Below are 72,089 nucleotides of genomic sequence, written 5' to 3' on the forward strand. Positions count from 1 at the left end.
ACTGCAGGGTAACAGCAAATGGCCTGCTTAATCAACAGAGGCAAGGGACAGGAAGGGACAGAACCAACCACAGGGTAACAGCAATTACAGCCTGGTTTACCCAACAGAGGCAAGGACAGGAAAGGAGCTCAATCCAGGGTGGCTCTGAGTGTCAGGGTAGCCAGCAACTTTGGCTGGCCACAGAAACAGCCAAATCCATACCACAATGACTACTCCGACCAGTGGCAACAAGGCTCCATGAAGCGGTTGTCCTCCAACCAAGCCTAGAGATCACAAATGGTTTCACTAGCCTTCCATCAGCAGGTTGCTCCAAGGGGGACTGACAAGACAAACCAGCAGCTCACATTCAACCCCAAGGCTACTTATATTCCAAGCCCCAAGATGGGAATCAGGTGCCTATGATTAAGTCAAACAAGGGATAGCTGGAAGACCTGGAGTCCTGACTCCACGGACCGGACCATGAACCAGAATGCGGACATCACAGACCGGACCATGAACTGGAATGCAGACATCACAGACCGGACCATGACACTCAGAGAATGAACTATAGTATTAGAGAAGAGAAGGCAGGAATATATGAAGATTTTGATCATTTTTTGTAATGTCCTGAAGTTCAAGGGGGAAACTTAAACTCACTTCCCTCAGACCAAAAGTAGGATGTTAGGATTAATAAGAGATATGCAGAGACAGGACCAACTCGACACACACAAACTTGATCAACTTGATCTAGTAGGTAAATGTTTTAAAATTTCACTCTATGAGGACCAGATTAAGCTGCTATCATTGCTCCTTAAGCAAACATTTTACTGCAGTAACTAATGTACCTTGCTCCCACATGTCACCAGTAGCCCCATCCCTGAGATCCCAATCTTTATGGATTGTAAATAAATATTCCCAACCCCAATTCAACCCAGGATTATTCCTTCTTGTTGGGGATCTTTCTGCTTTTCCACCTGTGGCTTTCTGCTGTAAGGATTCACACTGACTGTGGAAACAGCTGACTGCAGGAGAGAAAAGTGCATATGATGCTGACAGTAGAGTTTTTGCCATTTGGTTTAGCAGAGCCACCATGTTCCCAGGGTTTTGCTGATATCACCCATTCAATATGCTTTCCTACTTCCTACCAATTTCTCCATTTTGGAAATCCCTGCTCTCTGATTTACAAGTCCAAATGTACAGCTAAACATCACTTTCTCTGAGTTACAGTTGCTGAAGTGAACACTAGGTTAGGAGATCTTAAAGTGCAGCACAGACTGAGAGAGTCAAATCTTTGATCTTCCACATCTATTTGGTACTATGCTTTCTGTTGTGGACTTTCACTGGTATTTGAGTATGATAATAATGAGCTTTGGACTGACAAAAGGTTGGTTTATATGTAGGCTAAGATAGCAAAGAACCAGTGGAAAGGTCTTAATTCAATACAAAAGAAAAATAATTTATCTAGGTTATTGAATAGAATTATACAGTCATACAACAGCAACAGGTCCTTTAACCTATTAAATCTGTGTTGATAATCTAGAGCTGTTTACACTAAAACTACATTAATCCCATTTCTTTCGTACCACATTCCCATTAACTCACCCTGGAATTCGAACAACCCTCTACACGCTATGGACAACTTACAATGGCCATCTAACCTAGTGTCTCACATGTCTTTGGGCGGTGGGAAGAAACTGCAAAATGTGACAATGAACAGACTCCAAACTCTCAGCACCTGAGGTCAGGCTTGAACCTGGGTCTCTGGAGCTGTGAGTCAGTAGCTCTACAAGCTGTGTTACTGATTAGGTTGCAGACATTTGATACATGGAAATCTGAGGCTATCTCATTACATTTTTAAAGTGGTGTCATGGAGTTGTTTTATAAATATCTCACCAGTTGACCCCTGGCAATATTTCTTCCTTTGTTTGAAAGGAAACTAATAATTATTTCTTGTAAAAATTTAAATGATGAAAGAGATTCTGTGTGTTGATATTGCAAAATAGTCTCCTTGAAGTGGAAATTATTAACTATGAGCAGTCTGTGTAATTGGATGCCTGTACAAACTTTTCCCCTTTCAAGGCTTGATATTGGTTAGTGGCCAAACCATGAGGTCTGTCTGTCAGTGAATTCTTGGGAGCTTGATTTCAGGCCTCTACTTATCACCTCCCAGCTTCTTACTTCATCCACCCCTCCCCCACCCACATGGTTTCACCTCTCATCTTCAAGCTTGTCCTCCTCCCTCTAACTCCACCTTTTTATTCTGGCATCTTCCTTTCCAGTCCTGATGAAGGGTCTTGGCCCAAAATGTCAATTGTTCATTCCTTTCCATAGATGCTGTCAGAACTGTTGAGTTCCTGCCACATTTTTTTGGGCTTTGCTCTGAATTTGGATGACTGCTATCTTGCAGCATTACTTCACAACCTCTTTCAGGTTTTCCCCATAGGACATGTTCCTGCATTTCCTTCTGACATTCCCAGACACAGATATCATCTGTTTTTAAATTAATACTTCAGAAAGAAATAGTAACGTTATATAAAATATAACTTTATTAATTCAATTGTAAATTAGCATGTGTACACATTATAGCAATAGCATAGCATCTCCTCAAAATATATGACATATTTTACATCAATGGCTGTTTCCTTTTGGAGTATGAAATGAAGTACTTGTGAAGTGTGTATGGAGTTCTGCCATCAAGTACTACATCAGAATCATAATGTGAGAAATTCAGACAGTTACTTAAATAAAATGTTTACATAATCCTCTTACAGAATAAAATTTGTTACACGTGCATTGGTGGTGTTCATTGAAAGAGTGTTCTGGCATGGACATCACATTAAGAAAGCTTGCTGAATTTAGTAATGGTATGAGCACCATCCTTTATATGTCCCACACTCGAACAAGTACAATAGGGGATCAATACTTGATTTGTACAGAAAGCTGCACAGGTAAATTGCAGAGCACCTACAGTGGTTTAAATTGAATATATTCTCGCTATACTTGAAACAGCATCTTAACTGATATTTTACAAACTTAAATATTTCAAGTACTTGGAAGTTTAGACATTTTCTTGCCAATTCAAAAATGAGGAATTGCCTTTGTTTCCTAGCATTTTAAAGGGTCATGCGCGTATTCTACAATGTACAAAATTCAACAAATGCAATTCGTATAAACACAAATTTATTACACATTGTCTTATGTATTAAAAACAAGTAAAATTTTTCACAATATATTCTATGTCCAACTTGCTTTGTCTAAATTTTGGGATGATGTTAAGATGTCTTTTCTTTACTAATGCTATCTGACTTCATAGGGCTTGTTGTTTCAGAGTTTTGGGATTTGCCTTCATTCCAATTACTTACACCATAGTATTTGAATGTAGTACTTGCTATTCTCCACAGATATGAGCGGCATGATGGTTAAAACAGGCTGGCATTTACTTCTCCCGACTTCAGATGCCGCAAGCTTCTTGGAACACATTAACCTCACATTGTCATATTGTGAGATTGCTGATTGTAAAATCTCCTTCTCATTCCAAGAAGACCAGATAATGGTTTGAAGAAATTAAACTGGTAATAATATTGGTGCCTTCAATCTTAGGCAATTGAAATTTTAGGGAACCTCTTGTCTTTTAGGCTAATAAAAAGTCCAAAGTTTAAAGATGATGAGGAGTGTGTTGTAAATTGCCATTTTAACAGTTATCCAAGGAACTTGAGGTCCAAGCAAAATTATACCACCCTATGAAGACATCAGTAATTATTATTATTTTATCACTAGTTTCATTTACTCTAATTTCTAAATGGACTTTGATCCATTCATTACTGAGAACATCTTGGGGCAGAATATTAATAGTGTAATAGTGTCATAAAATGTGATGATATTAACAAGCTGTCTATTTGGACACATGGACATAAAACAAAGTCTTTCATTGTTCTGTTAGTTTTCATGGAGCTACTTAACATGTCTCTAAATAACTGTTCCCAGATCTGGCAATCTTTCCTTTACCAAAATGCATAAAACAGAGTCTTAAACATGTTTCAACCTGAGATTTCATCCCAGTCAGCTCATCAGCACCTTTTAATTTTTGTTACTGTGTTAAGGATAAAGACTGACGTTTATTACCCAACCCTATTGTCCTCAGGAAGGTGATAGTCAGTGATATTCTTGAACTTCTGCAGTCCTTTTAGTGAAGGTACTCCTACAATGCTGTTGGGTGGGGAGCTGCAGGATTTAGAACAAGCAACATTGAAAGAGGAATAATATATTTCAAGCATCATATGTTCCTTCGAGGGAAACTGCATATGGTGGCATTTCTGTTGCCCTTTACTTTCATCAATTAGCACTCCGCTCCATCTGCCAAAAGTGGAACTTCCTGGTGACCCAACATTTTAATTACAATCCCCATTCCCGTTCCAACATGTCAGTCCATGGCCTTCTCTTCTGCTATGGTGAGGATTTCCTCAGGGTGGAGGAACAACACCTTATATTCTATCCGGGTAGCTTCCAACCTGATGGCATGAATATCAATTTCTCCTTCCAGTAAAATAAATTTCCTTACCCTTCCTTTTTTATTTCCTACCCTGGACTCCTACCTCTTCTCACCTGCCTATCACCTTCCCCTGGTGCCCCTACTCCTTCCCTTTGCCCCATGGTCCACTCTCTTCTCCTATCAGATTCCTTCATCTCCAGCCCTTTACCTTTCCCACCCACCTGGCTTCTCCTATCACCTTCTAGCTATCCTTCTTCCCCTCCCCTCATCTTTTTGTTCTGGTACCTTCCCCTTCCCTTTCCAGCCCTGAAGAAGGGTCCTGGCCCAAAACGTTAACTGTTCGTTCATTTCCATGGATGCTGCATGACCTGCAGAGTTCCTCCAGCATTTTGTGTGTGTTGCTATCAATTAGCACTTGTTGATTTGGGAGGTGCTGAATGAGGAGTTTTTGGTGATTTGTGCAGGGTGCAGTATAGCCATGGTTTGCTGATGGAGAAAGGAATCAATGTTTGGGGGTGGTAGATAGGGTCCTAATAAGTGGAATGTTCTGTACCAAACTTCCTGAGAAGAATGTATTTTGTCATACTCTTGATTTGTGAATTAGGATGATAGGAAGGCTCTAGGAAGCCAGAAGTTGAATCAATTTCCTGCAGGATACTTTCTTTATCACTCACTTTTGTAGCCTGAGTTTTTATGTTGGTTGAGTTAAGTTTTGTTGAATGATAATCCCCAGAGTGGTGGGCCAATTGGCAGTGACTTGTTGTTGAATGTTAATTGGTCTTCTTCCCTCGGGGAGAAGGCTCAGGAGCTTGAAGACTCGTACGGCCAGATTTGGGAACAGCTTCTTTCCAACTGTGATAAGACTGCTGAACGGATCCTGACCCGGGTCTGGGCCGTACCCTCCAAATATCCGGACCTGCCTCGGTTTTTTTTTGCACTACGTTACTTCCCCTTTTCTATTTTCTATTTATGATTTATAATTTAAATTTTTAATATTTACTATTGATTTGTAATCCAGGGAGCGTGAAGTGCAGAATCAAATATCACTGTCATGATTGTACGCTCTAGTATCAATTGTTTGGCGACAATAAAGTAAAGAAGCAATAAATGGTAAATAGTAAATTATTCCCACATGTACTGAGGGAAATGAAAAGCTGAGTTTGCCCATCATCCAGGCAGATCTTTCTCTATTTAAGCACATCTCAGATTCACCAAAGTGATAAAGTAACAAGGTTTAAATAATGTGATGGATTACATTAACTTGTTTTCATTCTCTTTGATGGTGGAGATTAAGGAGTTATCTGATTGAGGTGTTTAAATTGTGTAAAGGACTTAGTCCAGTTGATATTTCCTTTAATGGGCAAATCAAGTAAATAATGAACTTTGAATTAGGAGCATGAGAGAAATTGTTTTGTGACAGCACCTTTAGAAGCTGAAAGCTATAAGTGGTCTAAATGTTTCAGAAGTGTTTATAGCTTTTAGGTCTGAGTTTCATTTGTATTGAGCAAGGGGATAAAAGATTATCCAGCAATGGCAGCTATATGGAGTTGAGGTAGACATCAGCAATGATCTATCTGAATAGTGAATCAGGCTACTCCTGTTTTAATATTCTTATTTGTGACTTGTATTAGTGATTATTTTAACTCATCAGTCAGTTAATATATTGCTTTGTTTAAGTTAGCCTCATTACAATGATACACTTCTTGTAAGATGGCGGTGTGTTCAATTGATGCAGCTTCTACGGGGTCAACCAAAGGTGTTATTGTCTTTATTAAACCTATTTTTTACAATTACAAGACCCAGCTGGACATAATGAACATAAAGTAGTGCAGGTCTGCCCCACCTGAGATATTCATTGGCAGAGAAACTGAAGGAGCTGGACTTGGTGCAGATTATGCTACTGCTTGTGTCAGGAGGCATTGGTCAGAGAGGCGAGTGATTATCTCAGTCACTTTTCTTGTCATTGCAAGACCCTGTTGGACATTGTTAATGTGGACTGCAGCAAGTCTGATTCACTGATTTATTGGCGGACGGCAGAGGAATTGTGTGGCCTTAGTCATAGCTAAGACTAGGCCTTGAGCCACGGTGTTGCCTGTTTACAGCCACCCAGGTGTCAGAGTCAGTGTAGCGTGGCGTCCCAGCTGGAGTTGGTGCTGCCCCCAGTGTTTGCTTAGCAGAAGACAAGTAATATTGTATTTGATTGCAGATTGCTGCAACATTCATGGTCTCAGGGTCTTGGACTATTTTTTTTGGGTGTGATTTTATGTACTTGTTACCTTATGTGCCTTGTGCTGTGTGTGACTGTTGGTACTGTGTTTTGCATCTTGTCCCCCGAGTAATGCTGTGTCGTTTGCCTGTATTCATGGGTATTTGTGTATGGGTGAATGACAATTAAACCTGAACTTGATGATAGGTGAACCATTTTTGAGATTAGAATTCATAAAAGTAATGATAAATATTGAAAGTTCAGAACAAGTTCTTAACATGGTTGGATCCTTATCTTGGACAGCAAATATCTGCTTATCTGTGAGAGTGGGGAGAGAGAGAATCGGTGGTAGTGGTAAAAGGTCTGTGGAAGCAAGAGACAATGTTTAATCTTTCAGATTAATTTGCAAAATATTTGGCCTACCCAGATGAAGTCTGGGATACACAGGCCAACTGCATAGACATAGTAACAATGCCGAGGGAAGACATGCTGATCTGGGTATCAGCAATAGTCTAGACAAGTTCAATTGCCAATTGGCCCTGCTTCCAGTTCAAATCCTTTCTATCACCTTTACATAGAATCAGTATGTAGCTGAGAGATGGGGCAAGACATAGATTAGGGGACTCCAATGATATAGTGCTGAAGGGAGAGAGATTCATTGATTATGACCAGATGTAATTTCTGGTGATAAATGTCTACACCATTTGCATATCATTTGATCTGATCTCCCTGCATCTGGATCAAATTACAATGAAGATGAGAAATATTAATGGCTTTGTTGGGAACATGAGTGAAGGAAGGATTGATCAGACTGATAACTCCTAAAGAGCTTTTTCTCTAAACCATATTTGAGAACATCTTCGTGGATTTTTGGTGTCCAGTAAACCCAACAAAAGGTTCCAAAAGTTTAATTTTAAAAGCAGGGCAGAATTTTTTGTACTGGAATTGTTGTAATCTCAAATAAAAACTAATATGATGCACAAACTTGTGACAGTGTTTGGAAGTGTATACTGATTCCTTTCTCAGTCTTTCGCTCACCACTCCACTGAACCACCCTCAAACATTCAAAATCAGGCCACGATAACCACAATAACCATTTATGTTTTCCATGAGGGATATAGAGATCCACTTATATATCCTGAAGTCCCACCACTCACCAGAAAAAAAAACTACCCTGTGCCAACTTCTGAGTCATTTAAATGCAGTTATTGTTCTTTCCCAATATGCAATATAGCCCTTTCATTATAGTACACATCAGAAACACCAGGCTGGATGAAGTGGTTTCTCAGAAAATGGAGGTCTGAATGTGTCAGTCTTCATCTTGTCTACTCAATGACAACTCCAGTGGCTACATTGCAATGAGGTTAATAAATTAGAAAATTTTACAAAATATATTCAACACATCACGAGAAATGAGGCAATAAGAATGGGAAAATGGAACAGACAGGTATATAAATACTGCTGATTTATCTCTGAAAAAATCTGTTTTTTCAAGGAGAACAAAGATTTTTCCATCGCATTTGGCCGAAGCCCAAGGACTTTTCTCCTGTATTATAAAATAATGAAACAAACATTGTGACTTTGTTTCTCTTTTCTTTGCCAGCCAATGCCATATAGTCTTACAACTAATGGAACGTAACCTAAACTGAAAAAAGCATGTCTGTCATCATTGTCTAGTAAAGAAGACCATGAGTAAATTTCACCTCAACTGTACAAAATGATGTATTATGAACATCAAGGCACAAAATTAAACAAGCCCCAAAGTTAAAAAAAAACTCATGACACATTAAAGTCCCCATCTTCGTATCTGAAGTGATGCTTCATGTTCTGTTTATTGTTCACTGTTCAGTACACAGTCATTCCTTGTCATGTTTGCACACGCTTACTTTACCGTGGTTACCTTGGAGCTTTTCTGCATGCTGAGTATTTCTCCACTGATTTGTTCAGGGTCAGTTTTGACAAAGATGTTCCTCATAGTGGATTGGAAGTTGTTAGTGACAAAGCAATAGACAATTGGATCCAAACAGCTGTTGAGGCTACTGAGGGTCACCGTGACGTGGTATACGATTAGGCTGGTATGCAGCGGGATATCAGGTTTGATGTAGATCACAACCTGACGAACATGAAAGGGTGTGAAGCATATCATGAAAATAACTAGGACAGTGATTAGAAGTTGGACGGCTCTCATACGTCTTTCTCTACTCTGCTGCATTAAGTTTGGTTTGGCAAGGGCACACATGATCCTAATGGTGAAGATCGTGATGATCATTAAAGGCAGAAAATACTCAAATACGGTCAGAGCAAAGAGCTTAGACAGACAACATGCAGCATACTTGATTGCGGTGGAAAGGATAGAGTAAGTGACAATAATGGCAAAGAGCCAAATAAAGACGCAAATCCCTTTGGCGTAGTGGGGGTTCCTCCACTTGCGTGACGCTTCAACCTGGACGATGGCAAGGTATCTGTCTACACAGATACAGGTTAGGAAGAGAATGCTACAGTACATGTTCACAAAGTAGCTGAAAATGTGTACAAATGAGCAGGTCAAGCATTTGCCGCCACTGCAATACATTATTATCCTGGTCGGTAAGGAGAAACCCACCATCAAATCTGTGATCACCAGGTTGATGGTGTAGATGACAGATGTTGTTTTAGTTTTGGTACGAAAGCAGAAAACATATAATGCCACACTGTTGAGGACAATGCCAACTACAAATATGAGAACATTAATTATCATCAGGGCGAGCCACAGACTGTAGTAATCATTGTAGAGAGCTTCGTCGAGATGCGCGAGTTTATGTAGGTAGGGCTCCTTATGGGTATGACTTCCATTGCCGTAGCCACTTGTCGATATGTTGGCAAGAATTTGCTCAGCTGTTGTAGTCTGCATAGCTGAACTTTCAGTTGACCTGCAACAAGACAAAAATAATTTAATGAAATTAGTAATTATGTATAACAAGTTGCCAGAGGAAGTGGTTGAGGGAGGTACATCTAGCAGCATTTAAAAGACCCTTGGATAGATGGATAGGAAAGTTTTAGATGGATATATGCTAAAATGCAGGTAAACGGGTTTAGCTTAGATGGCATTTTGGCTGGTGTGGCTGGACTGGGCCTAATGACCTGCTTCTGTGCTGTATTACACTATGACTTTATGACGATTACTGCAGTTCCCCATGTAAATTGAAGCAAAATGGGCAATTTTGATGACTACAAAAGACAGATTGTCTGTCCATTGGAGCAATTAGCCCTTTCTAACTATTAAATTATGTGGTCAGTTTCCAGCTTCGCAGTATTCTACCCAACTGGCAAAGTTCAAGATTGCCCTCAATGGCCTCTTAATACATTCCATGGTTTTAATCCCCTAGTGGTAGTTTCTGTCTAGGCTAGCTTTGCTGTCTTTCCTAATTACACTTGAACTAAGTGGCTTGACAGCAATTCAGAAAAGGATTACATTGCTTTATATTTGGGGTTTTATTTAGGCCATGTTAGGGAGTAGCAAACCATAGGTAGAGGGTGTATAAAGTACAATAACTACTGATTTAATTCATACAAACTATAACCAGCCTTCAAATTACTTTCATAAACTGTGATCAATTTTGACAGCTGCGCAAACAAATACCACTGCTTGTGAAGGTAGCAGACTGCTGACTCAGTGGCAGAGGCCATTTAAGAGATGTGTATTAGAAACTGATAATACTTGATCTCTTAATAGATATCAGCATAGAAGTAATCTGTGAAGTACTGTGACAAAATATTGGCCCATTGTACAGATAGTAGAGCTAGGTTTGAATCACATCCAACCCCAGCCATGACAATAGCTGCGACATCTTGTGCCTTGCACCTTCTTTGCATCACTGTATGACAGGCAGGTGGACAAAAAAACAGATAAAGGGGAGCCCCATGTTTCCAACTCTGGAATGAGATTATGAGGATTGCAAAATGACTATTTTATCAATTGCCACTTCAAACTTGGTCAAAGTCATACTTGCTCTGTTAATCAATACTTGTAGTGTTTGTTTATTCATTGAGTTAACCCTCAGAATACTGTGGTTAAAGAAGGATATTTTGGATGCCTGGGCTTTGATCCCGGACATTTAGAGAATATAAGATAGGGTAGCATAGCGGTAAGCATGATGCCTCTTCATCTTGGGATATTGGAGTTCGGAGTTAAATTCTGACATCATCTGTACATGCTCTCTGTTGAATGCATGGGTTTGCCCTAGGTGCTCCAGTTTCCTTCCACAGCCCAGAAGTGTGCCGGTCAGTAGGTTAATTGGTCATTGTAAATTGTCCTGTGATTAGGCTAAGGTTCATTTGGGAGTTGCTGGGCAGTGCGGCTCGAAAGGCTGGAAGGGCCTATTTCATGCTGCAGCTCATCAAATAAATAAATAAATGATACTGACATGCACCTTTTTGACTTGTCAAATATATTTGTATAAGCTTTTCACTTATCATCTGATTCCATTGTAAGATTTGTGGAATTTTTTCTTTACATCAAAAATACTGAGGTAAAATACTGTACCTGTTTTTTTTATTGTTAAAATGTATATCAACCCAATATACCCCGAAGTTGGCTAAATTTTTCAAACAAGTCTCCAAGTGTATTTGCTTGTGCTGGATGAATAACAGTTACATCTACAGTTCCAGCATCGACAAACCAAACCAGGTAAGGATGCCACTCACAAACAAGCGAAAATCTGCAGATGTTGGAAATCCAAGTAACGCACACAAAATGCTGTAGGAACTCAACAAGTCAGGCAGCATCTGTGGAAATTCAGTGAGTGGGCAGGCTGTGACAGGGACAAATTCAAGTGTGCGGATATCCTCACTGGACCAAAGGAAGTAGGATCAGACAAATAAACTTCTAAAGGATCCCCAAGCAAAAAGCAGGTATGAACACTAGGAATCACTAAAGGTTGATACAACAGATACAAAAATAATGCAAAAAGACAATGGAGAGTGGCCACTATTAAGAATACTAATTTAAAATGTACTGAAATTTAGGATACTGTTGTATAAACCTGTAGTGAGTCTTCATCTGGAATCTTGCATTCAGCTTTAAGCACTGGGCTTTAGGGAGGATATTTTGGTCTTGGAGCGCATACAGAGTAAGTGTCAAGGTATGGGACTGGTTACACAAATTAATCTTGCATTTTCTTGCTGTAGCAAATTGAACAGGAATTTATTTGAGAAGATGATTAAAAAGTTTAATACAGTTGATTAATTTTTCTTCTGATGGGCTTATGGAGCAAAGTGGGGAGATGGAGTTCAGACTCAGATCATCCATGGGTCAAACGAGTGGTGATAAAACTGGAAGTGGCTGAATAATCTACTTTTGCTTGTATGTTCCACTAAATTCCTTTGATTTACAATAGTTTCCTAACCTTTAATAATCTAATTAAAATCAACCTGTCTTTGGCAAATTCCCATATTTATGTTACTTTTTTAGGTGTGACTATTAACTGTAAGTCAGCTTAATATGTTTTGTTATATTGATTCAAGCTGGGAGATTGCTGTTCCAGCAAGATTTGGTTCACAGTATTCTCCTATCAATGCCTGATAGGGTGGTTATTAGACATTCCGTACCTGGACTGCTTGCTGGGAGTTGATGGGCGTTACGGTCTGTTATTACTGGCAATCCATGAAACATCAAACACTGGAAGCAGCAATGATTTTTAACTAGGATTGTTGATCTTTTAAATTGGCCTTTGCCTTGTGGTAAATGCAAGACCCCTTGTAGCTATATGTGCAACGGAGCAAAGAAACCGTTCCGGCATTTGCAATTTTTATAACATGGCTTAACAAATGCTCAAGATCACTTTGATATTTGGGTGCTTTGGATTGCCAATCAGATTTTAATTTGCCACGGTCAAAGCCTAGTTTTGTTTCTTTTGGATTGAAAGGTTTTGTACATATCAGAATCCCAGATTTTCCTTAAAAGGAAATTTGATTTTCTTTGTTGAATTTGCAGTACCATAGCAACTTAAATGGTACAGTCTATCAGAATCCATTGCTTCTGTTTACAATGTGTCTGCCTGCAGTAAATTCTCCCAGAGAAGACAGAGTTGTAGAAAGTGACACCTAAGCAAAATCTAAGAGCTGAGATCCTTTAAGTACAGGACCCAATGGTTCATTAAGTGAATGTATCTTTTCTTGTGGTGCCAAGACTTTCAGAGCAGACCTATAAATCTTATTTGTGTTAAGTTTGTTAAAATCAGCCAAAGCAGCAGTTGGAAGGTTTAAAGGAGTCTCAGGAACAACCCATAAAATTCATTTCTGTTGTCAAGATTAGTCCATGAAGAATGGAGGAAACTTATTTGCAGGAGGAAATTGGCACTTGTGCACATTGCTCCAGACTAGTCAGCACTTCAAAGATAATAGGGTACAAAATAACTCCAGAATGTCAGGTGTTTCTAGAGATATAGAGCTGCAGAATTTCTCCAGACCTTTCACTGTTTCCAGTGGTAACTAGCTACGGAATTTTGCTGGAACACTAGCATATCTCAGGAATATTAGGATGCAGAATTACCTTGAAGAATATTGAAACAGAGTAAGGCTGGAGCAGCATCTAATTTCCCTGAGGACATAAAGCCAGTCTTAAGTTCTTCATTTACTTAAGTAAGGTGTCTTAAACTTATTTTAGGAAGGGTATCTTTTTGTGCTGTTATGCCAGTCAATGGGTTGAAGATTGGGCAATATTATGATTGGACTTGTCGCTCCTAATGGACATTTACCAAACAGAGCAGAAATAGCCCATTAAGACACCACAATTACCACTCTATGTACAGAATCTACTTGAAAAATTCAGCAGCGATTAGCAGAAATATTGTCTGATAAAAACAGAATAATTAAAAAAAAATCAGCTAGTGCAGGATAGCTACTGACAATTGATGTAGGTAAAATCATTTCCTGTTCTTAATGGTGCTAATAGTAGTTCTGTTAGATGTGACTGGCAGGAGGATTAGTTAGTCATTGCTGGGCATGTTGGTGTGAGCATTAGTAACCACTTTTTGGTGGCCAACAAGGATGTCTGAGAAATTGCTCAATTTAATTTCAGGTAAGGTACCTTTCAGGTTTGCTGAAAGTTGGTCCAAAAATACTGTCCTTTTTGCATACAAATAAAACCATGTTAAGGTGCATTTTCTATCCAGGAGGAATGATAATTAGTGCAGAATAAACCATATAATAAACTAGATACATTTTAGGACTGAGGACTACCTCTTCAAAAGTATCACTCTTACCCAATAGTTGCATCTGTCTTTGGAGTATTTCTATTTGCAGTGAGTAAAACTTGACATTGACTAAAAGAACAAATTGTGAAAATAATTGTGCATTAAAACTACTATTTGATTCCCAAGAAAATGAAGTTAAACATTTGAGATCATGACTGAATGTGCATGCATTGGTCTTTCAAAATTATTACATATTTTCAAATGGGACAGCATGGCTAACACTCCTGCCTCTGAATCTGAATTTTGTGAATACATGTTTCACCTCAATATTTGGGCTTATGCATTAGGCTGATATTTCAGTGTAATACCAAGCAAATAGTTATTGTCAGAAATCCTTACCCTTGTCCAGAAACAACCATTCCCTTTTGGTAAGGGTAGGAGTATTGGTGTGTAGAGTGCAAGTAAAGGTTCTTTTAGGTGTCACTAAACCCGATTAGAGAATTATATAAAATGTTATTGCATCATTCACCAGGATACTCTCTTCAGTTACCCGATGAAGTAACTGTAGCCTTTGGCCAGGAGCAGATGTTGTCAGGTGGTACCCAATCTTTGAAGAGTGCTTCAGCCCTTAACCAGTTGGTGGGTCAGCAGTGGTAGCCAAGTCACTGCCCATCTGCTCCTGACTTCCAGCTCAACTTGCTTCACCTGCTCTATATCCAGCAAGAGGCTCTTCCTGCTTCCTCCCCATCCTGTGAGCTGTTTGGTTCTTGCTCTTTTCATCAGGCCCAACAAAGACAGCAACCTCCATGCTGACCTTGCTGGAAACCCTCTGCAGCCGATCCCCACAGGGAATATCCACGTCTGCCATCTTTTGTCCCTGCACTCCTGGACTAAGGACTGGTACTTCAGGGCCTTCCTCCCATGACCCTTCTCTCCATGGTACTGTGTCCTCCACCGGGATGATTTTCTTGTCTTCAATGGACCACAGTATGATGTCTAGAAGTGTGGTTTTCACCACCCCCAGGAACTGCAGCTTACTCCCCACATCGACCCTCATCTCCCGTGATTTGGCAGTTTGGAGCAGATTAGATTTAGGCCTCTTTGATATGACTGGTGTGACCCTCTCATTGTTGAAAATGACTGCCCTGTTTGTCTCTCTGCCAGCTGGTCTCTTTTTACACCTTTCCTGCTCCAGCATGTCAGCAAGGGACAGCAGGACCTTATTGTGGTGCCACCTATACTGTCCTTGTGTTAAGGCTGTTTTGATTCCTGACAGCATGGGTGCCAATGAACCCCACCGACCACAAAGCTTGCAGTTAGTGTCATCTCTCAGCCCCCATGTGTGCAGCTGTGATGGAGTAGGGAGAGTGTCATACACGACTGCAGGAGGAAAGAAATGTGGAAGGGCTCCAGTCTCCAAAGCTCTGACCAAGTGATCTTGCGCTTGGGAAGATCCCATTTTGTCCAGATGCCCTGTGACCCCCAACTCCACTGCTGTCGATAACTGCCTTTCATCCTTGTGGTTCTGCACCTCTGCCTGGAGCATGTCACACCTATCCCTTGCACTTGCACTCCCTCATCTTTGGAAGTGTGCAGAGCTGAGGCCTTGCCATCCCAGGCATGGGTTGCCGATAATTGCAGGGAGCTCACAGCTGGTCTCTGGCCAAGCTGGCAGCCCATTTTCGGCCCAATCTTTTATGACTCCTGCTTGATTTATTTGCATGGCATCGGAGCCCCTCAGTGTTAACACAACTCTACACTTTGCCACCTTGAACTCCTCCACTACCGATGACAACGGGAACTGTAGCTGACCTGATTTTACTTAGAGCCCCACTGAGAAAAAACTTGGGGGGGGGGTGGATTCCCAGCCACCTCTGCAGGTGCTTGTTAACTTTCCCCTCAGTGCCTTCTGCAGTGATTATGGGGAACTCGTACACTGTGAAAAGCCAGAGCAGCCTCAGTAGAAGACCATGTTGGTCCAACAATAACCATGGTACAGATATCACCATGGAATGGCATGTCCTAAGTACAAATGAGGCTGGTAAATTAGGATAAAATAACTGTAATACCAAAAACCAGTCTTTATTGTTTTCAACAGCAGTTATTACCATTCAGGAACATAAGGACACTAGAAAATGAGAGCAGGAATAGTGCACCAGATCCCTCAAGCCTGTCTTTCCATTCTGAATGGCTATGGCTGATGTATGTTGGCCTAAACACCTTGTCCATGATTGTTCTTATTGCCATGTTAGCATAGCAGCTAGTGTGAAGCTATCACAGCTCGGGCTGGTCTGTACTTCGGAGTTCAATTCCGGCACCGTTCTGTAAGGAGTCTGTGTACGTCCTCTCCATGGAACGCTTGGGTTTTCCCTGGGTGCTCCTGTTTCCTCCCACAGTCTAAAGACGTACTAGGTTGTAAGTTGTCCTGTGAGTAGGTTGGGTTAATTGGGGATGTAGGGTTTCTGGGCTCAAAGGGCAGAAGTGCAGTATTGCAAAATAAAAAAGTAAATAAAAATAAATAAACTGTTGATTTATCCACACCCTAAATAATGATTTCTGCCTTTCTAGTGATTTAGCCTCCCCCCATTACCCTTTGGAACAGATAATTCCAGCCATTCACTATGTATAGAATGCTTTTGGATTCTTTAATCCTACCTGCCAAGGAGTTTTCATGGCACATCCTGTTTTTTTAAAATTCTCTTCTTGAGTTCTTTTCTGTTTTTTTAATATATTCCTCAGGGGCTGTGTTTGATTTTAGCTTCCTAAACCTTACATATGCATCCTTTAACTTCTTGTCTAAATTCACCACCTCTCTCAACATCCACGGTTCCTTTACGTTGACATTTTTGTCCTTCAGGATGTGTTGTATTTGTTAGGTGTGGCAGGATAACCACTGACGTTATTACTTGGACTGAAAGGCTGTTGGTATGCTGTAAGTTAGAGGTTCAACAGTACCAATTTTTTTGAAAGTATTAAAGCTAAAATGATTCAGTTGCTTCTAATTTGGTAAGCCAGTAACATACGTCTATGAAACTCAACAGTCAATGACTCCCTTGTGGGATCATTCTATTTCAGCATTTAATTTGATTCCAGTTTGGAATTCAGGAGAATGTTCTGAGCTAAAAGTAATGAAATAGAACATTGAATTTATGGACATGGTGAATAACATAGGCACATTTAAGCAAAGTGAAATGAGCACACAAGGAAAAAGAATATAGAAGGACCTGCTATGAGATTAAATAAAGACAAAACAGGGTGGAGATCAGCAAAGGAAGTGTAAGGCGTTCCTTCCTTCCGCTAGCCTGCAGGTCACCCTTGGGCAAAATGCAGCACCTGCTTCGTCCCACCGATCAGGGTCACGTGAAGCCACGGAAGCAGGTTGTATGAGCAGCTCGTGCATATCTCAAGTCCTAGTTATGCGACCACTGATGCTAGGTGAACAGTCTCTGCAGAGTATTAATAATAGCTGGGGCCACACTGTCCAGAAGAAAACAATTCTGTGGAAAAATTTGCCAAGAACAATCATCGTCATGGAAAGACCATGATCACTCACATCATACAACATGATACATAACGAATGAATGAGAGGAGGTATAAGCTCTGGCATGGACTTACGGAGTAAATTGTTTTATAGTCCTTTGTAACTGTATGACTGTATGTTCTAAGTCAAAGTACAGCAATATTCTGATAATCTGCTCTGCCACTGTTCAGAAATCCCAATGGTCTGGCTTACTGGGTTTTCATTCTGGCACTTCCTTTAAGCTCACAAGAGTCCCTTTTCCCACATTCACCGAGTTCGCTGGAACGTCACTTTTACATCTGTGTAACATCTATAAAAAGTGTGTTGCAGTATTAATTGGAGAAACTTTGAATAGTTTGGAAAGTTTTCTAATCTGCTCTCACTAAAGTCCTGATAAGTTTTACTGTAGTTGTTCAGAGTGACTGCAATTAATTGAGTCTTATAATGAATCCAGATTAAATAAATGAGCTGAATAACCTGACTAATTTAATTGACTCAATCAAATAGATTTTAAGTTGTCGAAGAAGGCGATACATTTCAACTGATAAGTATATATCCTGATCGTGTTTGATCTGGCCTGACCATGGATTCACTGTCACTGGTGGCTTCCTTTTCTTCGAAACAAAATCAAGAATTAGCAGGGTCTTTGTAAATAAGCGGATTCTCACCAGCCAGGGGAGGCGCTGAGTGACAAGTAAGTCATAAATTGAATAGTTGATAAATGTCTTCGATGGGGACATTTATCAAATATTTAAAATAAATTAAAATAAATTATAAATATATACTTATTCTGCACTTAGCCTTTTTTAAGTGGTCATTGGCCCCATTCAAATGATTGGTACCACCAGCCACCAGCTGTTCCAGCGAACTCGGTTCCAGCCAGCTCTGGTGAGAAACTGAAGGGATGGATATGAACTGGGAGGTTGAATGCATTGACCTTTGACCTCTCGGTTTGGCCAAGTATAAATGGAAGTCTGATATGTGGAACAGCTGGTGGCTGGTGGTTCCCTCATGGGCTCTCAGTTGGGTTACTTCAGCCCTATCAGTTTATAATCATTGCAAATGAACCCTGTAGTCTCCAGTAAGTTGACGGAACCTCATGGGGACTTAGTTAGGTTTTTTAAACTCCATTTCCTACATAAACACAGTACACTATCTTTTGCTGCTCATGTGGGATGTAGTCTTTGTGGGGAAAACAAGCGGAGCCCTAGTAAAATTGAGGCTCCAGATTAGCTGACAGGGATCTGTGGATCTCTCAATGTATTTACAAATGCACACTGAGAGATTGTCCTGTGAATTAATATACTGGAGCCTGCTTATATTGTAGAAAATTGGCAAAATAAGCGTTAAGTGGAAATGACGATTGTTTTAAAATTGTTTGGATTTTGTTAATCCCTGAGATTAATTAGGCTAACATTCTCAGTAGGATTTGGGCCTAATCTGAAAAGAATTTTTCATCCCTTTCCATACTTCGACTATATTGTACTCAATTTCCAACTGAACAGCCCCAGTTGATCAATTACCAAGGATCTGATGACGTTGTGCTTGAATCGGTTATTCAGGAATTTGTCAACAGATTTTACCATCTTTCTCTGTGAGGAAATGCATGTTAAAATATTGGCCACTAATGTAAGCCATTAGAAGAGAATTCCCACATCAACCAATTTGTTACAATTATTTTCCTCTCTGTAGATTAGTTGTCTTATTAATGCATTGATTGTTCATATAAAGGAAATTTGTAGTGAGCTGTTTATGTCCCTACACAGCTGTTGCTGCTCATTTCAATTTCTTTAGGGGTACATGTTATGCTTTTCTGGGCAATAACAAATAAGTTATCAACTATTACTGGCTATTTTTATTTTATGTTTCCCTCCACATAGAAGTAGTTCTGCTTCCTTTGGAATGAAAAAGGGAAAAATTCTTCATCAAAGCAAACTTTGACTTGACTGTCCAACATTACTGCATTTTAAAATGATTACTTCGGATATATCATTAATTGTTTTCATGTATTCTGTTCTTTTTCAAAGCAAGTGCTCTAAGATAGTGTTGAGTGGTTCAAAAGGTGAACGATGCATGAAGAATACATCATTGTAGGCTATGGTTCTGTAGAAATAGTTGGAGGCTACTCAAAATTATGGCCTGGATTGTAAAGGGTTCTGCTGGCAGTCCTGTGAGGAACTGTGACTATTTAACAATAAAAATGAAAGCAAGTTAATAGGTGCTCGGTAACCGGCATGGATTTGGTAAGTTGAAGGACCTGTTTCAGTACTGTATATGTCTAAGTTACAGCTCATGTGCAAATGCAAATTCACAACCTTATTCACCAATCACTGCTGATTTCTTTCTGGAAGCTGTTCTCCATGTGGAGCCCACCAGTGAAGCAGGAGATTGCGGGAATTTCACAGCCTTTACAATAAGGGGCCTGTGTGCTTATCTCAGAGGACCTAACTCTCCATTTACTAGAATGGAAATTTTATAGTCGTATGGTAAAAAGGGTACGAGCAAGGTAAGGTATATTTTTAAAAATTGTTTGCAGTAATGTTTTCATTTATTCAAAAATATTATTTTAATGTTTTTGTGTGCTTTTGGGGCTCCCAGAAGCTTTGAGAAATCCAATTGGGGACATGGACTTGGAAATAGAATTGGTTTATTATTGTCACACGTACCAAGGTACAGTGAAAGATTATTGCATGCTGTCAGGCATACTATTCATACAGATCAAATTATTAACACTATATCAAACTAGAACAGAGTAAAACAGTAACAGAATGCAGAATAAAGTATAGCAGCAATAAAGGAAGTGAACAGCAGGTAAATAATAAAGTACAAGATCATAATGAGATACAGTGTGAGGTCAAGAGACCATTTTATACTGGGAAAACAGTTAATATATAATGGTTTTATAACAGTGGATTAGAAGCTGTCCTTGAGCCTAGTCAATTTGGACTAGACCTTCTGTTGGTCTCCCCATGAGACCTGATTGCAACACACAAAACCCAGTCACTTCTCAAAGTCTTGCTGCTTAGTTGCAGCCAGCAAGGTTGGTTTTCAGGTGTGTAGAAGGGAGGCATGTGATATTGATGCAATGCCATAACACAAATGTACCGTTTGTGGCTAAGAGAGCCCAAATGGAAAGGACGCCACCAATCCCTCAGAGATAATTGTGCATGACACACAGGATTACATAGCTCGCACTGAATATTATTCTTCCTGATCATTATGGGGTCTTACACCATGAAGACCATGATCTCTGCAGGATGCATCCTTTAGCTTCCTCACTTTGTGCCATGCCCTCATGTTCATGAGAGAGAAAATTGATAGAGATACCTACTCCTCTTGTTCTTATCAAATCTCTAACACCAGAAAGAAAAGAGAAAGATGTTATTTGTACTTCAGTGAGATGCTCTGAGACTATTTGTGCCAAGGTAGAATTGTGGTGATGGCACTTAAAGGATAGGAGAGATGTAGAAATACAAGAGAACAAACACTAAGAGAAGTATTACTACCAAAAGAAGGTGTAATGAAATATGTGTTGTGAATAGAGGAGAATACTTATAATGGATAAGAAATGAGTTGTGAATTATGTGAAATGATCCAGTACTGACTTATTCCAATACTGCATTTGAACAGCATTCTAGCAACTTTAAGGGGAAGGACATTTCTACTCCTGCCCTCCTTTTCCATGATCATTTAATGCAGCATCTGAAAGCCACGGTTTATTTTGTTGTCCCCTTAAGAAGTGCAGATTACTCTTCGATGGTGGAACAGCTTCATGTTCACTTTTTCTCCCAGTTTCTTGCTAATGGACTAGGCATTCCAAAACCTTTTAGAGCTAATTAAGTACTTTTAAAGTGTAGCTATCTCTGTCTTGTAGATAAACATGGCAACATTTGCACACAACAATATTTTGTAATCAAATGTCCAGAAAAGCTATTAGTAATGCTGGTTGAGAGACAAATGTTGATAAGGTCACCACAAGTATGCCCCTCCTTAGAATAATGTCATGGGATCTTTTTATCCTGAGAAGCAATTTAGCCCGTTGTATCCATTAAGTTTGGAAATCAGCTTCTCAGCCTAATTCAGCAATAGCTCAGCAGCTTTGGTTCTTCAATCTTTATTTGTTTGTTAACTGGGATCCAGGAATTCCCACCATGTATAGTCCATTTCCATTCTTCCTTGCTAGGCCAATCAGCAGTCAACCACATTAGTTGGTCTGGAGTCACCCAACTAAAAGTGGTAGATTCCATCTGCTGATTAAGTTTTTAAAATCTATGTTTTCTGATTTTGACATCTCTGCAAGGGGTAATTTGTTCTTCCTATTTGCTCTAAGCATCTCATAGATATATATATGGTCCAATTAAATCTCTCCTTAGCTGCCCCGGTTCCAAAGAATAACAACCCAACTTATACAATATTTTTTGTAGTTAAAACTTTCCAGTTCTGGCAAAGTTCTTTGAAAACTTTTCTGTACTTGCTCTAGTTCAATCCAATTTTTACAGTAACACTGAAGTCAATTTGTGGCATTATATACAAAGCAAGCATTAATTCTCAGGAGTATTTTATATGTCAGGTAATAAAGGAAAGCATTGGCATGATATTTAACCACCTATCTAACCTGTGAGCTATCCTTAAGAAATCAGAGAGTCATAGAAAAATACAGCACAGAAACAGGCCCTTCAGTCCATCTGGTCTATGTTGAACCATTTAGACTGCTACATCCATCAAAATGCACCCAGACCATACCCCTACCATCCATACACTTATCCGAACTTCTCTTAAACATTGAAATCGCGCTCGCATGCACCACTTGCAGTGGCAGCTTGTTCCACACTCTCATTGGACATACTGCTTCAGTGGGCCATGTTACACATGGGATTTCGTCCTGGCTAAAGTGGCTAGACCTCTGCTTAGTGCAGATTTCCTGTGTACTCAAGGACTATTAGATGATCTTAAGAAACACCAGCTTGTGGATGCCAAGACTTGGAGAGGAAATCTTGTTGTTCTGTAAACAAACACATAGACCCCGTACCTATTTATGAGATGACACAGGCTAAATTCCATACCACAATGCTCAAAGTTCACCACACAGCCAATCAGTGAAGAGATTTCCATCCCCACATCACAAATGGGTTTTCAAAATCACGTTCAATCAACTGACTGAAAAGCATTCAGAGGACACACTACAATCAACAGCACACTGATGAAATCTCCTCATATGGTGAAGAAATGTTTGTAAGTAAATTGCCAAAATTGGAGAACAACTTAACAGAACCATCAACCACCCAAGGAACGTATCTTCAGAATTATTTCCATGGACTATTTCTTTCTATATTTAGGTTGAATGGCCTGTTTGTGATGTAACACGAGTTTCCTTTATGTGATAGCTTGTTATTTAACAATTCTTCTTACTGAAGTACATCTTTCTGAAGTAATCAATAAGTGATTTGGCAAGTATTAGGTGCCATGGCAGCATAGATGGATTCAGCAGCGGCTAGATAGGAGAAGCCAGAGAGTAGTGGTGCATAACCGTGTGTCATACTGGAGGATGCTGTGTAGCGGTGTGCCTCAGGGATCTGTACTGGGTCCAATGTTGTTTGTCATATATATTAATGATCTGGATGATGGGGTGGTAAATTGGATTAGTAGTTATGCAGATGATACTAAGATAGGTGGTGTTGTGGATGATGAGGTAGGTTTTCAAAGCTTGCAGAGAGATTTAGGCCAGTTAGAAGAGTGGGCTGAAAGATGGCAGATGGAGTTTAATGCTGAAAAATGTGAGGTGCTACATTTTGGTAGAACTAATCAAAATAGGACATACATGGTAAATGGTAGGGCATTGAAGAATGCTTTAGACCAGAGGGATCTAGGAATAATGGTGCACAGTTCCCTGAAGATGGAATCTCATGTGGATAGGGTGGTGAAGAAAGCTTTTGGTTTGCTGGCCTTTATTAATCAGAGCATTGAGTACCGGAGTTGGGATGTAATGTTGAATTTGTATAAGGCATTGATAAGGCCAAATTTGGACTATTGTGTACAGTTCTGGTCAGTGAATTATAGGAAGGATGTCAATAAAATTGAGAGAGTACAGAGGAGGTTTATTAAAATGTTGCCTGAGTTTCATCTCCTAAGTTACAGAGAAAGGTTGAACAAGTTAGGTCTTTATTCTTTGGAGCGTTGAAGGTTGAGAGGGGACTTGATAGAGGTGTTTAAAATTATGAGGGGGATTGATAGAGTTGATGTGGTTAGACTTTTTCCATTGAGAGTGGGGAAGATTCAAACAAGAGGACATGGGTTGAGAATAAGAGGACAAAAGTTTAGGGGTAACATGAAGGGGAACTTCTTTACTCAGAGAGTGGTTGCTGTGTGGACTGAGCTTCCAGCAGAAGTGGTTGAGGCAGGTTCGATGTTGTCGTTTAAAGTTAAATTGGATAGATATATGGACAGGAAAGGAATGGAGGGTTATGGGCTGAGTGCAGGTCGGGTAAGTGTTCGGCATGGACTAGGAGGGCCAAGATGGCCTGTTTCCGTGCTGTAATTGTTATATGGTTATATATGGTTGTACAATATATACCAAAGTTCCTCTCTGCTAACATAGGACATGGAGCAGTATAGCACAGAAACAGGCCCTTCAACTCATGATGTCTGTGCCAAACATGATGCCAATTTAAATTAATCACATTTGCCTGCACCTATTCTATATTAATATTTCTTAAACTTCCCTATTGTATCTGCTTTTTCACTTTCTGGCAACACATTTTCTCATGCTCCTCACACTCTCTGTGTAAAAAGTCTTGCCTCATAAATCTCCTTTAACTTTCTGCCTCTCACCTTAAAACTATAAAGTTTTTGACATTTAATATTTGAAATCTCAAGTATTTGAAAGGTATTTGACAGTTCTGCACTGTCTGGGATTACCTATCCTATCAATGCCTCTCATTACTTTATATGCTTTATCAGGTTGCCCCATTCAAATTTGCCCGACCTCTCCTATTGTTAATACTTTTTAATCCACAAAACCTCCTGCAGAACCTGAACTGCTTCATCTCCAAAGACTCCACGTCCTTCCTGTAAATGTAGAGACCAGAACTGCACACAATACTCCAAATGTGGCCTAATTGAAGTTTTATACAGCAGCTAAATGACTTGTTGACTTCTACATGAAACACCCTGACTGATGAAGGCAAGTATGTTATGTCTTTTTCATCACACTACCCTATCTGCTTGTGTGGGAGCTTTGGTAGGAACCTCAATTCTCCTAAAGGTCCTGCCATTTACCTTCCTCTCGTATTTGACTTCTCAAACTGCAACACCTCACTTTTTTCTGGATTAAACGCCAACTGCCATTTCTCAGCCAAAGTTTCCAACTCATTTATATCCTGCTGAAACCTTTGACAACCTCTCTCGCTGTCCACTATGCCACCAACTTTTTGTATCATCTGTAAATTTACTAATCAGCCCACCTATATTTTTGTCCAGGTCATTTATATATAGAGGTCCTAGCACTGATCCTTGTGGAACACTACTAGTCACAATGATCCAATCAGGATAACACCCCTCCACCTTACTCACTATCTTCTTTGGCCAATCTAATTTTGAATCCAAACTATCAATGATAAATACTGTGTGCTTTAATTTTAATTTTAACTTTAATTTTAATTTTTTGTATGAATGTGCCATGAATGACAATGTCAAGTCCATATTTATATCATCCACTACCCTACCTTCATACAACACACAAAAAATGCTGGAGGAACTCAGCAGGCTAGGCAGCATCTATGGAAAAGAGTAAATGGTCCACAATCAAGAGAAAATCTGCAGATGCTGGAAATCCAAGCAACACACTCAAAATTCTGGGGGAACTCATAGAAGCTGCCTGGCCTACCTTCATTAGAATTTTTGTCACCTCCTTAAAACACAATGAAGTTTGTAAGATAACTATCCTTGATAAGTCTATACCTTTTCAGATGTGAGTAAATCCTTTGCCCAAGAATCTCCTACCACTGATCACCAGTCCAAAAATTCCTGCTCTGTCTCTGTTTTTCTTTATAAACAGAGGAACAACCCTGGCTACTCTCCAGTTCTCTGGGACCCCATCTATGGCTAAAGGGAATACAAAGATTTTTGCCAAGGGTCCAAATTCCTCTCTAGCCTCCCTCAGTAACTTAGGATAGACCCCATCAGGCTCTGGGGACTTCCACCTTAATGCTCTTCAAGATCTCCAATATTTCCTCCTGATTATTGAAGCAAAAACATGTCTAGTACGTTGCCCACTTCTTCTGGCTCCAGGCATAAATTTGTCCCTGAGTGTTCCTCATCTCTCTCCAGTTACCCTCTTTTTTTAATAAATGTGTAAAATGACCTGGGATTCTTCTTAATCCTACTTGCCAAAGTCATTTTATGGCCATTTTTAGTCCTCCAAAGTCCCTGTTCAAATTCTCTCCTGCTTCCTTTATATCTTTGTAACACACACAGAATGCTGAAGGAACTCAGCAGGCCAGGCAGCACAAGTCCTGATGAACAGTCTCTGCCCTAAACATCGACTGTTTACTCTTTTTCATAGATGCTGCCTGGCCTGCTGAGATCCTTCAGCATTTTATGTATTACTTTGTTTACCAGCATCTGCAGATTTTCTCTTGTTTGTTCTTTATATGATGGGATTTCGAGAGTAGGTTCATTCATGAGTTACTGAGCATGCTTGGAGTTGAGAAGTTGAGTCCTGACGAAGGGTTCCGGCCCGAAGCGTCGACTGATCTTTTCCACGGATGCTGCCTGACCTGCTGAGTTCCTCCAGCGTGTTGTGAGTGTTGCTTTGACCCCAGCATCTGTAGATTATTTTGTGTTGAGGACTACTCCTTATCACCCACAGGGTGATCCCCTGCCCGAGAGGTTTAATTGGACCTTGATAGACATGCTCAGAACCTTGGAGATCAGCAAGAAGAGCAAGTGGAGTCTACATATTGGACATCTGGTCCACAGTTACAACTATACCCGACATGACGCTAATATGTATTTGCCATACTATCTGATGTTTGGATGTGAGGTGAGGTTGTCCATCAACCTTTGTTTTGGGAATGATGAGGATGACCTAGCACCGAAGTCTTATCTGAAGTATGTGTCTGATATAAGAAGGGAGCTGAAAAAGGCTTATGAATTAGTTGAGGTCGCAGCTACCAAGCAGAATCAAGGAAACAAGAGGAGGTATGCAGGGACCCCTTCTCAATTTGGCTAGACATTGAAGCTTCACAAGCAAAATGCCCTCTTATTAATTTGCTTTTCCTCAATAAGATGAAACTAGTTAAGGAATATTGTCGCAATCCAATAACAATTAATACAGTCAGGGTTTGGAGGGTGGTGCGACAAATTGAGGGCAACGCAGCGAAGATATCACCCTTCACTCCAATAACCAGCAGTCCAGATTTTCAACCTGGCATAATGGATTCTGGATTTAAACTTCGGATTCTAAGGGTATTTTCCATCTCGGAGATTTGTTTGATGAAGGAACGATGATGTCTTTTAGTGAAATAATACAGAAATTTAACATACCCAACAAGGTTTTTTATTGTTTCTTTCAGATAAGAGATTATATACAGAAGAAAACATCATTGTTAACTGATTTCTATAGTTCTGACATAGAAAAGAGGGTGTTTTGTTCTAAGGGCGAAGTCTCTTTTAGTACTTTTTACAGCATCCTGAGGGAATGTTCTTGTGGAGAGGCTGAGCAGCTGGGGAGGGTCTGGGAGGAAGAGCTGGGGGTAGAAATTACAGCTGAAACATGGGAAGACACCTGTGATAATGCGAAGAAAATTTCAGTTTGTAATAGAACTAAAGCATTGCAACTCAAAATTCTGCATAGAGCCCATCTGACTCCAGATCATCTCTCAAAATTTAAGACGGAGTTTTCTCCAATGTGTTCTAAATGTAAAGTAAATACTGGAACTTCCACCCGCTGTTTTTGGACTTGTCCCAAACTTCAGGCATACTGGAGTGATATTTTGGGTGAAATGGAAAAGATTCTGAAGATGGAGCTTGAACTGGACCCTGTGTCTTTTCTTTTAGGCTTACCCACCAGTCGTATTATTAATGTATATCAGAAAAAACTTTTTAACATCCTGACTTTTTGTGCGAGGAAGAACATTTTACTTTGTTGGTTATCCGATAAGGCCCCTGAACTTTTTGGTTGGCGTAAATTAATCATGGAATACATTCCTTTGGACTTTTTGACATGTATGGTACACTCAAAAACAAATAGTTTTCATAAAACATGGCAACCTTTTCTGCAGTATGTAGATGTAAACCTGTCTGCTATGCTAATAAGGGCTTTTGTATAGGATGTTATGGTGATGTTTATATTTTGATGGAAGTGTTCTGATATCTGCTATCTGTGAGGGGAAGAAATGTAAACGTAAATGTATCTGGAAATTGAGAGTTTTGTTATGCTGAGCAAAAAAAAAATTTAAAAAATAAAATTACAAAAAAGTTTAGGTTCTCCCAACTCATGCCAGGAGACCAAGTCCTCATAAGGAATTTGGGGCTACCTGGGAATCATAAATTGGCTGACTGCTGGGCGGCTATGCCCTATGTAGTGGAGAGTCAGATACCAAACGTACCGGTTTTCCGGGTGAAACCAGAGGATGGGAATGGGCCTGTCAAGATTCTCCATCGGAACCACCTTCTGCCTCTGGGACAAGAGGCGCAGGTTGACCCAGAGCCCGACCTGGAGTCTACACCTAGAAAGAGGATTCTGTGGCATCGCGGGGCGACTGAAGGACCAACAGCAGGAGAGAGCAGACCGGCCCCCGCTCCTGAGTGGATATTGATTCGGAGGATGAGGGAATGGGGGTGTGGTATATGCTACCTTTTGCTAATTCCCCACTGAATGAGGAAGAGATTCCCAACCTTTCTCATGCTGAGTCAGGTAAAATGCCCTGGGAAAGATTTCACTGCTAATGTAATGGTTGTTCTGCAGCAGCAGTGTTTGGGTTATGACTAGAGATAATGGGGGCTTTGGAACATGTGCCGTCCAATGAAGGGAGTGTTTCTTTCTTGTTGTGTGCCTGAAAGCGAGTTGTTCTAGGTTTTTTGTTCGGTGGAAGATGAAGAGAAAAGATGCCTGAAAGGGGTGGATTTGAAGTGGGGCCAGGTGTTGACGAAACACGGGGGAAATCGATGGAGGACTACCAGAAGGGAAATCATGAGCTCCAACGTGCACATTAGACTGTTTCATAAAAATGGGCTCTTTTCTTTTTGTTTTTCCTTACTAACCCTCTAGTCAAATGAAGAATTATAAAGCTAAATTGTTTACTTGCATATACTGTACCGTCTGTTATTTCGTGGTTCTGATTTGTAACAGGGGAACACATCATGCAACTTTCACACAAGCAAGAGGTTTTGCACCTCAGATTTCACACGTTTGGCAGGGCCAGAGACTGTCTTCCCGAGACTAACACCGCTGGCCAAATTTGAGGGTTACACAAGTAAGTCATAAGAGCAGAATTAGGCCATTTATTCCTTCTGCTCCACCACTCAATCATGGCTGATTTTATTTTTCGCAACCCCATTAATAGAACCATAGAACCATAGAAACTACAGCACAGAAACAGGCCCTTTGGCCTTTCTTGGCTGTGCCGAACCATTTTCTGCCTAGTCCCACTGACCTGCACATGGACCATATCCCTCCATACACCTCCCATCCATGTATCTGTCCAATTTATTCTTAAATGTTAAAAAAGAACCCGCATTTACCATCTCGTCTGGCAGCTCATTCCATACTCCCACCACTCTCTGTGTGAAGAAGCCCCCCCTAATGTTCTCTTTAAACTTTTCCACCCTCACCTTTAACCCATGTCCTCTGGTTTTTTTCTCCCCTTGCCTCAGTGGAAAAAGCCTGCTTGCATTCAGTCTATCTATACCCATCATAATTTTATATACCTCTATCAAATCTCCCCTCATTCTTCTACGCTCCAGGGAATAAAGTCCTAACCTATTCAACCTTTCTCTGTAACTGAGTTTCTCAAGTCCCAGCAACATCCTTGTAAACCTTCTCTCCACTCTTTCAACCTTATTTATATCCTTCCTGTAATTTGGTGACCAAAACTGAACATAATACTCCAGATTCGGCCTCACCAATGCCTTATACAACCTCATCATAACATTCCAGCTCTTATACTCAATACTTTGATTAATAAAGGCCAATGTACCAAAAGCTCTCTTTACGACCCTATCTACCTGTGACGACACTTTTAGGGAATTTTGTATCTGTATTCCCAGATCCCTCTGTTCCACTGCACTCCTCGGTGCCTTACCATTAACCCTGTATGTTCTACCTTGGTTTGTCCTTCCAACGTGCAATACCTCACACTTGTCAGTATTAAACTCCATCTGCCATTTTTCAGCCCATTTTTCCAGCTGGTCCAAGTTCCTCTGCAGGCTCTGAAAACCTTCCTCACTGTCTACTACACCTCCAATCTTTGTATCATCAGCAAACTTGCTGATCCAGTTTACCACATTATCATCCAGATCATTGATTATAGATGACAAATAACAATGGACCCAGCACTGATCCCTGTGGCACACCACTAGTCACAGGCCTCCACTCAGAGAAGCAATTCTCTCCCACCACTCTTTGGCTTCTTCCATCGAGCCAATGCCTAATCCAGTTTACCACCTCTCCATGTATACCTGGCGACTGAATTTTCCTAACTAACCTCCCATGCGGGACCTTGTCAAAGACCTTACTGAAGTCCATGTAGACAATATCCACTGCCTTCCCTTCATCCACTTTCCTGGTAACCTCCTCGAAACACTCCTACAGATTGGTCAAACATGACCTACCACGCACAAAGCCATGTTGACTCTCCCTAATAAGCCCCTGTCTATCCAAATGCTTGTAGATTCTGTCTCTCAGTACTCCCTCCAATAACTTACCTACTACTGACGTTAAACTCACCGGCCTATAATTTCCCGGATTACTTTTCGATCCTTTTTTAAACAACAGAACAACATGAGCCACTCTCCAATCCTCCGGCATTTCACCCGTAGACAGCGACATTTAAAATATTTTTGCCAGGGCCCCCGCAATTTCAACACTAGTCTCCTTCAAGGTCTGAGGGAACACTCTATCAGGTCCCGGGGATTTATCCACTTTAATTTTCCTCAAGACAGCAAGCACCTCCTCCTTTTCAATCTGTACAGTTTCCATGGTCTCACTACTTGATTCCCTCAATTCCATAGATTTCATGCCAGCTTCCAAAAAACCTATTTAAGATCTCCCCCATTTCCTTTGGTTCCGCACAAAGCCGACCACTCTGATCTTCAAGAGAACCAATTTTTTCCCTTACAGTCCTTTTGCTCTTAATATACTTGTAAAAGCTCTTTGGATTATCCTTCACTTTGACTGCCAAGGCAACCCTCATGTCTTCTTTTTGCCCTCCTGATTTCTTTCTTAAGTATTTTCTTGCACTTCTTATACTCCTCAAGCACCTGATTTACCCCCTGTTTCCTATACATTTCATACAACTCCCTCTTCTTCTTTATCAGAGTTGCAATATCCTTTGAGAACCAAGGTTCCTTATTCCTATTCAATTTGCCTTTAATCCTGACAGGAACATACAAACTCTGTGCTCTCAAAATTTCCCCTTTGAAGGCTTCCCACCTACCAATCACATCTTTGCCAGAGAACAACCTGCCCCAATCCACGCTTTTTAGATCCTTTCTCATTTCTTCAAATTTGGCCTTCTTCCAGTTCAGAACCTCAACCCTAGGACCAGATCAATCCTTATCCATGATCAAATTGAAACTAATGGTGTTATGATCACTGGAACCAAAGTGCTCCCCTACACAGATTTCTGTCACTTGCCCTAATTCGTTTCCTAACAGGAGATCCAATATTGCATCCCCTCTAGTTGGTCCCTCTATATACTGATTTAGAAAACTTTCCTGAACACATTTTACAAACTCTAAACCATCTAGACCCCTAACAGTATGGGAGTCCCAATCAATGTATGGAAAATTAAAATCCCCTACCACCACAACTTTATGTTTCCTGCAGTTGCCTGCTATCTCTCTGCAGATTTGCTCTTCCAAGTCTCGTTGACTATTGGGTGGTCTGTACTTCAATCCCACTAATGTGGCCATACCTTTCCTGTTTCTCAGCTCCACCCATAAGGACTCAGTAGACAAGCCCTCTAATCTGTCCTGCCTGAGCACTGCTGTAATATTTTCCCTAACAAGCGATGCTACTCCCCCACCTTTCATTCCTCTGCCTCGATCACATCTGAAACATCAGAACCCTGGAATATTAAGCTGCCAGTCCTGCCCCTCCTGTAGCCAAGTTTCACTAATTGCTCTAACATCATAATTCCATGTGTCAATCCACGCCCTCAACTCATCCGCCTTCCCCGCAATACTCCTAGCATTGAAATATATACACCTCAGAAGATTTTTACCACCACTCACAACCTTTCTATCAGCGGATTTGCTTAAACTTTCAATATCATTTATTTTCACCCCAGCCACACTGTCAGCTCTGGCACTCTGGTTCCCATTCCCCTGCAAATCTAGTTTAAAGCCTCCTCAATAGCACTAACAAACCTCCCTGAAAGGATATTGGTCCCCCTGTAGTTCAAGTGTAACCCGTCTCTCTTGTACAGGTCCCACCTGCCCCAGAAGAGGTCCCAATGATCCTGAAATCTGAAACCCTGCCCCCTACACCAGTTCCTCAGCCACTTGTTCCTCCTCCAGAGCATCCTATTCCTACCCTCACTGGCACCTAGCACAGGTAGCAATCCTGAGATTACCTCCCTCGAGGTCCTGCTTTTCAACTTCCTACCAAGCTCTCTATACTCACTGTCCAGGACCTCTTCACTCTTCCTTGCTATGTCATTGGTACCAATGTGCACCACGACATCTGGCTGGTCACCCTCCCACTTCAGAATGTCATGCAATCGATCAGAGACATCCTTGACCCTGGCACCCGGGAGGCAACAAACCATCCTGGATTCTCTGTCACGACCACAGAACCTTCTATCTGCACCTCTAACTATCGAGTCCTCTATCACTACCCCTCTCCTCTTTTCCCCCCTCCCTTCTGCACTGCAGAGCCAGACTCAGTGCCAGAGATCCGGCTACTGCAGCTTGTCCCAGGTAAGTCATCCCCCCCCAACAGTATCCAATGCGGTATACTTGTTGTTGAGGGGAATGGCCACAGGGGAACCCTGCTCTGCCTGCCCTTTCCCCTTCCCTCGCCTGACAGTGACCCAATTTCCTGTCCTCTGCTCCTTTGGCGTAACTACCTCCCTGTAGCTACGATCTATAATCTCCTCGTTCTCCCGAATGATCTGCAGGTCATCCAGCTCCTGCTCCAGTTCCCTAACGCGGTTTGTCAGGAGCTGCAGCTGGATGCACTTCTTGCAGGTGTCGTTGTCAGGGACACTGGAGGGCTTCCTGACTTCCCACATCCTGCAAGAGGAGCATTCCAACATCTTGCCTGGCATTCTCTCTACGCTAGACAATCTGAACAAAAACTTACCGGAACCTACCCTGGCCTCTGCCTGTTCTAGCCAAAGCCGCCCCACTCTGACTCAGTCCACTCCGACGATGGCCGCTACAACGATGGCCGCTGTATATGGTGGTCTGCTTTTTAAACCTTGGCGCGCTACGTCACGCGCCTGCGCAGTGCAGACCCTTCTCCCCGAGCAGTTTTTAAAAAAAAAACGACTTTTTCGACCCGAATTCTTCCGCTCACTTCTTCAGCTACTTGCTTCGACTGAAACAAGAACCGTTGAAAATTTCCCTTTTTAAACCTTGGCGCGCTACGTCACGTGCCTGCGCAGTGCAGACCCTTCTCCCCGAGCAGTTTTTAATAAACAAATAAACAAACAAATAAATAAATAAATAAAATTCTCTCACCTTCTCCCTGTAACCCTTAATCTTTTTACCAATCAAAATTACTTGTCAATTTCTACCTTAAATACACCAAATGATTTTTGCCTCCATAGCCCTACTTGTTAATAAATTCTACAGATTCACCAGCTTCTGGATGAAGGAATTCCTCCTCATCTCAGTTGTAAAGGATGTGATTATTACAGAATTCCCTTCCTGCTGCCCACACTCACTTCTTATATCCTTATTCTCTGCCAACCTGTAATGCTACACTGTATATGACTGTAATTTATATTAGTAGCAGATTTCTGTATTATGCTAAAGGCCAACTATTACATTTGTCTATAAACGGTCAAACAATGCTGCATGGTCTCAATATAAATCCCTCTCTAAATAATTATGAATCTGCATGGAAGAGATTACATCATGAAGTGAGCTACCTCTAGGGTGAATGAGTACAGTGTGAAGTTAAGTTTCAAAAAAGTTATTTAATAGGAGTAAAAACTCAGCACAGAATGGAGGTAAAAAACAAATTAGGACAAATATTCTCACAATTGTCTTTTAATTATTAAAGAATTAATGAAACATATGCAACACTGGGGTTGATCAAATGTGATCAAATTTTCACAATGTTGCAGCTAGAAATGACTTGATGTACAACTACACAGAACTGGTTTTCTCTGAGGCAAGGCAGACACGCAGCAGAAAATGTTCTCTCTTTTTTCTACAACAATTTTATAAAGCACTTTGTCCATCTAAATTACTGAATGTACTGTGTATCTTACGTGAACAGGATAAAGATAACATAGGGCGTTGTGGAAGGACATTGACCTGTAATGAATGCTGATTCTACTCAGTGTCCCGAGCATTTCTGGTTTTATTTCAGATTTCCAGCTGCCCCAGTATATTCCTTTATCACCGGTAGAAGCAGACAGTGTTCCTCTGGGGTGCGAGGTCTAGACGGAAGGCATACTGATTAAATTTAAGACCTTTGAGTAGAGCAAGGGAAAATCTCAATTCTTTGGGCATTTAAAGTTATGGAATCCACTTCAAGGTGCGATACTTGAGGAGGTAATTGTGTTAATATCTCAGATTTGAATGGTTAGGTCAGTAAGGAATAAAATGAGAACAGTTTAAATAGGTGCTTAGTGTAAATGGGCACATTAGGCTAAAGAGCCTGAATGTATGATTATAAGTGACATAAAGGATGATAAGGGAAGATAGTGAAATCACTGTGAATCGTACATAGGTTAACTTTCTGGCTTATTAAGTAAGTTATTTGTATGACAGCTGAAGAGCAGTCCTACCAAATACACAGTACTGTGCAAAAATCCTAGACAACCTGGCTATATATATGTGCCTAAAACTTGTTGCACAATATTATACCTACATGGTCAGTAACCAGCTCAAAATAGTTCGGCAATAAACTCCATTTGATGCACTTAATAATCTAATGAAAAACATAATACTTGTTCAGGTGTATAACTTGTCTGTATAGAATAATACTGGAATATTCTAATACCTTTCATTATTACCTATTTAATGTTCAGTATTATTTTGGGTATTTGTGAAATGGAAACTTGATACATTTTCTGCCACAGGATTATGACCTACCTGAAAGTAACTTTTCAAAGCTGATCAGGAAACAATATGTTCCAGAGTCATTGCAACATTTCCCAAAGTAAAAGTAGAGGAAACAGGCAGCTGCTCTGGAGAGAGACACAGTTAAATTACAGTTCGATGGCCTCTAATCAGAACAAGGAAAAGTAAGACAGTTTTAAAATGCAACCGAATTAGGAAAAAATGGAAAGAGAAGAGGCTATATTTGATGGATTGGAAGGCAGGCGTAAAAGTGAATAAGAAGGTGATAGAAAATACATGCTGGGGATCAGTCCTGATAGCAGACTGTTCTTCTTAAGAGCTGGGAGTACAGTGGGCCAATTTATTTTGGTCAAAACTGACCCCCAAGAGAAGATGAAAATTAATATTCTGCCCTTGATTTGGGATAGCTGGAGTATTTTTGTATGTACTGAAGCCAAAAAAGGCTTTTTACAGAGTATACCTAAGGGGGCGTGGAATCAGAGACATCTGGTACAGAGGCATTTTGACAGACACCTAAATAGACAAGTCTTAGCGAGATATGGTCCTAATGTGGGTAAGTCAGATTAGAGTGGATGGTAAAAAAGGTCAACATGGACACCGTGGGCAGGTAGATTTGTGGTTGTGCTGTACATCTGTGAATTTAAGGCCGTCACTAAAGGTGGTAAAGGAGAAGGGATGTTTTTCACATAAGGTGCATGTCCAAAACAGAGTTCTCTGTTAGAAAGAAGATGGAATTAGAATGCATCATAGTTTTTAAAAAGAGATGAAAATTTGTAAAACAATAATATGAAGAATATAGGAAAGAGCGGGCAATGGAAGGAACATCTCTGGAGAAGAACTGGCACAGTACAGTAACATACTTTGCTCCTCCAAACCTACAAAGTTTTGAAGCTGCAAAGTTCCAACTGTCCATGGAGAAAACCTGGTAGTGTGGTAATGTAGGGCTGGTAAACAGGACTGGAATAGTCGCATAGAGAACACACTTTCTACTCTGTTACATTTTGGTGAGAATTTGCTTTCTTAAAACAGAGTGGTAAATCCCGTTGAGTTACTGGTATATTTCTACTCTGAGCTCTTCAGCCAGTCACCCTGGCTGACTTGTCAGAATGAGGGCTATTAAAAAGGGAAATGATTCCAAAAAGCATCAACATACTTCTGCAAGGGGACTTCTTCCTCCACAGAGAACATAAGGAGATAAATTTTCTCAAAGTTTTCTTCCTGCCATGCCACTGTTTCACATTTAGAGCAAAGAGCTGACCTAAAAATATAGAAGAACCTATACAGGATTTGGGGCGAAATCTTAGGCCTGGATAACAGGATTTTTGTTACACCTCTCTTTTCACAAAAAGGTGTTTCAGGAAGGTTGTCATTCTGTTGTTTGAGAATGAGATCGTGCCCTTTGGGGCTCTATTACAACATATCAGAGGATTATTATAAGAAGCTTGTGTTTTACCTCGTGAATTCCTTTGTACTTTCATTTGTTGTTACTATCTTTGTCTCCTTCTCAGTTCGTCCCGTTTCTAGCTGGCATATCACAATAGATGTCTCCACTTTATTTATAATAATAAGCACTTCTTTTCAGCCATTAAAAGTGCTGAGGTGGCTTCAAACATAACTTTTAGTCATGAGCTGGAAACAGTTTCTCTGCTGATATCATTTGGCAAAAGGGAAATGAGTGCGTGCACAGCAATTTAATTGTAAATCTACTTTGGAAATAAATGGAACATGCCCTCAATCCCCGATATCAGCTCTTTTTGCCACAGCTCTCCAGAATGTGGTGACAGCTGCAAAACATTTTAATCACACCAATATCACGTGATGTGACAATATATTTTTGAAAAGGGCTTCATGTTGTCATGTGCCTGTGAAAGTTTTCCTGATGAAGATTTGGGATCCTTGCAGCAACAAAAATACTGGCCCTCGACGAACTCTATGCAGAAACTGTAAGTTCATGAAGCCTTCAGAGTTGTTTTGCAAGAAGTTATCCCATCACCCTGTGATGAAACAGATTTTTCAATGGGCTCTGACCAGTGGCTGGTCCCAACTCTGTTAGCCTAGTCAAAGCCAAATTACTTGCAACCTCACTGTGAGTCTCCCCATTGAGATTAGTCATGTCATGAAATTGCTGGATTGAAGACGCTAATGTGAAGTAGTATCACTACAGCCATTTGGAGCTGGTAACTTATGCCTTAAGAATCCGGTTAAGGGTGATTTATGCCCCTGACATGCCTAACTGCCGTGAACACTGAGAAAGAGAATAACTAAACTATGGATTCTCATAGCTGCAGGTTTTAGGATGGTCCCAGATATTTTAACAGATTTATTTTATGCCTGTCTTCACAGTCAAATTTTTCTTATTTGCATCATGGGACCAGAAAGGTGAAGATAAATCAGCTGGAGTTTGGCTTTTACTCAACAACACTTTATATGCTGCACTGAAATCAATTCTGCTGTTCCTTATCTGAATCATCATGCTGATTCAATTCTTCAGAGCTGAAGAATGTTTTTATCCTTAACACATCATTCCTCTACTCTGAGGATCAATGCAACAACTTTCAAACACAGTGACTGACCTTATTCTCTTTTTCTATTTATTCCTTTTAATACTTTGCTAACTTTTTCTTTTTGCCTCTTTTCTCTCTCTAAATCACACTTATTTTCTCTCTCTTTATTTCTCTTTCTGGCTCTAATTCTATGTTTGCCTCTTTCTCTCTGACTATTGACAGGACCTTCTTCAGATCCTAGATATGACATTGTCAGCATTAGGCCATTATTAATTCAGAATCATAAGATCACGCATCGTGAAGATAATGCAATCTGAGATGAAAATCTAGTTTCCATCATTTGCCCAGAGATGTACTATGACAGCACACCGCTGTCTGTAAGGCATTTGTATGTTCTCTCCATGACCACATGGGTTTCCTCCAGGTGCTCTGGTTTCCTCCCACAGTCTAAAGATGTACCAATTGGTAAGTTAATTGGTCACTGTAAATTGTCCCATGATTAGGCTAGTGTTAAATTGGTAGATGCTGGGCAGTATGGCTTGAAGGGCCGATTCCACACTGTATCTCAATAAATTAAAAAATATATTCTAGATCCCATGTGTGCAGATGACTGATGTATTCTCTGTGCTGTCTTTATCTGTTGCTATAATGGAAACATTAACCTATGTGTAACTTTAGGAGCTTGAAATTCTCTGAGGTTGTTACTATTGTCTGTCATAACCTTATTTGGGGATTGGTAGAATTTATTCCAATTCCATGTGTTCATTAACTTGTCCCGTTTTACCTTTAACAGAATAATTAAAGGAGCTTGTTGGAATTTTAGGACCACAAGTTTTTGCACACTAAAAGAGTAGTGATAATATGGAAATGGAAAAGGAATGCCAGAGACTAAGGGAGCATGAAAAAAGAAGAGGGATTGCAAATGTTTGAGAACATTTGTAAAGCTGAGTAAAAGAGAGGAACTGTGCTATCGTGAAGGACAAAAATGTTGGCTTTGGTCATTAGCGATGGATGTGAATGAGACATACATGGAACTGAATGGAATTGCAGTTTCAGTAAGTTCTTCAACTCTTGCCACTCTTGGAGGAGATACTAGCATTCCTTGAGAAGATCAGAGCTTTGTCTGATCTAAGCTCAGCCCTACCAGTAGTGGTGAACTGGAGTGTGTGGTCAGTTTTTGGGGTCAAGTCTCGAACCCGACATGCGACTTGTACCCATAGTACTGTGTTTCTGACCGAGAATGCTACAAAATGAATAATGGTTGATAGGATTGGGAGAAAGAGGGGTGATTGGGTGCACATGACAGAGAAAGAAATAGTAAAAGTGAACAAAGAAATTAAGTGTGTATATGCTTGCATGTGTGTGTATATATATATATCCAAATGTCAGAGAGATAATTAAATAACCTTATTATAAGGGCTGCAGTAAAAGCAGGGAACGCTGGAGGTACTCAGCAGATCAGGCAGCATCAGCAGTTCTGATGAAAGGGTACTGACTTGGAGCATTAGTTCTCTTTCGCTGCAGATGCTTCCTAACATGATGAATATTTCCAGCATTTACTGCTTTTATTTTGATTTTATAGGATATATATTCTTTGCTTTTCTTGTTATCATATTTGGACAACTTATGACCTAAAGTGAATGCACACGCTGCTTTTCTCTCTGATTTTTTACCACATGCATTTTCATATATTATATTTTAAAAAAAGCAGAGAAGAAATGAAGCTACGATCACAATTGGCTTGTGCATCATACTTGAGACACAATATGAAATAAATACAAAACGTGTTTATGCAAGTGAGCCAGAAGTATTTACTATAATATAATTAGAACGTAGAATGTATAATAGTAGAGCACAGGAACTGGCCTTTTGGCCCAGGATGTCTGTGCCAACCAAGATACTAATCTAAACTGATCAAATTGCTATCATATCTTCCACCACATCCCCGGCAGTGAATTACAGACACCTACTACTTACTCTCTGTGTAAAATGCATGCCTTGTAAATCTCCTCTAAGCGTTCCCTCTCTCACCTTAAATCTATACTCTCTAGTCATTGATATTCCCACCATAGTAATAGATTCTATCTACCCTATTTGACCTCTCATAATTTTATATACTTCTGTCAGTTTATCCCTTAGTCTGTGACACACCATGTTTTCTAACCTTTCTTGCAACTAATACTATCTAATCCAAGCAACGTGCCCTTTGCACAGGTTTCACTTTCCTCCTGTAATACAGTGACCAGTCTGCATACAATGTCCAAGTGTAACCGAAATGAAGTTTCATACAGCTGCAGCATTGCTTCCTGACTTTTATATTCAACACCTTGTCAAATGAAGGCAAGTATGCAATGCACTTTACCAACCTATCCACTTGTATTGCCACTCTCAGGGAGCAATGGACTTGCACCAAGATCCCTCTCGACATCAGTGCTCCTCAGCGTTCTGTCATTTATTGTATATTCTCCTCTTGCAATTGACTCCAGAAGTGCAAAACTTCATATTTGTCTGTACTAAACTCCAGCAGCCATTTCTCTGCCCATATCTCCAATTATTCTATATAATGCTGAATCTGTTGACAACCTTCTGCAGTATCCACATCTACCAATTTTTGTGACATGTACAAACTTACTAATCAGCCCACCTACACTTTTATCCAAATTGTTTACACATATCACCAACAACAGCAGTTCCAGTACTGATTCTTGTGGTACAAATGGCAGTTGGCATGTAGAAACTCCATCACTTCCTAGTTCTTCTCCAAATATTGTCTTCTCCTAGCTGATCCATCATTGTCGCCAGGTCCAAACCTTGTATTTGCCTACTTTTGTGAGATTACTTTTGTTTAGCACAGACTAGATGGGCTGAAGGGCCTGTTTCTGTGCTGTAATGCTCTGTGACTCTCTGACCCTATGACTCTACTTGCTTAACTATACATAGGCCAACAGTTCAAAAGCTCTCTCAACATCACCTTTTGAAGAACAATTAGTGATTAGTAATAACTACTAGTCCAGCTAGAGATGTGCAACTTTTGACAGTAATTGTGTTCTTCACTGTTCCTCTCCTGGAATCTTTGTTCTACATTTGACATCAGATTAAGGAACTCAATGATTCTAAACATTGTCTCCTCTCCCACTCATCAAATTAATTTCCTTCATGAAATCTGCTGTCTCCATCAATTTCTGACTTTCTAATCACACAGATTGCACCCAATTTGCTGTCTCCAGTCACTAGTCATTAAATGCAAAGGCCTTCCTTTTTATTGAAACTGACATTAAGTTATGATCAACTATAAGTTTATTTCAGAATAATGTTAGCTGAAGTGTATAGTTTTTAGCAGCAATTAACTCAGCAGATTGAGCAGCATCTGTAGGAGAAACGGATTACAGTATTAAATTTTGACCTGAAACATTGGCAGTTCCTTTCTTCCCATAGATGCTGCTCAACCTGCTGATGTCCTTCAGCAGATTTTTTTGTTTTTCTATATTCCAGTATCAACAATCTATAGTGAATCCTGTATATTTTTCAGTGCAGATAGCATCATTATGGCGGCATTATTCTGCACAAGGGCTCCCAAGTCCCCTTCTGCCTCTGATTCATGAATTTTCTCCCAGTTTAGGTAATAGTCTTAGCTTTTATTTCTTCTACCAAAGAATATGACCATACACTACCCTACATCTGCCAGTTCTTTACCCATTCTCCCATTCTGTCTAAGTCCTTCTGCAGACTCTTTGTTTCCTCAGCACTATTTTCCCCTCCACCTATCTTTGTATGTCCACAAAAATTCTACTGTCCAAATCATTGATATATAACGTGAAAAGAAGTGGTCCCTACACTGAGCAGAATACCACTAGTCACTGGTGGCTAATCAGAAACAGCCTCCTTTTTCCCACTCTTTGTCTCCTGTCAGTCAGCCAATCTTCTATACATGGTAGTATCTTTCATGTAATACCATAGGCTCTTACCTTGTGAAACAGCCTCATGTGTGACATCTTATCAAAGGCCTTCTGAAAATCCAGTTAAGTGATATCCCATGACTGTCTATCTAGCCTGTTATTTCCTCAATTAATTTCATCAGATCTGTCAGGCAGGGTTACTCCTTAAAGAAACTATGCTGACTTTGCCCTGTTTTAGCATGTGCCTCCAAGAACACCTCATCCTTAATAATGGTCTCCAAGATCTTCCTAACTGATGTCATACTAACTGGCCTATAATTTCATTTCTTCAGCCTCCCTCGCTTCTCAAAGAGTGGAGTAACATTAGCAATTTTTCAGTCCTCCAGAACCATTCCATTGCCTTCAGAATCTTTCAGCTACCTCTTTCAGAGCCCTGGCGTGTAGACTATCTGGCCTGGGTGACTTATCTACTGTGCCTTCAAACTTTTCAGCATTCCAAGCGTCTTCTCCTTAGTTATAGCAACAGCACTCACTTCTGCCCTTTGACATTCTCAACTTTCTGGCATTGTGCTAGTGTTTTCCATAGTGACACAAAACACTTATTAAGTTCCTCTGCCATTTCTTTGTCCCGCATTTTTTTTTTGTTGCCTTCTCTTGGTTTTTAAAAGCTTCCCAATCCTCTAACTTCCCATTAACTTTTGCTATATTATATGCCCTTTCTTTTCTTTTTATCCTGTCTTTGATTCCCCATTTTAGTTACGCTTACTTCATCTTCCCTTTAGAATACTCTTCACCTTTGGGATGTATTTATCCTGCACCTTCCAAATTGCCCCCAGAAACTCCAGCCATTGTTGTTCTGCAATCATACTTGCTGGTGTCCCCTCTCAATCAACTTTGGACATCTCCTCTGTCATGCTGTCACAAGTGCGGAGCAAGGGTGGACCCAAATGCAGGACACAAACACGCTTTGTAGGGTTAACTAAATTGAGTTTATTACTTGTTACAAGGAGGGCAAACGGGAAGCGGGAATAAGCGTAATGGACAAGGACTCAGGCCCTGGACTAGGCTGGGACTCAGGGTCTGGGTTAGGACTTGAAGCAGGACCTTGGAGCCAGGACTCAAACACAGACCTCGGACCTCGGAGCCAGGACTTTATACTTGAAACCTCGGAGCTTGGACTTGATACTTGAAACCTTGGTCAGGACTTGATACTTGGAACTTCGGAGCCAGTACTTGGTACTTGAACCTCGAAGCCAGGACTTGATATTTGAACCTTGGAGCCGGGACTTGATACTTGAACCTCGGAGCTTGGACTTGGAACTCAAACACAACTGGCCGTTTGATGTTTATTTTCAGAAGCTTTTCGTATGACACATGGCTGTGGGGCTGTATACCTAATGGAGTTTTTTTTAACCACTTTTTCTGCTTAGTAGGGTTTTTTTTATAATCACAAAATTTTTCAATCTTTAAGATAATGTTTTTTTTCCTTGAGACATTGCAAATGTTGTTACTTCGATGTACTCGTGTTATTTTTTGTGAATAATATAATAACAAAAAGATTTGAAAAGGATCTCTAACACACACATAGAACACTGAGCCGGGACTCCTCCTTTGACACAGGGTGGAGCCGGGACTCTTCTTATTTATTGGACAGACTCAGACAAAGACACAGGACATAAAACACTGAGCCGGGAATCCTCCTTAGGCACAGGATGGAGTAGGGACTCTTCTTGACCCAGGGTCAGAACCCTTCCAGGGTACAGGGCCAGGACCCCTTTTAGACACAGGACATGGATACGGAGACCGCACAATGATGGACAGTGCTATAACTGGGCACAGATGCACTCCAAGCAGCGGTGAGCTCTTGACTCACCCCAGCGGGTTAACTTTGACGGACCTGCTCTGGCAAGGGAAGGCGGCTTGCTGGCACTTGCTTCGGGACGAGACTTGGCTTGCTCCAGCAAGAAGCTTAGTTGGCTCTGGCCAGATGACATTGGCTCACACTGGCTTTGGTGACTTTGTTAATGCTCTAGCGCCGAGCAGCTGAAGCCGGAGACTTACAAACTGCTGGTTCAGTTGAGAGTAAATTACCTTTAATCACCAAGCCTGAGGGATACGGGAAAACAGGGAATTAAAGGGAAACAGGGAGTCAACGGTCTGGATCGTAACACAAACAAAGTAAACTTAAAAGGAACCCGATCCGGACCATGACACATGCCCTTTACTCCACTGTAATACTGATACATCTAATTTCATCTTCTCTTTCTGAAACTTCAGGGTGAATTCTACCATATTATGATCACTGCTTCCTAAGGGTTCCTTTACCTCAAATTTGATTTATTACGTAACACCCAATCCAGAATTGTCTTTCCCCTAGTGGGCTCAACTATAAGTTGTTCTAAAAATTTATCACGTATACATTCTACAAATTTCTTCTCTTGGGATCCACTTCCAACCTAATTTTCCCAATCTACCTGCATATGGAAATCCCCCGTGACTATCATAACTTTGCCTTTTAACATGCCTTTTCTATCTCCCATTGTTATTTATCCCACATCCTGGTTATTATTTGGAGGCATGTATACAACTCCCACCAGGGTATTTTTACCCTTGCAGTTTCTTAACTCCATCCACAAGGATTCTACAAATTCTCATCCTCTGTCACCTCTTTCTCAGGATTTGATTTCATCTTTTACCAACAGAGCCACCCCAACCCCTCTGCCTACTTGCCTGTCCTTTTGATACAAGGTGCTAAGCTCCCAACTATGATCTTCTTTCAGTCACAACTCTGTGATGCCCGCAACATCATACCTGCCAATCTCTCTTGGTGCCTCAAGATCATCTGCCTTATTCCGTATACTGTGAGCATTCAAATATAACACCTTCAGTCCTGTTCTCATCACCTTTTTTGATTTTGCCCCCATGGTACACTTCAACTCATCCTACTGACTGCAATTTTGCCCAGTCGTCTGCCTGTCCTCCTCACAGTCTCACTACACATGGCAGCTTCTTGCATACCAACTGCCCCATCCCCAGCCCTATAATTCTGGTTCTCATTTCCCTGCTAAATTAGTTTAAAATTTTCTCCACAGCTCTAGCAAACCTGCCCACAAGAATATTGGTCCCCTTTGGGTTCAGGTGTTACTTGTCCTTTTTGTACAGGTCATACTGTCCCCAGAAGAGATCCCAATCACTGAGTAATCTGAAAACATCCCCCCACTGCTCCAGTTCACACATACATCTGCCAAAACATCTTCTTACTCTGACTGGCGCATGGCACAGGCACCAATCCAGAGATTACTACCCTGGAGGTCCTGCTTTTTATCTTTCTAACTAACTCTCTAAGATCTCTCTTCAGGACTTCCCCCCATTTCCTACCTACGTTGTTGGCACAATATGTGTCACAACTTCTGGCTGTTCAACCTCCCCCCCCCCCCCCACTTCACCCCACTTTAGAATGCTGTGGACCCAATCCGAGAAATCTCTGAACCTGGCTCTTGGGAGGCAAAATATCATCCGGATGTCTTCATCACGGCTACAGAATTGCCTGTCTGCTGCTGTGACTATGCCTAATTCTGCTCCTCTGTTTCATGGATTTATGGTCTTATTAGAAATTAGAAATGTATTTGGATGACCCTGAGAGTCCTCTACAATTTCCAGCTGAATGCTCAGAAACTCAGGGGGATAAATGTGGTGGGAATAGTGGGGAGATAGTGGGGAGATAGTGGGAGTGTTGAGGAAGAATTAGAAAACTTAAAGTTATCATGATCTATATTGAAAGGCTGCTGTGATGTTCCAGGAAATCTGTTAGTTTTTATAAATCTGAATTTTAACCAGCAACATTTTCATCAAGCAGCTACCCATCAGACTGAAAAAGCTGCCTGAGATATTAAAATTATCTTTGTCTGTCACAATGATAAACAACTGCTGAACATTTATATACAAAACAATTTTCATCATCTGCTATAGTAAAAGTTCGTACATTCATCATCGCTAGATTATATTCCTCAATTTTTGTCCTGGTTATTCTCATTTCCTACACAAACTTAACTTCAAACTCAGTGCCCCAGTTCATCACTCAAACTTAAATCCAGTAATTTCCCTCACATTCTCTGAGCAATCTTACTTTCTGACTTCAATTAGCAACCTATTAGCAACTCCGTCCAGCTCCACTTCATCTTCCATCTCAAAACCACCATTAACTTGCACACTGCCTAGAGATATTAAGCACTCTCTGCCACTTTCTTTGCTCAGCCATTAAACTCTCTTCACTTTTGACATAATTCCCATAGTTCTTACAAAAGCATATTAAAATCTTTGTGCATCTACCTTTTCATTTTTTTTCTCTTGTGGTTATAACAAATATTGTATTACATTTACCAACAGCTTTCACTACAGACCAGAGCTCATTTGATTTGCAGCAAATGAAAAGGAAAAGTTACTGAATATCCAGAGGTTATCCGTCTTGTTTTTAACACTAACGGAAAATGCTTCTATGTTGATAATACACTTAAATGAAAAACTTAGAAGCAAAAGATGATACTATAAATGGGCTATGTTCTCTTCAATAGTGCTGGGAAGTTTAATCAAACTGACAGATTTGGAAATAATGTCCATTATATAGTTAATGTAGAGTATTATTTAATATGTTGTTTTCACTGAGAGACTCCAGTTTTACAGTCAACAGTATACTTAATTGTGTATCACAATCAACATGTCTGACATTGAAACTGTAGTACTGCACCATGTAATAACTGGCAAAATAAGTACTGAACTACTTTAAATCTTAATCTATTACAAACTACTACTTAAGCTTACTTCTAAAAACAATCTTGTTTTGTTTCATTAAGAAACAAAGACCTTACAAATTGTGAGACTTCTAGTTCTGAATTTTAAAATAGGTAGAAAGATTATTTTCATAAACTGTCCTTTTAGAACTTTTCTTACAAAGTGCACATTAGGGGAACTTACTTTCAGTCGACTTCTGTGTGAGCAGCTGGTTCTTTCTGTAGTTCAGATGTTTAGTGATGTGACACACAGTGCATCGTTTCGGACTTGCCTTTGGCCAGCTTAGAGGAACTCAGGGATGATTTAGAAGCAGCTGACGTCAGACCTTTCTTTTTTCTTCAAGTCTGCACTGCTTTGGTAAACTGCTGTGAACTGCTTACAACCCACAGACTCTCAAGGACTGGAGAATTAATGCAAATAAACTTAAACCACTAAAGTATAAACCAAAGAAAATTTCAATAAGTGAAATGTATAAAAGTGAAAAATTGGAATTAACAGCTTTTTAGTTATAAGAGTAATATTATAAACTGCACTCACAGCATCTACAGAAATAGATCACAAAACTTGTAAAGAGATCAGTTGGCTTGGTATTTTAGATTTCTAGCATCTGTAAAATTATGCTTTTGAATTAGTAACCTTGGTAAAATGGTGTGCATAATATTGTGTGCAGAAGTGAGTAATAAGTGAATTCAGGATATAACTATAACATCAGATATCCACTTAAAAGTGGCTGATTGTAATGAAAATGTAAAATTGATGTTGTTATGGTGTTATGCCACAGGAACTGTATCACTATGTCAGCTTTCAAATGAATACTTTTAGCAATGCACTCAATCAATGTTTTCCAAGTCTTTTAATCTAACTTAAAACTTTGAAATCCGAAGTCTTCCTTATTTTTTGAGCTGGCCACAGCCTTTCGAAACATATTTTTAAGGGAAAGTTTTTAACCTAGCCTATACATTGAAGACTGTTGGAAAAGGTTCCACTGGAATGTTGATACGAGAATCACTGCACATCTGGCCTGGTTTTATTCTCTGTGAGAAGTAGATTGAATTGGGGCGGTGTATGGGTGCAGCTAAGCTGCTGTTCTGTCAGCTTTTAGGTAGATATATAAAATTATTACTTAGTCTGATTTGTTCACTCTTCTTATCACCTTTAATGATCATTGAATCATGGAACCATTTAGATTTATAGCACAGAAAGAGGCCATTTGACCCATTGTACCCATACTAGATGAAAAGGAGTGCTTTAGACCCATTGCACTCTCCTACCCTCAGTGCAAAGCAGTGTGAGGTTCTGGTGCATCACCAGCTCATCCAGGTACCTTGTACATGTGAAGACGTTTGCTGCTTCAACCAACCTTTGTGACAGTGAGTTATATTTGACTGTTCCTCTTTACTTTTCATGTAATTTCCTTATTAAAATGCAGGATACCAAATGTTTTTTCAGTTATATAAAAAGTAAAAGGCAGCTGAGAGTTGATTTTGGACCACTGGAAAATGATGCTGGTGAGGTAGTAATGGGGGACAAAGACATGGCAGATGAATTTAATGGGTACTTTGCATCTATTTTCACTGAGGATGACACCAGCAGTGTGCCAGATGTCCGTGAGTGTCAGGGAGCAGGAGTGAATGCCATTGCTATTACAAAGGAAGAAGTGCTAGGCAAACTCAAAGTCATCTTTGGATAGGTCACCTCGACCCAGGGTCCTGAGAGAGGTTGCTGAAGAGATAATGGATACATTGGGCATGATCTTTCAAGAATCACTTGATTCTGGCAGGGTCCTGGAGGACCGGAGGACACCACTCTTTAAGAAGGGAGGAAGTCAAAAGAATAGAAATTATAGGCCAGTTAGCCTAACCTTATTGGCTGCAAAAGTATTGGAGTCTATTTCTAAGGTTAAGGTTTTGGGGTACTTGGACACTAATGATAAAATAAGTCAAAGTCAGCATGGTTTCTGTAAAGGGAGATCTTGCCCGACAAATCTGTTAGAGTTCTTTGAGGACATTACAAGCAGGGTGGACAAAACAGGGGGAGTGGAAGTTATTTTCCTGGATTTTAGGAAAGCATTTGATAAGGTGCCACACGTAAGACTGCTTAACAAGATAAAATCCTACGGCATTACAGGAAAGATACTGGCATGGATAATGTATTGGTTGACAGGCAGGAGGCAGCGATTGCAAATAAAAGGGGTCATTTCTAGTTGGCTGCCAGTAACTTCTGGTGTTCTTCAGAGGTCTGTATTGGGACCGCTATTTTTCACATTGCTTGTCAATGATTTAGACAATGGATCTGATGGCTTTGTGGAAAAGCTGGTAGATGATATGAAGATAGGTGGAGGAGTAAGTAGTGCTGAATAAGTAATGCGATTGCAGCAGGACTTAGACAAATTGGAAGAATGAGCAAAAAATTGGCAGATGGAATACAGTGTTGGGAAATGTATGATAGTGCATTTTGGTAAAAGAAACAATATTGACGATTATTATCTAAACAGGGAGCAGTTTCAAACATCAGAGGTGCAGAGCAATTTAGGAGTCCTCATGCAAGACTCCCAGAAGATTAATTTACAGGTTGAGTCTGTAGTAAAGAAGGCAAGTGCAATGTTTGACATTTATTTCGAGGGGAATAGAATATAAAAGCAAGGAGATAATGCTGAGCGTTTATAAGACACTAATCAGGCTGTACTTAGAGTATTGTCAATAGTTTTGGGCTGCGTATCTTAGAAGGGTTGTGTTGTCATTTGAGACAGTCTAGAGGAGGTTCACGAGTATGATTCTGGAAATGAAGGGGTTAACATATGAGGAGTGTTTGGCAGCTTTGCCCATTCTCTTAATCTATCCAAGACTTTCTACAGACATCTCCCTTTCTCAAAACTACTTTTCCCTTCACTTATCTTTTCATCATCTGCAAACTTGGCCATAAGTCATCAATTCTGTAACCTTAAGTTCCTAATCAAATCTGGTTTTCCATTCTGGTTCAGAATAGGGCTGTGTACACATAGCATTTTTGAAATTTCAGATTTCCAGCTTTCACTGATTTTTGATTTTCTGTCCATATTCTGTACACATTATTAGTTAAGTAGGGGCAATTTTTGAATTTTGGCACTCTATGGATGACCTATCAACTGAAGCTGCTTATCTGTCTCCCTTTCCGGCCATCTTAATAAATCTCGTAAGATCATACACAGCTCAAATTTCCAATGTATGTGCTAAAAAAGAAATTACCTTAAATAGCCCTGAAGATGAATAATGTCTCCTGTTCACTTAAATATGGACTGATAGAATTTGTCAGATAGTGCATGCCCCTCAAACGCAGCTGCCTTATGGAATTTAGGAAAGGAACTTAAATCCTCTCTCCTGTCTCTTTCAGTTCTACAGTAGCCAAATACAGTCCTCCACAATGGACATTCTGCAGATGGCGGAAATGCAGAGTAAAACACACAATGCTGGAGGTCAGCAATCATCTATTGAAAGGGCTAGAGTCAACATTTTGGGCCTTTATCAGAACTAGAAAGGAAGGGGGAAGAGCCAGAATCAGATTGTACTGCGGCTTTAAAAACAAGACAAAATTTGTAGAGTTGCATGTGAAAAATAGTAGGAATGATATGTTTGTATTTTGCTGGCATGCAAAGAAAATACATGATCCTGAACAGGGAGCAGTGTTAAGTTTCCTCTTTCTCATTTATGATGATTTAAGTTTAAAAATAGTATACGCATCGGCACGAGTAAGTGCTTTGGAAAATAAAATAAGGACCCAATAGAAAAAAATATGTTTCCATTAACTTGAAACAGTGATAAACTGAGAGCGTGAACCTGAGTTGATTTGAGACTTATAAACCAGAAATAATATGAGGAAAATCTTCTCCTTCATTGAATGCTTAGGATTTGGAATACCCTCCCAATAAGGTGGCCAATACGGATTCAATTGTAGATCTTACAGAGAATGGGAAAAAGTACATGAAGGAGGAAAATTACAAAGTTCCGTGGAAAGAACAAGACAATGGATTAACAGGAGTTAGCACAGCATTTGTAGGATGAATGGCCTACTACTCTGATGTGCTGATCTATGGTTTGTATGTTGGGAACAGATTTTCAGACATTTTCCTGTGAGATGTTAACCGTTGCTTGTATGTTTGTCTTTAATAATTACTTTGCCCAGAAGCAAGTCTGATTAACACTATTGGCTTCCATTTAGGTGGGAAGACTCTGAAATAGAGAGGTGGACAAGCAGGTGGTAATAAGTGGTATTTAGTCAGATAGGTTTTTCCAGTTTTTTGGATTTTCTTTATTGATAGGGCATACCTGGGCAATTTTCCACATTGAGTCATAGAATCATAGAGTCACGTAGTCTGTACGTATCGGCTGTGTGGTGGAAAAAGCACAACAGGGTCGCTTTCACCTCAGATGGTTGAAGAAGTTTGGTATGGGTCCCCAAATCCTAAGGACTTTCTACAATGGCACAATTGAGAGCATCCTTACTGGCTGCATCACTGCCTGGTATGGGAACTGTACTTCTTTCAATTGCAGGACTCTGTAGAGAGTGGTGCGGACAGCCTAGCACACCTGTAGATGTGAACTTCCCACTATTCAGGACATTTACAGAGACAGGTACATAAGAAGGGTCCAAAGGATCATCGGGGACCCAAGTCACCTGAACCACAAACTGTACCAGGTGCTACCATCCAGGAAATGGTACTGCAGCATAAAAGCTAGGACCAACAGGCTCTGGGGCAGCTTCTCCCAAAAGGCCATCAGATTGATTAATTCACGCTGATACAATTGTATTTCAACGCTATATTGACTGTCCTGTTGTACATATTATTTACTACAAATTACTATAAATTGCACACTACACATTTAGATGGAGATCTAACGTAAAGATTTGTACTCCTTATGTATGTGAAGGATGTAAGTAATAAAGTCAATTCAATATGTGGTATGTAGAGTCATTGGGCTAACTGATCCATGTCAATCAAGATTTGTTTTTAAACTAGTTCCATTTGCCAGTGTTTGGTCCATATCACTTTCAAAAATTTTTATCCATATAAGTCTCATAGTTTATTTTAGTCAGCTAGAAACCAGTGTTAGATATCAGAGTTATAACAAAGCAGGAACAAACTGGTAGAGTTGTGGCTATTTCTAGAACACAAGACTTCATCATTTCAGCCCATAGCCTTTGCTGCATCCAGTGAACTCAGTTGCTTCCGGATGTTAAGTGGAGTGAAGATTAGTTTGGCCAAAGACTAGTTTCTGCGATTATGGAGATCTCAGGAGAAAGCCATATTGGATCATTCTTTCCAGGCTGACAATTGTTGCCAGATTCTGGCTGACAGGATCTACCAACATTTGGAGGGATAGAGTGTGATCTGAGACAAATAGCATGGCTTTGTGCATAAAATGAACAAAGACATTTTTATAAAGACAAGACATTTTGCAGATACTAGAAATACAAGGCATAAAATGGCTGCAAGTTACAAAAAAAATCCAGAGGGAGATAGTGGATTGGATTCATAACTGGCTTAATGGTAAGAAGTAGATGGTGGTGGTCATGAGTTATTTCTCAGACTGGAGGCCTGTGTCCAGTAGTGTACCAAGGGGTTTGTGCTGGACCCTTGTTGCTTGCATTTTGCATAAATGATTTGGAAGTTTGTGGATGACACTACAAAAGGTGGTGCTGTAGACAGTGTAAAAGAATATGAAAAATTATAGGGGAATTTTGATCAGCTAGGTACGGAGACTGAGGATTTTCAAATGGTTTTCAATCCAGATAAATATGAGGTTTTGCATTTTAGGAGATTAAACAAGGGTAGGTCTTATACAGTGAATGGTAGGGCCCTGAGAAGTGTTATGAAGCATAGGAGTGCATGTGCATACTTTGCTGAAAGCAGCATCACAGGTAGATAGGGTGATGAAGAAGCACTTTGGCTTTCATTAGGCTATTGAGTATAGCAGTTGGGAAGTTATATTGCAATTATATAAGATATTGGTGAGGGCACAGCTTTGATCACGCTATTACACGAAAGATTTTATTTAACTAGAAAGAATGCAGAAAAAATTGCAAGACTTTGACTTGGGGGCTTGAGTTGTAAGGAGAAGCTGCAGAGAATAGGCTTCAGTCTTTGGCATATTTGCTGGATCCTGCTTTCTTTAAGGGACAGGCTTATTGGAGCTTTTTTCTCCTGTTATTCTTTTAACTCATTCACAAATGGAAGAGGCAGAACAGTAGAGCTTTAATTTGATCATTTGGTTGGGGCAACACACGCAAAATGCCAGAGGAACTCAACAAGTCAGGCAACATCTACGGAAATGAATAGATAGTTGTAGTTTTGGGCCAAGAACCTTCTTCAGAACTTGCTTATCTGCCCCTTGCATACACATTGGCCTGTAAAGCACCTTTGTCTCCGCACCTTTAATTTTGCCAAAGGGCTGCTCCAGATATTCTCTTTTGCATTTTCTCATTGAACCAGTGTAGGTGCCTACCTTGATTCTGTGAGGGGCATGCTGGGCCACATCGCAACGTTGGAATAACGAATTCTGGTATGTTAGCACCAAAAAAAAAAAACAGGCAAGAAAAATTCTCTTGATTCTATTAACCTAAAATTCAATTAATATTCTACCTCAGGGCAGTGAGTATATTCAAGATAAGGGATTGATAGATTTGAAGGATATGGGGAAGTGCAGGGAAGTGGCATTGAGGTAAAATATCAGCCATGACATTATTAAAGACAATGCAGATGCAAGATGCTGAAAGAATATTTTGTTTCTATTTCCTGTGTTCAGAATTAGGTCTCATGACCAATTGAATTCAATTGAACTATAAAGTAATAGAACTAGCTATTACAGAGACGTGCGTCAGTGACAGGAGAGGGTAAGGGCTTTGTAAAGATAATTACATAGATTATTCTCTGCTGTTAGACTGGATTGACTTTTAGAACATTTTGCTCACACCTACATTACACTTTACCAGATTTACTTTTGATTTCCCACACTCAAAGGACAACAGGCCCAGGTAAGGGTTAACCAGTTTGACAGAGACAGAAGCCAAAACCTTGATTAACTGTTTCAAGTTGCTGCTGGAACTCAGCCACAATCACGCAGCTTGTTCTTGGCAGTCCTCAGTTGCCAGAGAACTTTGCTAACAAAGGAAACAGGCTTGGATTACAGGGAAATATGAAGCCAATAAAGTCAGAGACTTGGATGTTCTATGGCTCTGAAAGCATAACTTGTAAATTATCTAAGAACTGGACTTCATTGTAGATCAAATGGTCAATAAGCACTGGTTATACATAAACGATGTAATAGCTAAGTAAATGGATTCTTGCTAACAGTTAGATGGCTGTATTTGGCTTAGAATCACCAGGATATCAATATACTTAGCTTTTGTATATTTACTCGCTCACTATTTGTGAGTGGGTCTGGGAAGAGCCTTTAGCTGGCTACTGGAATTGGGCCCTGCCTGTTCCTTTGACTCTACTCTGAGAAGATTGTGTGAGGAATCACTTATGAATGAAACAGCATCAGAGATTGGACTGTGTTCTCCTGTGGACTATTCATATAGCATCAGGCAGGTGCTGAGTTATTTTATTATTTGCAAAATGCACAATTCTGTCTGTACCTTCAGATACTGGAGCAAAAATCTCCATACTGTGATTGTCTTGGAACAGTGGTATTGGATGCTTTTATCACTACTTATGAGGGCACTCTGCTGACAGCAGGAGACCACATCCGACAGCTTTGGAAGTAACAGCATCACTGTCCACAATGCAGTCCTTAACATCAGTAATTAACGACAGCTGAAAATTATGCATATAACCACCTCACATCCTGCAGTACTGAAGATAACATGTAAATGAGTGGTCACCTGCTCCAATGGCAACTTTGTGACTTTTGTGAGGGAATAGGTATCAGTGACAAATACAATGAGTTAACACATCAAAAATGGTGTAATTCCAATTTTTGGCGTTTATGTGCAATGAAGTCTGTGCTCATTTGTATTAAAAGGGAACATTGCCAGCAGTGTTGAGAATCTTGATGAGAAAGAAGTTTCTGCTTATTTCTGCCACTAGGTTTGGTTTACATTATGCAATAAATACTGCTTGAATGTTTCTATGATATCAAAAAGCAGCTGTCAGAACTGGATAAAGGCTATGGGACCAGACAACATCCTCGAAGAACTGAAGACACACACTCCAAACACACACTGGGCCTCTGCCAAGCATTTTCCATACAGTTCAACATGGGTATCTACCTAGCAATGTAGAAATTGCTCAGGTACATCCTATTCTTAAGAGCAAGACAAATCCAAATCCAAAGTACTGACCAATCAGTCTACTCTCAATCATCAGTCAAGTGATGGGAGTTGTTATTGACAGTGTGGGTACTCACTCATGCATATTTTAGGTTTTGCTAGAACCACATGACTCTGGACTTCATCACAGCCTTGGTCTAAACAAAGATTCCTCAGCAATGAGCATCTCATGTCTGTACAGAGAATGACCTAGACAACATTCTGGCATAAGATGATAAGTGGCAACCCCAGTTCATACCACAAAAATGTCAGACTACAATCATCTCCAACAAGAAGGAGCCTAATCACCTCTCCTTGATACTCAATGGCGTGACCATTGCTGATCCCTCACTGTCAACATCATCAAATGAGCATTGACCAAAAACTCAGATGGACCAGCCACGTAAGTACTGTTGTTGCAACATTTGGTCAGAGGCTGGATATCCTGTGGTGAATGACTCAATTCCTGACACCTAACCCTTTTCCACCATCCGGAAGGCACAAGTTCACAGTTCAAAGTACATTTATTATTAAAGTACGTATATGTTATACAACCTTGTGATTTGTTCCTAACAGGCAGCCACAAAATAAAGAAACCCAAAAGGGCCCATATAAAAAAAGAAGCCCGTAGAACACCCAATGTGCAGAGAGAAATAGAATACAAGCAAATAGTGTTCTGAACCGAAGTACGCAAGAGAGTCCGGCAGTTAAGCATAGTTCAGCGCAGAACCGAGTGCATCTCGTGGAGTAGTGATCTGAACCGGTCTGAGTCTTGCTTTGGGCCCCAACACCCTGACCTTTTCAGTCTGGCCTAGTGCAAAAATCGACGTCCTAACATCAGGTTTAATCGCCTTGATACACTCTGGGGCCTGGGTCTCAACCGCTCAATTCAGTTGGTACCGACCTTTCCGATTTGGCACAGTGCGTAAGTCTCCGTCCAGACATCGAGTTCAGTCGAGCCTCACAGCCTTGATTCAGCCTTTGGCATGGTGCTTAAATCGATCTAACCTTGAGTCCCCCTTGCCTGGCCATGGTCCTGCCATGTTGAATTGTCTTCAAGTCCAAAGCAAAGTTGAGACTATTACTTGTGATGATGGTTTCCCAGAAAAAGTGTGATTACCGAAGTATTTAGTTGTCTTCCTTGTTTCATTAGCCAACAGCCAGAAGTCACTGAAGTTCACCAGTGCCATCTTTAACCGTGATCTTTAGAGTGTGATGGAATTCTCTATACTTATCTGGATGAGTGCAGCTTAAACAGCTCTTAGTTACAGTAGCTCACTATCATTCAGGACAAAACAACCTGTTTGATTGGCTTCCATCTCCCACTGTAAACATTCATTCCCTCCACTACCTTAGCACAATTGCTGGGGTGTGTGCTAACTATTAGCTGTGGAGGCTATTCTGGCAGTAACCCAAAATCCTGTGACCTCCAACCCCAAGTAGGGCCAGAGCAGCAAATAGGCAGGAACATCAACACCTAGAGTCCCCATCTGTGTCACATGGCATCTTGATTTGGAGCTACTTTGTCATCACTGGGTCAAGATACTGAGTTTCCCAATGCAGAACACTTCAGGACTATCTTCACTATAAGGTTACCTAAAGTTCAAGATGACAGTCTGTCATCACCTTCTCAAGCAGAGTTATGGATAGGCAATAAATGCTCTTCTTGATCGCAATGCCCATATCCTGAAAATTAATTAAAACAACAAAGAAAATACCCCAAAGCCTCATATATGCTGCATACCAAGATTTTATTCTGTTGGAAATGAAATTTTCCAAGTGGATTTTGATTGAAATCCTGATACACATCACTTCCACTATAAACTGAAAATAATCTTCAACTAGTCTTTATAAAATATTTTACCAAAAGATATTTCCCTCCCCCCACTCCAAACAACAGCTCAAGGTGAAATTATTGAGTACAAGGCTGAATTATCTGCCACAGATAGAATGTACTTTGCCTTAGACCAGAAAGAATTCTCGTCACTTGTTGCAGTAAGTTAGAGATGAATTGTTGATTTTGCACCTGTGCTTGAGGGGAACATTCATGTCATTAACCGAGTCCTGCCCACCTAAATTTTAAAATGTGGGCAATCCATGTCAGATGTCCAGCTGTAATTGTCACAAAGGTCAGTGTTGGCCACCTGTGTCTGGAATATTCTCTGAAACAATAGTGAAAATTTCGTGCAAGTTGAAGATGCAGTGTGGAAGGTATTAAGAGTGGAATGTAATCACAAACAAGAGAAAATCTGCAGCAAAGTCAAAGCAAAACAAAATGCTGGAGGAACTCAGTAGGCCAGGCAGTATCTATGAAAAAGAGTAAACAGTTGATGTTTCGGTCCTGATGAAAGGTCTCGGCCTGTAATGTTGACTGTTTACTCTTTTCCATAGATACTGCCTGGCCACTTGAGTTCATCCACCATTGTGTGTGTGTGTTTTTGTAATCCAGGGAGCGGGAAGCACAGAATCAAATATCGCTATGATGATTGTACATTCTGGTATCAATTGTTTGGCAACAATAAAGTATAAAGTATAAAAGTGTTTTGTGATAGTAATCAGTAGTTCTTCCACCATGTAGTAGCAGACTGTGCAACCCCACCCCCTGAGCAAATGTCGTCATTGTAATAGCTTCTGTAATTCACTCATTCCTGTGCTGTGTTTGTCCTCTTAGTGTTATTGATGTACTTAGGCAATGGACAGGTGCTTAAGTTCCTGACATGAGTTAAGATTCAGGTTGTGAGGAGATAATCCTTGCCTCCAAGTAGTGGCTGAAGCTCTAAAATGCAAGGAAAGTATGCGAAATGGTGCAGGATGCCAACTCATCTGTGGTCAGGAAATGGATGTCAAGGAGTTGCTAGCTGTGGTCATGCTGAACAGTATCTTCAAGGAATGGATAGTCTTCCTGTTGTGGAGAGCTGATAATAGGCAGTGTAAAACATGTGTACTCTGTGGCTTTCTTAACTTCCAATAAAGTTCAAACCTGTAAAAGACATATATGCAAAGGGCATAGGAGCTCAATGCTTTTGTAATTTTTGAAAGGATTCTTCATTGTTTGCCTCTGGACCTTTCTTTACAGGTTGCAATACAGAGGGAAGTTAATAACGACACAACCCTTTGTACAATGTACACATGGAAATTCAGCATTTCTAGTAAATCCAAAAAAACCCTTTCTTCTTACAAACAAGAGAAAATCTGCAGATGGTGGAAATCCAAGCAACATACAAAATACTGGAGGAACTTAGCAGGCCAGGCAGCATCTATGGAAAAGAGTCAGTCGGCAATTTGGGCTGAGACTCTTCATCAGGACTGGAAAAAAATATGAAAAGTCAGAGTAAGAAGGTAGGGGGGGGGTGGTTGGAGGAAGAAAGACAAGGTGTTAGGCGAAATCGGGAGGGTGGTGGTTGGGATGAAGTAAAGAGCTGGGAAGTTGATAGGTGAAAGAAATACAAGGCTGGGGAAGAGAGAATCTGATAGAAGAGGACAGAAGGCTATGGAAGAAAGACAAGGGCAGGAGCACCAGAGGAAGGTGATGGGCAGGTAAGGAGATAAGGTGAGAGAAGGTAATGGGAATGGGGACTGATGAAGGGGCAGTGGGGGGCATTACTGGAAGTTTGAGTGATATTCATGCCGTCAGGTTGGAGGCTACCCAAGTGGAATATAAGGTGTTGTTCCTCCATACTGAGTGTGACCTCCTTGTGACAGTAAGAGAAGACCCTTTCTTCTTAGCTGTTGTATTTCACAAGGATGTTCTGGGCATATCACAACAAACTAACAAACTGACATATTGTGTATATCTTCTGCTGGGGTCTGTGAAGGTTGAAGGTTCATGAATAATTTGAACAATGGTGAACTCTACAACTGAAGCTGAAAGGCTTCTTCTACACTCTCCTCCTTGGTTGTAACATCTGCTTTTCTTTTTATTTGGGGATTTCAATGTCAACTCAGACAATATAACATCTGACCTTTAACCAGTCTTGTCAGTGCACAAAACATAAACTCCAAATCAAGACAACTATAAAACATAAAAGGGAAGACTTGGGGAGGTTGATTGGCTTGTTCCTTATCTTGTCTTGTAAGTTCTTAAAGATGACAAACAGAAAAAGTCCATCAGATCCTTTAAAAATGAACAGAACAGAATAGAACAAGACATTCTGATGGAACTGGTCTTTGCAAGTATTGAATTGCTAATCTCAGCAAGTCATTTGTTCTGTTTTTCAATCACTTCAAGCAGGCTTCTGATCACATAGCTGGTACCTGATTCCATAGTTGTTTATATTATTTATTCATTAACAGGATGAGGGCTTCACATTCAAAGCTGGCAATTATTGTCCATTTCTAATTTCCTTCATAACTGTGTAGATTTCTAGTGGACAATTGGGAGTCAGTGAGTGGGGATTAACATACAGAGACGTTTAGATAAGGATGGCCATTTCCTCCTCTAAAGAACATTAATAAACCATTTATTTCTTTTTTGCAAAAGTCTGTATTTCTGGTTACCATTCCAAAAAAGCTGCATAGCACTGCAGATTTATTTAATTGCAAACACGAGGAAATCTGCAGATGCTGGAATTTCAAGCAACACAAATAAAAGTTGCTGGTGAACGCAGCAGGCCAGTCAGCATCTCTAGGAAGAGGTACAGGCTGAGACCCTTCGTCTGGACTAACTGAAAGAAGAGCTAGTAAGAGATTTGAAAGTGGGAGGGGGAGGGGGAGATCCAAAATGATAGGAGAAGACAGGAGGGGGAGGGATGGAGCCAAGAGCTGGACAGTTGATTGGCAAAAGGGATATGAGAGGATCATGGAACAGGAGGCCTAGGGAGAAAGAAGTGGGGGGGAGGCCCAGAGGATGGGCAAGGCCTATAGTGAGAGGGACAGAGGGAGAAAAAGGAGAGAGAGAAAAAGAAAAAAAACAAACAAACAAATAAATAAATAAATAATGGACGGGACACAAGGGGGAGGTGGGGCACTAACAGAAGCAGAGAAGTTAATGTTCATGCCATCAGGTTGGAGGGTACCCAGACGGAATGCCTCTGAAGGGTCCTGACGAAGAGTCTCGGCCCGAAATGTCGACTGTACCTCTCCTAGAGATGCTGTCTGGCGTGCTGCGTTCACCAGCAACCTTTATGTGTGATACTTAATTGCATAGTTACTTTAGTCAGGATATCATTGAAGCAACTTAGCTGCTGGGCTAGCATAACTTGAGATGTCAGAATTACTTCTGGTGCAGTACAGAAGTAGGATTTCACATCTGAGAAATACTAAATTGAGAAGCAGTTTCTCTCTCAATGTCATTTCTGGGAAGCTGATAGGTGAAAGGAATACAAGGCTGGAGAAGAGAGAATCTGATAGAAGAGGACAGAAAGCCATGGATTTATGCATTTATTACATACAAAAATTCTCAAACACTGATGTGCTACAGTACTGAGGCCATTCTGGAAGAGACGACATGTTTGGTTGAGTGCCAGTGTAGGTCATTGTCCAAAAATTCTTCTCAGGCACTTAAAAACCCAATCTTCTTTAACACAGGTAGCATTTTATCATCTTATTTTACTGCATAGAGAAATGACATGACTGCAAAATAAATTAACTAGACAATAGGATAGACATATTGCCCTGACTAATGTCAAAGATCTTCCAAATCTTTTCTTTTTGGCCGAGTAAAGTTTATCTATAATGCATTTCATTTCAACAGTGTCTTATTGACCTTCTCAGCAATGTACTTCAAGTCCTTTTTTATGTCATCAGTTTTTTGCCAATAATTTTGTGAAGTTCAGCAAAACTGAGAGAATTTGTTCGTCTGCCCTTGAGAAAATCCAATGATACTATAATTGTACGCAATCTTCCTTTGGGTCTTGGTAGCAACTTAACTATTCCAAAATATGTATTTAAAAACTGGGAAAACACTTGACAAGGAAAAATAATCCAAACTGGGAGAATTGGGACCACTGTACTAATTCAGTTGGACAACATACTGTATCATTACAGCCAACAAGCAATGACGTTCAACTTATTAGCTCTTATTTTAAACAGGCAATAAACTTGCACTGATGTAGTGCCTCTAATGCAGAAGAATAATTAACAGTACTTCAAAGTAGTACAATGAAAGAAATAAAGTGTTGAGAATTGTAATCAAAGGAAAGATTGTTTTAAAGCTGCACTTTAAAAGAGGACAGGGCTGTGGAGAGAAATGTGATGAAGAGATTTCAGAGCATGGATTATGTGCAGTTGAATACACAGCCTCTAATGTTTGAGTAAAGGCAGCAGGGTTGTTCAAAAGCCCGGGATTATAAGTCCAAGGTTAGTCTGGAAAAGTTACAGTGTAAAATATCCAAGATTATCAGAGAGTCTAACTCTCAGAATAGCATCAGTAAAGATAAGGGTGATGCTGAGAAAAACAAGGCTGTAAAAGAGCAAACATCTGGATAATCTGATTTATAAAGGATAGGTGCTGTCATTGGAAAAGTGGACTCTAGGAGTGAACGTTACACCTTCTGTTTCTTCTGATTAGAGAGAAGGGCATGTAAGTTTGTAAAAGTAGGGAATAATGGTTTCAACTTGATGGTGACTCTAGTTCCACATAAAATGCTAAGATTTGAAGCAGTCTAGCTCAATCCAGATGATGAGGGGAACTAGATTGTTTTACAAACTTTTTAGGCCCTGAAGCAATTTAGTACCAATGAAATATGTTAGAAGAAAAGTCACTACTAAAATGTAGAAAATAGGTAATAGAAATTGAAATAATTTACTATTCGTATTTCCTTATATTTGGATCTTGTTCTAAATATTTCTCTAGAACTATAATGTAAATTTAAGCAATGGCCCCCAGAGCATTATTCAAATATCTTTGCAAATTGTTAATACTTTTGATTCTGTTGCATGAAATACTGTGTTATCACATCTCAGATGTTCATTAAGTCATAATTCCTGACGTGTTGGAATCCTTTTGATTTAGAGAATCTAAGTACCTCTGTGGAGCTAAAATGTCCAAGATTCCTTTCAGCTCATGGAAAATTAACCCATTTGTGTTTGAGGAATTTTCAAAACTGAAAATATCTGAAAACTAAAAACAGATAGACTAATTCCAAGTAACATGGAAGATCTTGCAAAAACTCCCAATCATTAGGGATAAACTGTTATTAAAACTCACAGTGGTGAATATATTGCTTGGGCCCAACGGCCTACACTCAAAGGCTTTAAAAGAGGTGGCTGTAGAGATAATAGACCCATTGTTTAAATACAGCAGATACCTCAAGGCACTTGAGCGATAGCAGTTCCCCTTGACTCTCCAAATTCACTGGAAAGATGAAGGAACCACTGTCTGGGGTGGTGATAGAGGCAGGTAGATTACGGACATTTAAGAGATAGGCACATGCATGAAAGAAAAATGGAGGGCTATGTGGGAGGGAATGGTTGGATTGATCTTGGAGAAGGTTAATATGTCAGCACAAGTTTGTGGGCCAAAGGGCCTGTACAATGCTGTATTATTCTATATTCTATGTGAGTGTCCTCTCCCAGATTACAGCTTCCAGCAGTCTCAGAGACACACTCTCAGCTCCAGTGTCAGGCCATGCCTGCCTCTGCTAACAATATTCTGTTCAAGTATTGTCAAGGGAAGAAATTCCAGGCAGAGGAACAGATTCAGGATTGTGCACTAAGCTAACTTAAAAGCATGCACCATCATCACTGAATCTTGGGAATCCCTGCCACATGGCTGATCAAAGCAATGAAAGAGCATTTAGGAGGATAGCGAGCTTCTTGCATCCATTTATCATGAGCGCACAGAAATCTCTGTGAACAGCAGAAGGAGCAAACTACCCATCCACCATTCTGTCACACTCCTCAATATTGCAGCCAACAGTTTATTGGTTTGCTAGATACAGCAGTGAGCAAATTGGTTGCTGCATTTTGTACATTACAATAGTGATTCCTCAAGTTGTGATATGTGAATGTAAAAGAAAGACTTGATTTTCGCTCCTTAAAAAGATGCATCTTAATGTCAGCTTCACCTTTTGTACAAGAAAATGGACATAGTTATAAAAGTATGACAGCACTAAATTATGGAAGTCAAAACATTCTTGGTTATCATCTGTATTTCACATTCTTGGTCTCGTCTCACTGAAATAGCTACACAATTAGAAAACCAAATTCTAGGTTTAACTGGATGTTTTGTTTGAAAAGTAAATGAGATGAATTGGGAAAAGATAAATGGAATTTGGGAGATAAGCTGAAATATATTTGTCAAAAATATTGATCAGTCATATTTATTGGGAAAACTTCAATGCCGGAGACAAGCTTAGAGTAAGTGATCAGAAAGATAAATTGTGAGGGGAAATTAATTAATACATTTATCAGATTTATTGTAGCAGAGGAGACTATTCAGCCCATTACTACATGTTGGCTCCCAGTGGAGAAATCCCATTAGTCCAATTCCTGCTCTCTTTTCCCTTGCTGTTCCGCCACTTATTCTCTTTCATATGACCATCAAATCCCCTTTAATTTTTTTGTCATCACCTACACTGAGGTTCATTTGCAGTGGTTCCCAAACTTTTTTGGGTTACCATCCCTATGGGTCCCAGAAAGTGGCTCAACATCACCTTCTGCCTTTCTGGCCATTACGTAAAAACTATGAGGAATTTTCATTTACGATGCATACTGAAAGACAATAGGAGCTGAAAATTCAAAGCAATAACAAATAATTGCAAAAATCATTCAAATCTATTTAAAGCTACAAACAAAATCATTTCTTTATTTAATTACAGTAAAAGCAATTTTCATCAACAATTTTAGAATGTACATTAATAATCCAAAGATTCACTACTTCATTGCTTTTTCACCTTTGAATGAGATGTATGGGCTTGGTGCAGGGATATCTGCTTCTCAACATCAGGCTGAGTGTCACTCAGAAGGAGTCCCAAGTCCCCATGCTCAGTAATTAGCAGTCTGTTTCATTGCTTTGAAAGAAGTTGGGTAACTGCACTGAAACCGCTCTCCACTAATCATGATGTTGGAAAGGCATGATAAAGAATATCTTGACTTTGTTTCACGTTGCAGGATAGCACTCAAGATTTCTTTCTGCAACCAAGCCTTGATCTGATTTTTTGAACCTCGGCTTCAACTCAAAGTCATTTTGTAGTAAAATCAGTTCTTTCTCCATCCTTCCTGTTAATTCCTCATTACAAGTATTCAGAAATAGATTTATTATCCAATCTGGAATTTGGATTGAGAGAAGGTCCTGAAATCTCTCTGACATGTCTTTATGCAGCTCCCCCAGATGTGCACAGTACACTTGAAGATCATCATCTGGTATTCTTTCTTTCTCTTCCAACCCGAATAGGCTCAGAAATTGGAAAAGGTCACGATGGCCAATGTTGCAGTTAAATAGAACTAACTTGGACAGAAAAGTGATGATGACTGATTTGACTGTGACAAGATTTACTTCATTTCATTGCAATTGAAGACTGATTTCATTAAACTTTACAAATAATCAGACAAATAAGGAATATCATACATGGTGCCCCATCCGTTGTACAAGTAAGAATGTTTGTCAGTGAAATGTCCTCTTTGAAAAATTGCTCAGCAACCTGAAATATTGACTCCCTCTTGGTATCTGTTTCTTGTCTCCTTGCAAATAACAACTTTTGAACCACACTTTCATCTTTTATGAAGCAAACATAACCAAGAAAGAAAGATTCATTGCCTGGCAATGTTGACTCATCTAACTGCACAGCAAATTTTGTTGGCCTAAGTATGTTGAAGAACGTGTTTTCCACATACTCAGATATTTCATATATTCGTATTTGACCAGAGCTGTCGCTGAGCTGAATCCCTTTAATTATTTGGGCTGGTGACTTATGCAAAATCATACTCAGAATCTCCCTTACTGCTGGCAAAATCAGTTCTGCTACAATTGTATGGGGCTTTCCAGATTTAGCAATGAGCAATGAAATGTTGCAAGAAGCACACAAACCATCACTGTTTTGTTGTGAAGAGCTTGCAAACATGTTTTGAAGTGTTTTCAGATTCTGAGGATCAGATGCTTATAATAAGTAATCTATTTCTTAAATTAATCTGTAATTCCCTCAGCTGCCCCCCTTGCTCCAGATGCCGTCCACTGTTCCCTTTATCTGTATCATTCCCTTAGAAACTTCCACTGCCCCATTCTGGGAGCCACTGATTTATAGTAACTAATTAATCTACCAGCATGTCTTAGAGAGAATAAAACTGGAGGTACTGCGGGAAAAAAATTAAGGTACAAGAACAAAATTGGAACTGAGGCAGATGTTTATCAGGAAAAGTCAGACTGTTGTGAGGTGTTATTGGTTTATATTATTGATTTATTACTGTAAAATGAAAACAGAACAGCAAACATGGCATTGTAGTGACAGAGAAAGTGCACTGCAGATGGACAAATAAAGTGCAGGGGTAACAAGAAGGTAGACAGGGTGATCAAGAATTCATCTTCTATGAGAAGTTTGTTTAGGAGTCTGATAACAGTGAGATATAAACAGTCCTTTAACATGGTAATAAGTGCTCTGTAGCTTTTGTACCTTTAGCTTGCCTGGAAAGGGAAGAAGAGAGACTGATTGGGGTAGATGAGGTTCTTGAATACGTTATCAGCTCTCCTGAGATACTGAGAATTGTAGATTGAGTTAGTGGAGGGGAGGCTAGTTTATGTACAAAGGAGGGATTGTATATCTGAATGCAAGACCATTAGAGGTAGGAAGATTGGAGTATTATCATCTCTTCTATACATTTTGTATGCCCTTGTTGGAGATATTTTACAAGTGTCTCCAAATAACCCCTAGTAGATTCCCAGGAGAAAAGTTTAGGAGGTTGATAGTGATGCAATTGGCCTTTACGGTTAAAGTATGGCCACCAGATTCAATAAACAACCTAATTAGTTCCTGTAAGCTGCAAATGTCTTCTGACACCGAGCGCATGAGCCTCAAGCTCAGACATGATGTGGAAGTTCCACTCTTTCTTGTATCACCCTTGCCTTACTGAGTGGTACACCTTTCCACTCATCCCCTCCAAAATGAGCAGAAGTAGGCAGGCTTATATGAGTCTGCTACTCTTCCTACCACTCAGACCGTTTCTGTTGCTAATGCAATGTAAGCATAATACTTATGCATCTACTAAAAGCTAGAACATTCAATTCACATGTAACTATTCCAAAGCTTGGAAACAAATCTACAAAGTTTATGGACTGAGCTCCAAGATTGCAAGGTTCTATTCACCACCCATCTTCTGAGCAAAACCTTTTACAAAAACATCCAACTGAACATCTATGGGGTTTTGGGCCTACTGACAGCTTTGCCTATCATGTTCTTCAGCGCCCTCCAATGCTACGGTACTTGTACCTTCAGTGATGAGTAACAGAAAGTGTGGGAATCCAGGAACCACTCAGTTAAACTTCTAAATACATGTTACAATTGAAATGTTAAACCAGTTCTCCTGAGGGAACACCACTTGCATACAGCCCAAGCTATGTTAACTTCCTAGTACACGGTCACTTTCACCTACATGGTCCCAAGCTCATATGTTCATGAGTTAAACCTCAGCCAATTTACCAAGTCTGAAATTCCTTGTTTTAATTGCTTTGTTAATCTATAATGTCATCTTTAAAACTTTGATTGGAAACCCTTTCTCGACACTAATTTTGTAAATATAATGCTGTTCTTGACCCAATCATTATGACAAAGACTATGTCTTTTATTGACTCTTCTGCTGATTATCCATATCCCCCCCTGAACATTCCTATCACTCTGCTGGTCATGTCTCTCTCAGTGGACTAGCTTGATATTCAGGGCTGGTATTGGCCGTATAAAGTTCTGAAATTAAAATTTTTGTCATTGCAAGCTGTTGCTGGAGATGCACAGGATAATTAGGACCAAGGCCAATTGTTGGGCACATGGCCAAGTGGTTAAGGAGTTAGTCTAGTTACCTCAAGGTCGCTAGTTCGAGCCTCAGCTATGGCAGCGTGTTTGTGCCCTTGAGCAAGGCACTTAATCACTCATTGCTCTAGCCTGTGCGAGGAGTGGCGCTCCACACAGACTTCCAATCTGCGCCTTGTAAGGCATGAAAATGCCCGACGCAGGCCTCTCATGGTCTGAGTCGACGTTCCCCTCCCCTAGTATTAGGAATGTTCTGAATTCTGAATGTCCAACATTTTTGAGCCAATAATTTCCAAGCTTTTATTGCCCAGTTTTTTTTTAGTAATGTTGGAAAGTGTATGGTTATGCACTTTGGTAGAATAAATAAACAGGCAGTATTATTTAAATGGGGAGAGAATTCAAAGTTCTGAGATGCAACGGGACTTGGGAGTCCTCGTGCAGGATACCCTTAAGGTTAACCTCCAGGTTAAATTGGTGGTGAAGAAGGCGAATGCAATGTTGGCATTCATTTCTAAAGGAATAGAGTATAGGAGCAGGGATGTGATGTTGAGGCTCTATAAGGCACTGGTAAGACCTCATTTGGAGTACTGTGTGCAGTTTTGGGCTCCTTATTTAAGAAAGGATGTGCTGACGCTGGAGAGGGTTCAGAGAATATTCACTAGAATGATTCTGGGAATGAGAGGGTTAACATATGAGGAACGTTTGACCGCTCTTGGACTGTACTCCTTGGAGTTTAGAAGAATGAGGGGGGACCTCATGGAAACATTTTGTATGTTGAAAGGCATTGACAGAATGGATGTGGCAAAGTTGTTTCCCATGGTGGGGGAGTCTAGTGTGAGAGGGCATGACTTAAGGATTGAAGGGCACCCATTCAGAACAGAAATGCGAAGAAATTTTTTTAGCCAGAGGTTGGTGAATCTGTGGAATTTGTTACCACGGGCGGCAGTGGAGGCCAAGTCATTGGGTGTAATTAAGGCAGAGATTGATAGGTATCTGAGTAGCCAGGGCATCAAAGGTTATAGTGAGAAGGCGGGGGAGTGGGACTAAATGGGAGAATGGATCAGCTCATGATAAAATGGCGGAGCAGACTCGAATGCCTCAAATGGCTGACTTCTGCTCCTTTGTCTTATGGTCTTATGGTCTTATGGATTATTTTATCCTTCCAGAGACTTGATGAAACTACTTGGGTGCCAAAGGCCGATTTTCCTGCAGTTGACATCTGGAAACAATTATTTCTTGGTTGCTAAACTCAGGAAGTAGAGGTTATGCCTTATAGCACTCTTGAATCTCTGACATTGTTTGAGGTAGGAGAAACAGTCACACTGTTTGCTTCTTAATTGATTCCAGGATTTTCAATGTCATTCTGTCTGGGAGCTCACATCAAGGGTGATGACACTTTGTGTAAAGAAGAATTGATTTGTCATCAAAAGTGCAAGTGACTGTGCAAAAGCTGGAATTTGAAGCAACAAACAATCTGCTGGAGGAACCCAACATGTTGAGCAGCATCTGCGGGGAATGTTGTCTGACCTGCTGATTGCAGTGTTTCAGCGGCTTGTCTGTCATTTTATTTGTCATTGGTCTGAAATACACTTCTTACTGGAACCCAACTCGTTTGAATTCAGAACATAATAACATAAAAGAATCAAAGGAGGAGGCGATAATTGCTAATTAGTAATTTGTTTATTGTGGTCACATGCACCAAACTACAGTAAAAAGTTCGTATCTGTGTGCCCTTTAGACAGATCATTTTATACACACATTCATTGAAGTAGTACAAAAGGGAAAATAAGCAGAAACAGAATATAATGTTACAGTTACAGAGAAAGTGCTGTGCAGGCAGGTAAGTAAGGCGCAAGGGTGATGATGAAGTAGTTGAGAAATTAAGAGTTCATCTTAAGTCAAATGAACAACTGATAAGTGTCGAATTTTTGTGAGGTCCAATTGGAATCATCACATATTCATGTTTAGAGCTACTGCAGCAGAAATCCAGGCACAGCTGTGCGTACTTCAGTGAGCAACATTGTTTTAAGACATCAGACAAATTTCACAACATAGGCTGGTGATATTAAACCTGATTCTGACTCAGACTATCGCTATCACACTATTGTGTGGCTAGGCATAGCTCAAGTACCTTCTATAAAGTTGCTGACAATACAACCATTGTTGGTAGAATCTCAGGTGGTGATGAGAGGGCGTACAGGAGTGAGATATGCCAACTAGTGGAATGATGCCGCAGCAACAACCTGGCACTCAACGTCAGTAAGATGAAAGAGCTGATTATGGAAGGATAAGATGAAGGACCACACGCCAATCCTTATAGAGGGATCAAAATTGGAGAGACTGAGCATTTTCGAGTTCCTGGGTGTCAAGGTCTCTGAGGATCTAACCTAGTCCCAAGATATCGATGTAGTTATAAAGAAGGCAAGACAGCAGCTATACTTCATTAGGAGTTTGAAGAGATTTGGAATGTCAATAAATACACTCAAAAACTTTTATAGGTGTACTGTGGAGAGCATTCTAACAGGCTGCATCACTGTCTGGTATGGAGGGGCTACTGCACAGGACCGAAAGAAGCTGCAGAGGGTTGTAAATCTAGTCAGCTCCTTCTTGGGTACTAGCCTACAAAGTACCCAGGACATCTTTAGGGAGCAGTGTCTCAGAAAGGCAGTGTCCATTATTAAGCACATCCTGCACCCAGGTTATGTCATTTTCTCACTCTTACCAGCAGGTAGGAGGTACAGAAGTCTGAAGGCACACACTCAGCGATTCAGGAACAGCTTCTTCCCCTCTGCCATCTGATTCCTAAATGGACTTTGAACTCTTGGACACTACCTCACTTTTTAAAATATACAGTATTTCTGGTTTTTGTGTGTTTTTTAATCTATTCGATATAAATTTACTGTAATTGATTTATTTTTTATTATTTATTTAAATTTCACGTCACATGCCGGTGATAATAAACCTGATTCTGATTCTGAAAATTTATCGGTATTGGTGTATCCTGGATGGCAGATTCAAGTCGCGAGTGCAGCTCCCCTTTAAGAAAATAGAAGCTTGGAAGCTGAGCTGATCTGCGGGTCTGATTGAAATACAGAGGCTTTAGACCTTCTCTCCTGAATATTCTGTTGGTAAATGGACAATCTCCGGAAAATAAAACTGAAGACCTTAAAGCAAGATTGCAGTACCAGATGGACATCATGGGCTGCTGGGTATGTTGCTATGGAAACGTGGCTCACCCGCACCATTTTAGATGCAGTGCTGTGGCCCAATGGCTTCACATTCCCTGTAAAGACAGGATAGTTCAGTCTTTTAAAGGTAGAGGAGCTGGACTATGTTTTATGATTAACTCATTGTGGTGCATAGATATGGTGCTTCTGTCTCAGTCCTGCTCCCCTGACCTCGAACACCTAGCGGTCAAGTGTTATCCATTTTTTCTGCCAAGGGTGTTTTCCGCCTTCATACCGGGAGTGGTGCACATTCCACCTTTGGCCAACGTCAGGCAGGCTCTGGAGGAACTGTGCATGAAATCAGCAGTCATGAAACAGTGCACCCTAATGCCTTCTCCATCACTGTGAGGGATTTCAACCAGATTGGCTTGAAGTCTCTGAACACCTACTACCAGTGGAACCAGAGGAGCCAACACACTTGACCACTGTTCTACCACCATCAAGAATGCTTACTGTGATATCCTATGCTCACACTTTGGAAAGTCTGATCACCTGGCTGTATTTCTACTCCTAGCATATAGGCAAAAACTATAAACTGTAACACCAGTAGTGAGGACCAAGAAAGTATGGTCAGGGAATGCCGAAGTCCGCTATAGGGACTTCTTTGAATCAGTGGACTGGAGAATATTCAGGGATTCATTTTCAAATCTGAATGAATACAGATTTCACCAACTTGTCACCAACTTTGTCAAGACCGGTGTGCATGCGTGTTTGCCTTCGAGGAAGTACAAGATATATCCAAACCAAAACCTGTGGATGAACCAGGAGATTCATAGTCTGCTAGATATGTGGCATTCAAGACTGGTGATCCAGAACTATAGAAAAAGTCAAGGTATGATCTACAGAAAGCTATTTTAAGGGTGAAAAAACAATTCCTATCGAAATTAGAGATGGAATCGGATGCACAACATCTCTGGTAGGGTTTTCAGGGTATTACTTCCAACAAGGCGAAACCTAACGTCATGACTGGCTGTGATGCTTCACTCTCAGATGAGCTCAACACATTTTACGCATGTTTTGAAAGGGAGAATAAAACTATACCTCTGTGAATCCCTGCAAAATCTGGTGGCCTTGTGATCTCTGTTTCTGTGGCCGATGTCAGAGCACCTTTCAAGAAGGTGAACCCTTGCAAGATGTCAGCCTCTGATAGGGCATTGAAAACCTGTGTCGATCAACTGGCGGGAGTGTTCAAGGACATCTTTAATCTCTCACTTCTGCATTTTAAGGTTCCCACCTACCTTAAATGGTGACAGCCATGCCTAAGAAAGGCAGGGTGAACTACCTCAACAAATATCTCCAACTTGTATTCACGTCTACTATGATAAAGTGCTTTGAAATGATGCTCATGGCCAGAATCAACTCTTGGCTAAGTAAGAACCTGGAACCACTGCAACTTGCCTATCGTGACAATAGGTCTACAGCAGATGCAATCTCACTCGCTCTCCGCTCGGGCTTGGATCACATGGATAGTAGCAATAGCTATTTCAGTCTGCTGTTTATTGATTACAGATCCCCATTCAATGCAAGTATACACTCAGTTCTAATCGACAAGCTCCAAAACCTGGGCCTCTGTAACTGGATCCTTAACTTCTTCACCAGGAGACCACAGTCAGTGCAGATCAGAAATAACATCTCCTCCTCACTGACTATCATCACTGGCACACCTCAAGGATGCGTGCTTAGTCTACTGTTCTACTCTCTCTACACCCATGAGTGTGTAGCTAAGCACAGCTCAAATGGCATCTACAAATTTGTGAATGACGCAACTATTGTTAGCAGACTTTCAGATGGCACAGGAGCGAGATAGTTTAGCTAGTTGAGTGTTGTCATAACAATGACCTTACACTCAATGTCAGTAAGACCAAGGAATTCAATGTGGTCTTCTGGAAAAGGAAGTCAGGGGACACAAATCAGTCCTTATCAAAGGATCAGCAGTGGAGAAGATGAACAGATTCAAATTCCTGAGTGTCAACATCTCTGAAGATCTATCCTAGTCCAACATATTGCTACAATTGCACAGAAGGCATGATAGGGGCTATATTTCATTAGGACTTTGAGGAGACTTGGTATGTCTATAGGTGTACCATTGGAGAGCATTCTAACTAGTTGCATCCCTATCTGATATAAAGGAGCCACTGCACAAGATCAGAAAAAAGCTGCAAATAGTTGTAAACTCAGTCAGCTCCATCACTGTCACTAGCCTCCCTAACATTGAGGGCACCTTCAGAAGATGATGCCTCAAGAAGGTGGTATCCATTGTTAAAGACACACCTCTCCCCCATCACCTAGATCATGCTCTCTTCTCATTACCACCATCCAGAAGGAGGCACAGGAGCCTGAAGCCACACACCCATTATTTCAGGAACAGCTTCTTCCCCTCCTCCATCAGAATTCTGAATGGACAATGAACCTCACTATTTCATTTTGTTCTCTTTTTGCACTACTTATTTAAAAAAATATATATAGTAATTTATAGCTTTAAAACAACTATTATGTATTGTAATGTATTGCTGCTGAAAAACAAGAAATTTGACAATGTATGCTAGGAACATTAAACATGATTCTGATATGAGAGTTCCATTCAAGCATCTTATAACAGCAGGATGGAAGTGGTCTTGAGCCTGGTGTTATATGTTCTCAAGCTATT

At 40.3% G+C, this 72,089-nt stretch overlaps 1 protein-coding gene across 1 annotated transcript; it reads right to left on the reverse strand.

Moving 5' to 3' along the window:
- Window positions 1–2,508: 2,508 nt before the first annotated feature.
- gpr20 (G protein-coupled receptor 20) lies at window positions 2,509–46,328 on the reverse strand. The gene is made up of 2 exons (XM_072259531.1): window positions 46,219–46,328; window positions 2,509–9,583 (listed from the first exon to the last, which is right to left on the reverse strand). Exon 2 carries the CDS (start codon window positions 9,562–9,564, stop codon window positions 8,557–8,559), a length of 1,008 nt encoding a protein of 335 aa, XP_072115632.1. The 5' UTR covers window positions 9,565–9,583; window positions 46,219–46,328; the 3' UTR covers window positions 2,509–8,556.
- Window positions 46,329–72,089: the final 25,761 nt, after the last annotated feature.

This window comes from Mobula birostris, chromosome 1, assembly GCF_030028105.1.
Source record: "Mobula birostris isolate sMobBir1 chromosome 1, sMobBir1.hap1, whole genome shotgun sequence".
Lineage (NCBI taxonomy): Eukaryota > Metazoa > Chordata > Chondrichthyes > Myliobatiformes > Myliobatidae > Mobula > Mobula birostris.

Coding starts and splice junctions, on each gene's coding strand:
- gpr20 (XM_072259531.1), bottom strand. CDS start 9,564: ATGCAGACTACAACAGCTGAGCAAATTCTTGCCAACATATCGACAAGT.